This window comes from Sinocyclocheilus grahami, unplaced genomic scaffold (genome assembly GCF_001515645.1).
Source record: "Sinocyclocheilus grahami isolate Dianchi unplaced genomic scaffold, SAMN03320097.WGS_v1.1 scaffold286.1, whole genome shotgun sequence".
Lineage (NCBI taxonomy): Eukaryota > Metazoa > Chordata > Actinopteri > Cypriniformes > Cyprinidae > Sinocyclocheilus > Sinocyclocheilus grahami.
Genome location: NW_015505465.1, coordinates 1,065,173 through 1,118,622, shown reverse-complemented (window position 1 = coordinate 1,118,622; position 53,450 = coordinate 1,065,173). Strand labels below are relative to the sequence as shown.

The 53,450-nt window shown below is 37.8% G+C and overlaps 1 protein-coding gene and 1 long non-coding RNA gene across 4 annotated transcripts in view; both read left to right on the top strand.

Moving 5' to 3' along the window:
- Window positions 1-5,434, top strand: part of LOC107600576 (uncharacterized) — a 12,369-nt gene extending 6,935 nt beyond the window's left edge. For both annotated transcript variants that reach the window (XR_001610815.1, XR_001610816.1), the window contains 4 exons: window positions 2,093-2,162; window positions 2,243-2,366; window positions 4,593-4,697; window positions 5,192-5,434. This is a non-coding gene — a long non-coding RNA (uncharacterized lncRNA). The remainder of the gene's footprint in view (window positions 1-2,092; window positions 2,163-2,242; window positions 2,367-4,592; window positions 4,698-5,191) is intronic.
- A 5,458-nt stretch (window positions 5,435-10,892) lies between these two features.
- On the top strand, window positions 10,893-49,175 carry LOC107600568 (uncharacterized). Of its 2 annotated transcripts, none has more exons than XM_016292499.1 (16): window positions 10,893-11,002; window positions 32,068-32,168; window positions 32,306-32,435; window positions 33,669-33,718; window positions 34,328-34,436; window positions 34,829-34,987; window positions 35,081-35,198; window positions 35,319-35,380; window positions 35,491-35,616; window positions 36,035-36,114; window positions 36,235-36,381; window positions 36,818-37,014; window positions 39,016-39,145; window positions 41,773-41,957; window positions 44,576-44,752; window positions 47,609-49,175. In XM_016292499.1, the coding sequence occupies exons 2-16, from the start codon at window positions 32,151-32,153 to the stop codon at window positions 47,613-47,615; spliced, it is 1,695 nt and encodes a 564-aa protein (XP_016147985.1). In that variant the 5' UTR covers window positions 10,893-11,002; window positions 32,068-32,150; the 3' UTR covers window positions 47,616-49,175. The 2 variants fall into 2 exon arrangements, with proteins under 2 accessions (XP_016147985.1, XP_016147986.1); XM_016292500.1 differs by having other exon boundaries at window positions 10,893-11,007.
- Window positions 49,176-53,450: the final 4,275 nt, after the last annotated feature.

Genomic DNA, 53,450 nt, shown 5'->3' with positions numbered 1-53,450 from the left:
CTCAGGCTCAGGCTCAGGCTCAGGCTCAGACTCAGACTCAGACTCAGGCTCAGGCTCAGGCTCAGGCTCAGGCTCAGGCTCAGACTCAGACTCAGACTCAGACTCAGGCTGGGAAAAACGACCTAGGGCTCTGTAGAGTAGCTATCGCTAGGAGAGTGATAATCGCTAGACAATAATCGACAGAGGGAAGGGAACAGAGTGAGTGTTAAATAGTGAGGGAGTGATATGAAACAGCTGGGTGCAATCAGTGTAAACAGCTGTGTGCAATCAGTGCTGAGTGCAATCAGTGCAATGAATGATGGGATATGTAGTCCGGAGTGATGTGCAACAGTGTGTACTGCGAGAGTCAATGAAATTGGAAGTTCATGAACCGGATTCGTGACAGGCTGGTTATGTACTTGCTCAAATATTGATTTCGGATCATTTTCAACCAAAAAAAGTTACGGACTGCAGCTTTAAAGAACCATCTCTTTCTTGCCTTTTTTATAATCTGAAGAACCTTCTTTCGCCACAAGGAGCCTTTTGTGAAACAGAAAGGTTCTTCAGATGTTAAAGGTTCTCTATGGAACCATTTAGACGAAAAAGGTTCTTCTATGGCATCGTGAAGCACCTTTATTGTGTAAACTACAAAAAGACAAATTTGTGAATATGGTGGTGTCATGCACATGCTTATTATGTGTTCAGTCTATAGGCTTGTGCGCAATTGCGTAGTGTTTCTTTCAAAGTGTTGCATACCCTTTTTGTTTACTTTGCATTAATTATTATTGTTTTCAAATGTCAGTTTTCATCTCTTAAGGTCCTTGCACACGGAGTCCGAAATTTTGCGTATGCGTTTTTTCGTATTCGTCATCCTAAAAATTTGTCACGCACAGAAACCTTGCACACTGAGTCCGATGCGTATTAATTAATCCGTTGTGAAAAAATTCGCAAAACAGTACTAAATGGAGTCTTCAAGCATTGAGGATGGTTTTGTTGTCCTCTCTCTTCTTAAAAAGAGAAAAAGAAAGGAAATATTGGGTCCATCCAATCACGGGCGATTCAAAGTCTACTTCAGGATGTCAGTGGCTCAGTTTGATGCTTTGCTAGCGATACTAGAGCCACATGTTAAAAAGAAGACCACCAATTTCTGTGAACTCAGTGTGCAAGGATCTTTACGGTGCTTTGTGTTGCGAGACGAAGTGGATGAATTTGGCAATCGCCATTCTGGATTTTGGCGTTCGCTTGTATGGTGGCTCTGAATTGTCAAAACATCTCTCAAAATGCTTGCTACGGATGCGAAAAATGCAGAAAATCGAACCCGATCCGAATTTTTATTATGACGGATGAAAGTTTCAGAGGAAGCGTGTAAACGTGATGACACAGCGTGAGGTCGTATTTATTTTTCAACGTGCGAAAATTTCAGACTCAGTGTGCAAAGGCCTTTAGTCTTCACTTTTAGTATCTAATAATAATTTTGCCTTTTTTGATATCCTGTATCTCCACCTGTCTTCACCCTGTAAGCTGTGCAGCCTACGTGTTGTAATGCACCCTTGTGGTACATTTTCTCCAAGTGAGATAGGGAGGACCACATGAGGCATGGTGCACAGGATCCACCAATGACTCGCACATATAGACCACGTCCTTTCCTCGACTGCTGACAGACAGCAGTTCAGAGAATCCCTAACTTCTCTTTTTCCTTCCACCCTGTCTCTTCCTTCTCTTGTGTTTTTGGGGTCTGTGGAGAATGATGACATGAAATTTCCTGCCAGTGTGTTTTCCTGTTCAGAGCACTATTTCTTCATTCAGAATGTTTTTTTTGGCACTGTGCTCATCCATCATCAGATTCCTTGAGGACGGAGCTCTTTGTGGACATACAGCTCATATGTCTTCAAATCTGAATGGTCCAGTCGATTATTCCTTAACCTCATTCTCCCCTCCCATATCCTGGGAGAGACCGTGCCTCTTTCCATTGTAAAGTGGTTTAGATTACACTGCCTCATTGTTGATTTCTCCCTCTTTCATCCTCCATAACTAAAATGACAAACACATTTCTCTTTCAACTTGCAGAACACAGTTCATTTGTCATATCTCGCTCGCATCTCTCTCTCTCCAGGCCTGCCGTGAAGATACAGCGGCTCAAAGGGGGTACGGCTTCGCTCTGCAATCTAGGGCCTCCTAACAAGGTATCTGTGTATCTAATATTCAACATGTGTTTTAATGTTTCCACTGGAGGTCTTCGTAAAAATACATTTTTCCTCATCAGAACACGAACTTGCGAAAGTGAAAACAGGAGAGGAGCAAAAACAAAGGTCTGACTGTAAAACCCTGAAAACTTCCAGCTCAGCATTCACTCCTTTAAATCAAAGTGCCGCCGTTGAGACCAAACAGTGAGTCAGACACTGGAGGTAAAACAATTTCCATGCAAATTCGCCATGCTTAATAAATCCAAGTTGTCGAAAAACCACCCTTTGTGAGTGGCGATGGCCTCGCTCGCACGCCTCCTCCGAAACTGTCTTTCCATTTCCATGTCTCTCTCGCTCTCTGTGTTTAACAGTTGAAACTTGAAGAAAAGGATCAATAAAACATTACGTTTCATAATTTTTTCCATTCTTTAATTTTCACCACAAAGCTGACATGTTTTAAGAGGTGCAACCTAATATTGCCTGAACTCCAGGACCCACCACAAAGATCTCTGGGTAACGGCAAGGGGAGGAAGTGCACAGACAGGAAGACGGGCGTGTATGGAAAAGCACACTCCACTTGGCTGCAGCAGCACGCCCTTAAGTAACAACATATGGCAGCGGAGGAATTCTTCTGATTGACGGTCGATATTGCCTGAACTCCAGGACCCACCACAAAGATCTCTGGGTAACGGCAAGGGGAGGAAGTGCACAGACAGGAAGACGGGTGTGTATGGAAAAGCACACTCCACTTGGCTGCAGCAGCACGCCCTTAAGTAACAACATATGGCAGCGGAGGAATTCTTCTGATTGACGGTCACATGAACATCACCCTGTCGCTGTGGACACATGTCCATGTTGGAGGACTGACACGACTAGCCGTACCTAATTCCTTTCCATGTTCTCATCTTGGAGTAGGCATCACAATGGGTATGATTCATGGGGTAATTCCGACAGCTACTGACTTGGCTCCCGCTCGCATTTGGGAAGAATGTGACCTCACAATACTGTTCTTTCAAAGGCCTATCCCTGTCTGTTCTTCTCCCAGACCCGGCCTGAAGCATGCCTCTGTTCCTGAAGAGGGAGAGAGGGAAGTAGGGAGAAATCAAGGAGAAATAGTGAAGAGAGTGAAACTGTGTGTGTGTGGGGGGGGGGGGGGGGGGGGTCTTTCCCTAATAGCCAGTCCAGAGGAAGGCAGGTCATTGTCATTCCAGGGCAAAAGCAAGCATGGACAGCATTATTCTTTTCGCTCACTGTATGTGCATGACATAGGTTTACATATAACAGACCTCTTCTGTACAGCTGCATCACAAGCAGCTCAACTGTTAAATCAGAAATAACCATTACAATTAAGGGAATAGAGGTGGTGCTTTAAAGGGGTCATATGATGCGATTAAAATTTTTCCTTTCTCTTTGGAGTGTTAAAAGCTCTTGGTGCATAAAGAAGATCTGTAAAGTTGCAAAGACTAAAGTCTCAAATCCAAAGAGATATTCTTTATAAAAGTTAAGAGTCAGCCACACCTACCTAAAACGGCTCGTTCTAACATACCCCCCATATCTACATCACTATGTGGGAAGATTTACATAACGCCGCCCAAATGTTCACGCAAAGAAAGAAGGCGTAAATTTTATTCTCGCTGTAGATTTGTTGTTGCCGCCACCATGTCGTAAAGATGCTGTGTGTTTCGTTGTGAAAGCGAAACTACTTTGTTTGGTCTTCCAAAAGAGGACACGACTAGAAATCAGTGGTTAAGTTGTATTTACAACACTGTTCCAGAACAGTTCAACCCAAATATTCTAAAGAGTTTTTATATTTTATATATTTAAAGCAAGTTTTTTGGGCAGTGTAGAGTAGCACTTGTTGTTTGTCATTTCTCCGATCACAAATGTAGACATGGTTTTATGTTTACGTGGCGCGATGCAACACAACGCGTAAAAAGACAGTACAAGTCATTATAATCCATAATTATGTCCCCACTGGATGCAACGAATGCAATGTTTATAATGGGTTTTCATGTTTTTGAATCATCGCTCCGGCCTGACAGGGCATCATCACAATATGGTGAGGAGCGTAACATTTCCGTCTCACGCTTGAGGTATTCGGCCAATCACTGGATAGCTGGCCAATCACAGCACACCTCGCTTTTTCAGACCGATGAGCTTTGTAAAAATCAACGCGTTTCAGAAAGGCGGGGCATAGAGGAGAAACAATAATGTACAGTATGTGGAAAATAATGTGTTTTTTGAACCTTAAACCGCATAAACACATTTCATTACACCAAATACACAAAATAATGTTCTTTTTAGCAGCATCATATGACCCCTTTAACTGCATTTTGAGTTATGCATTGCATTGTTTTTTTAGGGTTATTGTCCATAAACTTCATGACCTGGCAGAAACTTACCAGCACCTTTTTTTCTGTTTTTCTACAGATTTTTTCTTACAGTGTGAGAGAAAGAGAGAAGGCAGGAGGAGACGTGATGCTGTGGACTTTCCTCATCATGGGCCACCAGCCTACTCACCACAAGCCTTCATTGGTAAATGCATGCTTTTCAAACTCATCACAGATACATACATAAAAGACAATAGACTCTTCTTCAGCCTGTCACTCACTAACTGGGTCACTCAAAACAGCTGGACAGACTTCTGTCTGGTGTTCACCCACACATCTCCCATGGCAGGCCAAAACCACCACGTGGTTTGTCATCCATCTCTATGCCAACTGTGCATGTTAGATCTCAAAGCAGTCATCCATCTCTTTCTTATTAGGCGTCTCACCAAACAAACAGCTCTGAGTCATGTCCTAAACTTCGTATGATACTCCATTCAAATTGTTTATACAGATTTATTCCAAAATCATCATGTTAAATAGTAACTCTACAAGTGAGCACCTTCAATCAGCACTAGACCAAACAACAAATTTTTTAAGATGGAGCCTAATGGAAATATATGTTGCATAGCCATTTAAGTCATTTGAGCTGTTTTCAATTAGCATAAATTCAAGACTTGACTGTTATACTTTGATTTGCAGACGATCTGGGCTCCTAGACGTCCGTTGAGGGTGGAAGAATTTGGCATTGTTGGAAGTCTAAAAAAAAGCATGTCGGCTTTTCAGAAATGATGATTTCAAGATCCGCCAATTCATTCTTATCTGGGCCAAGAATGAATGTTTGATATCTGGATATCGTTAACTTGAGGTACACTGTGTTGCTTGGAGTTACAGCATATCTAATTACTGGTGTTAATGACAGCCTTGAAACTGATGTTCTGATACATCGTGAAATAAAATAAAAGCTGTCCAGTATTTTATAACCCTGTATAGCATTGCATAAACTTGCTGTTTAGAAGGAAAGTGATTCACTTAAAAGGCTATAGTGAATGTTATTCCTTACAGGATGCTTTTATTATTGTTAATAAAATGCATTGTTGCATTACTATAAAATACTATAAATAGCTTTAAAGACATTGTGAGGAGTTTTACACATGGTCTGGCTCCATGAGAGTTTCTTTCTGTCTTTAAACCGTGGTCAAGTGCATGAGAGTAACCTACTGGAATCAGTACAGAGTAGCTGTTGGTTCGACAAGCAAGTAGACTAGACATCTATTTTACAAAAATAGAGCTTGGTTTATTCCCAAGCACAGTAAACGTGAGTCAAAAAACCATCAGTTTAATGACTCCAACACCAGAGCAGTCCAGAACAGCCCAGGAGGTCAGATAGCAAAACCATCTAGTCAGTTTCGTGGAGCTGATATAAACCCAATAATAGGAGCAGATGATGTCGTTTAATACCCTGAATGTTTTTTTTGTTTAATTCTTGAGAAAATATTGTCTGAGCTTGTTAAATGTCTACATCAGTGTGTTTTATAGGATCCCTAAAGTAGCCATAATTTCTTGTAATGCAACACACAGTAGAGCTGGCAAATGCATATGAACAACACTTCTGCAATAGCAATGGTTTTCTTTATATGCACAATAAAATATGTGTATGTAGTCCCGTATTTCCCGTATAGACACAACAAAAAGAAATATATGATTTGCACTTAAAAAGTTGAATCTATCGTTTTAACATCATTGCTGTTACTATTTACAAATCCAAACAATGTCACTGTTTAATTTTACAATGTGGATAGCATGTCCTATGAAACAGCATGGCATAAAGCAACTGTTGTTAAGCATCCAGAAAAAGACACACTACACTCTAAAAAAATAGTTAGGGCCTGGGACTGCAGCATTAGCTAACTTCCCCATGATTAACCATTTTGAATTCCTCATAATAGTGTTTCTGTCATCATAGCTTCTCAGACATTTCCTTGAAGATTTCTATCTGCAATGCAAACACCCTGGGAAATATCACGCTAATCACCATGATTTCAGCATGTGCCTCATTTTCCACTGGGAGTAATGTATCTGGAGCATAATGCACAAATGAAAACAATCAAATCATCTATTGAGGTAAGAGGAAAATCATGTTCAGGAGGCCATGCTGGTAAAACCACAGATTAAAGACGCTTAATTGTATGATGGGTGTGCGTACAACTAAGTAAATGCACTGCACAAATGTCTTTATCTCTTAAGCAGTGTTGCTTTTCAAGTGAAATCGTTGTTTATTTAATAATTTATTTTTGCAATGTGTCATTGTGCTTTTATGGAAAAAATTAAAATAAATAAATAAAATAACAATAAAATAAAATAAAAATAATAATCAGATTAAATCAGTATTTTGTAGTTTTACTGAATTAATATTGAAACAACCTTTACCTGAGAAGCAAAATTACATTAGAAGATAAAAAAACATCATTGAGAAATTAGTTGTTTAGATAATTGTACTGGAACACAAGACAAAGAAATCGGCTGATTAAGGAAAATTATTTTTAAAATGTACTACTATTCCGCATTGAATGCAGTGCAAGTTTGGCAGTAAGTGCACTTTGCAGCAGCACTGCACATTTTTAAAGCTCACATGATTCATAGATTGCACATCTGTGGAGTCAATCAGTACTGCAGTCGCTGACTCAGTGTGTAATCACAAAACCTTCCTCAAGAACAGGAAGACAGTAGACGCTGAAGCCTTTCCTGTCAATGAAAGTGCATATTGTAGACAATGAAACAAGGAAGCATAAATTGGGAGCACCTAATATGAAGTTGGGTAGAACTTCCCTTAGAGTTAGTATATGTACTTAAATGAGGGGTTATAATGGGTATGAGGATTAAGAGATCCACCTCATTGTTTGAAGGGAAAAAAAACAGTGTTAACAAGATTAATTGATATTCGCATGTAGAAAGACCAAATAGGAAATATGTCAATATTAGAAATCTTGCAGTTACTTTCCTAGGCAATGCATTTGAGTAACTGAACTATTTCTATATGCATATTTTAATCTAGCCGTGAATACTGTTTTAAGAGCAGGCCTGTGTATTTAGATATTGGTTGATGAGATTTTTCTTTAATGCATTCCTAATCGTTTTACTCTGTAAGTGTTAATTTGATTCCTCAATAGATTTATGGCAGTTTCCAGATGGGCTGGCTACCAATCAGGCAGACTTGCCCCAGAGCAATTCCTCAAGTGAAGCAAGACCACAGAGGGGAGGGCAAAGGTCATCATGTGGTTCAAGCAGTACCTTTAGTTTCCATTATGATTGAAGGCTGGAATTAAAGGAATAGTAAATGAAAACACCCTCAGGCCATCCAAGATGTAGATTAGTCTGTTTTTCATCGGAATAGTGGAGAAATTTAGCAACTCATCAATGGATCCATTGCAATGAATGGTGGGTGCTGCCAGAATGAGGCATGTAAGAAATAAGTCCATTATTAAGGCATTTTAAATTAAAACCATAGTTTCTGGCCAAAATACAAGTCTATAATCCGTAAATATGCTTCCTCCAGTGAAAAAGTCCATCTCCTGTTTTCCTCTCACATCAAAATCCTTGTATTCGTTTAGAACTGTTTTGGGCTGTTTTCAGTTGTAACCAGTGCTTGATCTTTGAACATTTCTCTTCTTATTCAGAGGAAATTATTTTTTACTGGAGAAAGCAATATTATGGATAGGGGATTTATATTTTAGCTGTGATATAAGGGTTTGAAGTTCAAAAATGTCTTGATAGATTTATTACAAACACACAGCTTTTTGCTTCAAACGACATTCATTACAGTTTTTCTCAATTGCTTTGGCTCAATTCTCGAATTAAACTTTTTTTCCCGAAACAATAAGTTCAGATCTCTGAACAATTAGCTTCTTGTTCACATCAGATTGGAATTTCTTAGTGATTTGAGCAAATTGCAAATGCTTTGGCACATGTGTGCAAACAGTAAGTACAATTGTCTGCAGTTTGCACAACAACTAATTGCATATGGCTTGTTGATCAAATAATAGAGGAAGAGGTGGAAATAGAAGAGTCAGAGTCTCTGATGAAATCAGAGCCACACTTGTGGATCATGTCATAAATCGTGGTTTTACAATGGAAGAGGCTGGTGGAAGAGTACAACCTAATGTAAACAGGTCCACAGTGTCATCAATTGTGCAAACCCTTCGTAGGGAAAACAGGTTAATATGTATTTATTTTTTTTGTTTTACAGTACGTAAAGCATTTTTATAAACAACAATATTGTAAAGGTAAATGCAAGTCTATTTGTACATTCTATAGAACCGCACAACAACCTCGCGCTGGTGGCAGAGCAGCAGTATTTAACCATCAGCAAGAACAAGAAATTTGCAACATGGTCATAGCCAACAATTCCGTCAGGCTAAGAGAGATCTAAAGTGCAATCATAAATGACAATAATGTCTTCACAAATATAAATTCTGTCAGCATTTCCACCATAGACAGAGTTTTGAAAAGACATCAAATGACTATGAAACAACTCTACAAGGTGCCATTTGAGAGGAATAGTGAAAGAGTGAAAGAGCTGCGATACCAACGTGGGGCCAATATTACAATGTGTGCTGCCATTTCAGAGAATGGTGTGAGCACACATATTCCACATATTGGGCCCTATAATACCCAACTTCTCCTGGCCTTCCTAAACACACTTTACAGAGACCTGATTCCAGAACAAGAAAGAGGTTTAGTTAGACCACATTTGCCTAATTATGTTGTTGTCTGGGATAATATCAGCTTCCATGATGCACATGAAAGGATAACAGTGGAGTTCCTTCCACCATACTCTCCATTCCTAAATCCAATAGAAGAGTTTTTTTCAGCACGGAGGTGGAAAGTATATGATCATAGACCACAAGATCAGATGTCTCTGTTGGATGCCATGAATGCTGCATGTGAGGACATCACAGCTGATCATTGCAGGGGATGGATGCGGCATTCAAGGAGATTTTTTTCCTCGGTGCATGGCAATGGAAAACATCAGATGTGATGTTGATGAAAATCTTTGACCTGACCAACAAGAGCGACAGGATGTCCACCAAGAATAATTTTTGAAGTATTCAAAATAAGTATTTTTGTGGATTTGTGGTAACATAAGAAATATGAAATGTACAGTAATTGGACAAGCAAGATTTCACTTATATGTAATGGATTCGAACAAAAATAAATGTACTTCATAAATACAAATGTTCATATACTTTTTTTTCTATGTACTATTGACTCTTCTCAACAAATATCAGATTTTTTATAAAACCTTCATTTCCATGGTTGACTGTCATGGTGAAAAAACAACTAAACATTTTGACCAGTGTGGCTCACACGATGACAAAAATACTTTATATTTTGGTGGCCTTGGCCAAATTACTGACACGATAACTAGGTTTTGAAGCATGAATGAAATGTTTTGGGTGAGTAACTACATTTTGCAGACATGCAATAAAGTTCTGAAGGTCCAGCAAACAGTTGTGACATTTGCACTCACAGTTTAGAGAATGTTAAGACTGTTTCGAAAAATGTGCCAAAGCAGTTGAGAAAAACTGTAATAGACTGGAGTTGTGTTTTTATCAGCTGTTTGAGCTCTCATTCTGACGGAACCCATTCACTGCAGAGGATTCATTGGTAAGCAAGTCATGTAATGCTATTTTTTTCCTAAATCTGTTCGGATGAAGAAACAAACTCATCTGCACTCATCTATCATTTTTGAGTGAAGATGGATGGATGGATGGATGGATGGATGGATGGATGGATGGATAGATAGATAGATAGATAGATAGATAGATAGATAGATAGACAGACAGACAGACAGACAGACAGACAGACAGACAGACAGACAGACAGACAGACATGGTTTTGTGATTTTTATTTGAAATGTCCACTGGTCATAGCCGTGTTTATAGTAATGCTCATGTGTGTTGACCTACTTTATCATGAATCCCACACATGAGTACACATGTGCATGTGCAGTGATGCCTGCATAAAACTGTTATGTTTGTGTGAATAATACTGTTCTTTCTCAGATATGGGTCCATCTGTCACTCTTTAATCAGCTTAAGCTCAAAGAGGATACAGCGCCTCTTGTCTGCGCTCTATTGCAGTTTCTGCTTTAAACACTTTGAACCATACCACTGTTTAGCACTAGCATTACAGTCTTCACCGTCTGTGGCCTAAAACCTTGAATGGCATTTAAATGAATATAGGGGAATCACCTCAGTATTTCACAATAAACTATTTCATCTTATTTACCTTAATGCTAAAGTGGAAGCTTAGTGGAAGCTGATTGGTGCCCATCAGTGGGTCAGTGTGCCAGCGTCAGTGGGATGATGGCCCATCTGTGGATGTTTCCACATCTGCACACTCTTAATACTGTAATCCAGCATCACACACAAATTACACCCACGCCGTTCAGTGTCTAGCCGAAACGAAGTGGACTGTGTGCGGTGATCGGTGCTCAGGAAGACATTAAATGTGAGGTGAATTTTTTTTGTCTTTTGAAAGCAGGTTTTTTTGTATGTTTTACCTTTATTGGGTTTCTGTTTTGTTGTGTTGTGTAGAAAATACTTTTGTTACTCTGAGTTTAATGTGTTTGGTCAGGTGTCGTTGGATGTTATAGAGAGATGGTTTGGCCGCCACACATGGTCTCACCCACAGCAAGTGTGTGCTAATGGGTTTACGTTACGCTAATAAATCACCGTCATCCATAAACTGGTTGTGAGAGTATGTTATGAGGCTTTAACAGCCCCTCACCTGTGCCAGCGTCTCTCATTTAGCTGCCCTGCTAGCTAACATACATGGCACTCCTCATCTGAATCCGACACAGTCATGGGTTTAGTGAATACTGAGGATTGTTTCTGTGCCTGTTTTATGCACATGTTGGTAACTGTTGCTTTTACATTTTCACATCAAATACCAATGCATAATTTCCTCAATAAATAAAGCAAAGTTCTGCTGTTCAAAGTTTAGGTATGAGGTAGGTACAATTTTTATTACAGTAAAAACAGTAAAATTGTAAAATATTATTGCAATTTAAAATAACTGTTTGCTTTTAGCATATTTTAAATGTGATTTATTGTGATAGCAAAATTTTACTTTTTATTAGGTTTTAGTGTCACATGGTTCTTCAGAAATCATTCTAATATGCTGGTTTGTTTCTCAAGAAACATATCAATATTGTAAACAGTTGTGCTGCATAATATGTTTACTTTTTGGGCATTTATTTGAAATAAGAGTATTAAATTATTTTTTTTAGCATATTTTAAATGTGATTTATTGTGATAGCAAAATTTTACTTTTTATTAGGTTTTAGTGTCACATGGTTCTTCAGAAATTCTTATATGCTGGTTTGTTTCTCAAGAAACATATCAATATTGTAAACAGTTGTGCTGCATAATATGTTTACTTTTTGGGCATTTATTTGAAATAAGAGTATTAAATTATTTAAAAAAAATCTTACTGACCCCAAACTTTTGAACTGAAGTGTATATTCTATACAGTTTCTATATTCAAAGCATTTATCTCTACAATGGGCATTTTTGTCCTTTTTGTTATTGTTGACAAAATCAAACATCTTTATTTCTGTTTCTGTGCTAAAATATTCAGTGACAAATGCAAAGTGATTCAGCCAAAATTCTGGAAACTTATTCTAAAATATTTGCTTAGCATGAAAACATTTTACCTGGAAAAATCTGCCCCCACAGTGTCTCTACACTTTTGAGAAACAACAGCTCAGTTAATCAGAGCATGTCATGTTGTATTTGGACGACTTTCAACAAGTTGTAGGGTGGTGCTGGTGGTTTTGTTCCTAAACAGTGAAACTAATCAGCTCTCTTGTCTTGTCTATCTTGAATGTGCACAGAGAGGTGGATTCTCAGTTTCTCTCTCAGCGATAACTGTGTGGATAAAACATATCACTGATAGGAAAAACATGTTAAAAGACCAGAATGGTCAGTTCTGTGATTGCCCTTTTTGATTTTATTCTATCCAATGATTTGTATAAATACCAAAAATCTTTTTTTTTTTTTCATTTTAGCTTTCTAGCAAGCAATGCAGGTTGATAAAAACTTTGTGAATCATGATCTTATCCACATTTATTCGCACTTCAGAGAGCTGAAAGATTTCCCTGAGAGAACCCAAAGCAGCACAATAAAGGAAAGTATTTCCCATGTCACATACCAGACAAGTGGATTTCTTGCTACATTGAGCAGTGCCTGCTTCTTTCGCTGACAGGCCAGGTAGTCCTGGGTCAGATAATGGCTTTGAGAGACACAGACACAATAGTTCAAAGGAACAGCGCTAGCATTTGATCCATTGTCCTGACAGCCCTTTGGAGACCACCACCCACAGAGCATCATCTTACCCGGGTAGAAAGGCAGAGAGCGCAGTTTGCTCTGGATTAATTGCAGGTGAGCCGTATCGGTGGACTGTAGTGTTTACTTTTGAAATGTGTTTATTTCTATTGGCAACTCTAAAAATAAATTAAAAATAATAATTCAATTACTTTAAACTATTTACTTGAAAAATTAACGTTTCAATGTTTTAGTAGATGGTGCAAAAAAAGTCTACGCACTTAATGCTTTGTGTTCATGATATTTCAGTTGTATTTATTGACTAAGCACTTAACAATATTGTTATTGCTACACATTGCAGTTTAAAAAGAGATCTGGTTTTGCCAGTACCTGAGCCAGAATATATTTTCACTGCAAATGTGTCACTCTCTCTTTTTTGTTTGTTTCTTTGCCTTACAAAAAAAATTGTTTTTATTTTCATAATATCATAACCAGCAAGTCTTTGTTATTGTATGCTTGACAGGGTTATCCTAAATTTGCATATAGAGTTGAGAAATAAATACCCATGACATCAATGAGATCTTTCTCGAGAATATTTTTTTTTCTTTCAGTTTTTTCATCTACACAGCAGACATTTTTTTCTCCTTTTTTATTTTATTTTATTTTTGCCTTTTTTCTAGTAAAAAGACTAGACATGTGTTGTCTTGTACTTTTGTCTTCTTCCTTTTCACTTGAAATGGGAAAAAAGACAAAATTATATTCAGTAAATAATTTGACAGACAGTATTTATTATACAAATAATACTATATTCAGGGACACACAGGTTTTTAGATTTTTTGTTTATTTATTTTACTGTGCAACAAGACATAATTTTATATTATTATTATCTTTATAATATATTTTTTGTTTATTTATGTTCTTTGGAGTCAGGGCTGCTGATGTTTATTTACCTCTTTTGTTGTGCCATAAGCAGGGACAATGAAACGCTCTGGCCCGGGCCCATGATGACATCGCCTCTTGTACTGTCAGGGCCCGGATGCGATGAGCTTTTGCAATCCAAACTTCCTCTTTGCCAAAAGATTTCCCGGAATGAAATGAAGGTACAGGCTGATTCTGGATATGGGATGAGGTCATGGAAGACCTGAGAAGCAAAAAAAAATATGTCTGAACTTGTTAAGCTGAAGTCATTGTTGTCTTTATTGAAGGTGCGGTGACTGTATAAACACGTTAAGTTTTTAAAACACGTTAAGTTGCTAATGTGTTTTTAAATATTTTTTCATGGTGGAGTTTTGTTACAGTGCAGGTAGAGCTACTTTTGGGCGTCTCAAGCATTTAACACTCTAGTGTTTTTGTTCTCTCCATTCTGTTGTTTTGTAGGTCAAGATCACACGCCCTTACCAAAACACAACTTTCAGATCTTCGCTGTCCTTTGGCATTTTTTCTCCAGTCGTTAGCATGCAGCGTTGGTGCTCATGGGCCGTTTCTGTGATGCAATGGAGGGCTGTGCTCTTCCAAGGAGAGGAACTTCCCTTCTCTAGCACATTCCTGAGTGTAGCTGCAGGCAAGGGTTGGACTCAAACCATGTGCATCCATTACAAGAGAGAAACATCATCAAAGACTTTGTGACGCAACACTGCCAATCAATGTCTTGACAATTTTTACACCCCAAGCTCATTTCCACACTTTGAAAAGATTTACAAGTTTGTTTAACGTCACTTTATGCAGTGAACCCAAAGGTGTACTCAACATTTTTTTTTATAGCAAAATCAATAAAAACTGTACATTGCTCAGAGACGCAAAACAGTGTTGCGATCTTTGTTCGGAGCAATTTGAGCAAAACAAATTTGAGTTTTTGCTCAAAAACAAAATTGAGCAAAAACAAGCAATATTTTGTCTAAAATGTAAGTCACTTGTTGCTAACTTTACTGAACTTGTATAAAATGATTATTACACTTCAATGCTAATCAGCCTAACTTAAATGGAAAGGAAGTGTGTTTGTGCTGAAAACAATGACAGTTACTATAATCGAAATATGTTGCAGTGCTATTTCAGTGCATTTAGCTGAACTGTTTATTGAATTTGCCATATAGACTTACCAACTAAACAAAACAAAGCTTAAACAAGCTTGCTGAGATGCAAGTCCTGTCTAAGCAAGCACATAAAGAGATCTGTCTGGGTTTTGATTATAAGTCGAGCATGAAAAACCCTCATGGCTATTCTTGGTCATTTGAAAAGGACATTCAGTGTCAGAAAATGAAACAGTACTATTCCCTCATAAGCTAATTGGCTGGATTGCAGGTGTCTAGTTTCCTATAACTATTTCTCCAGCACAATAAATGTCAGTTCCCTTTGCTACAGGGCCTACTGGCAAGCTGAGGATCCGTGTTTGTTTGTGGAGAAGTGCACTTTTCTGTATCAGGTGTAGGTGCTCTATTCCCAGTTTTGTGATTAAGTTTGTGTTCCTGTGCTGAAATATATTGTCACGATGCTCATTTGTGCTGCAGGGACCCAGCAGGACACCACAAGCCTGAGAAGTGGTTCTCACGGCTTTTGGCAGCCGATCGCAAGACGTTCATTAGCCTCTGTCAACATGCATATTGTGTGTGTGTGTGTGAGTGTGTGCATGCGTGTTTGTGTTCTTTCAAGCAGCGGCTTTGTGCTTTGTTAGTGGTCTGTTGCTCCAGTGATTTTATATGATTGTATTTTGAGACTCTAGTTGGCAACATAATAGATTCTGAGGTCGGCTTGTATGTTTTTCTGATATTTATTTTATACAGCAAGAAGATAATATAGAGTACATTTTGGACTAAATTTGGCCAGTGAATTATAATTTTTTTTTCAGATATACTGTAGTTCCAAAAAGAAGTTCCACACTTGTGTACCATACTCTGGTTTAGAAAAAGCAGAGTGATACAAAAAGTGAAATGTTGGAACAATGCTCAGCCAATCCGATTGGAGGACCAGAACTAACTGTATTTTTGTAATAAACAAATTCAAGACATTTTAAACAATTTTTTCCAGCTAAAATACAAGTCCCCTATCCATGATATTGCTTTCTCCAAGGAAAAGTCATCTCGTCTGAATCAGGAGAGAAATATGTACAGAGCAAGCACCATTTACAAGCAAAAACAATTCTAAACAAAAATATGTTGGTGGGTTTTGTTGTGAGAGGACAACAAGTGGATGTACTTTTTCATTGGAGGAAGCATTATTATGGATAATGGGCTGGTATTTTGGTCAGAAGAAAGGGTTTAAAGTTAAAATGCCTTAATGATGGATTTGTTTCTTACAAACACACAGCTTTTCACTTCACAAGACGTTAATGGATTGACTGGAGTCATGTGGATTACTTGTGGATTATTGTGATGTCTTTATCAGTTGTTTGAACTCTCATTTTGACGGCACCCATTCACTTCATTGGTGAGCAAAGTAATTAAATGCAACATTTTCTCAAATCTGTTCTGATGAAGAAACGATCTCATCTACATCTTGGATCGCTTGAGAGTACATTTTCAAAAAAATTCAATCTTTGGGTTAACTATTCCTTTAGCTCTGATCATGTTTTAAAATTAAAGCTTATTTATTTCAGAGAAACCATTTGAAGTGGTTTATGCTTTATTTCTTTTTTCTTTTCTTTGCTTCTTGTTTAAAGTAATGTCTTTATTTTAAGGGTAAAGATATGATTAGAAAAGTGTAAAACAGGTGGATAAATAATTACACTCGTCGCTGCAGATTTCCAACTTCACACAGCTGCCTGTAATCCATCTGGGGACATTACACCATGTCCGACCACAAAAAAAGAGAGAGAGGAGGGGTAGTCACATGATAATTGTCACTCTTTTGCTGCTTTCTCTCATGTCCATTTCACACACTGACCCACAAAACACTGTCACACAAGCTGAACTGAGGATGAATATTTTAAACACAATTTTATTTTACGCTTTTTGATTCATGAATGAATACAGCTAAAGGGATAGTTCACTCAAAAATGAAAATTCTGTCATCATTTACTGATTCGGTTGTAAAATAAAGGAAGATATTTTGAAGACAACAATGGATAGCATTGACTTTTTACTGTAAGGACCAAAAAAAAACATTGTTAAAAAAACTTTCCTGTTTAACAAAATAAAAAAAGCCATACAGGTTCCAAATGACATGATTTCACTTATTATAGAAGTGAATTTGCAACTCAATATGTAAGAATATTCCCACGTTTAGATTTTTATTGGTCTCAGCATCTCTCTGGATTTTTTTTTTAATTTTATTTTTTATTTTTTTGGTGCCTTGGGTTCTGTCTCATGGAGCCCATGGCAAACCCACTTGGTGTGAGTAAACACATTCCTCAGCTGCACAGCGTGCCACAAGATTAGTTATGACTTTGGAGAATGATTTTAAGAGGGAAACTCTGTCTCAAGGGGAATGTTTGTGTATGAGGTAAGCCATGAGCCAAGTGAGCCTTTCATTAAATGCATATGTTTGCCCAAAACTAAAATCATCAGTATTAGAAGTTCGACCCACAGAGAAGACACAACAATTAAACGGGATTTAGCCATCATAGCGGATGTATGCATGGAATGTGACATTGTCATGATGTTATCATGTGAGAATGAGTTGAATGATGAGAAATTCCAGTAACAACTGTCCTTCATTAATTCGACTTTTTGTTTTATTAAAGGGACAGCTCATCCAAAACTGAAAATTCTTGGGTCATTCTAAACCTGTAGAAGTTTTTTTAGTCCATACAATGAAAGTCAGTGAGATCAAATGCTGTTTTGGGGCCCCACTGACTTTCTCTGTATGGAAAAAAAAAAGCAGTCGAAGCATTATTAAAAATATCTTCTTCAGTCATAAGTGTTTGGAATGTTTGGAATGAGTGTTTTTTTGGCTGAACTATCTCTTTAGATAGCTCTGTGCAAATAGGTAAATACTGTTTTTGAGGTTATGAACTTGTGTGGTTGAACTTGGATGTTTCAGGGTTGAAGATCAAATTGAAACAGAGATTTTCTTTGATTTAGATTAAGAAGCAGTCAGGTTTAGGCTCTTCAAGGCCTGTCAGAAAGCCTCCTCATTTTTATTCATGAGCTCTTTTCAGCCTTTGTCCCATCAAGCGAGTGAACTTGTGGATTAGATCCACCTTGTGTCAGTAATATCATCAGGAAAAACTCATGACACCGTGGGCCATTTGTTCAAAAAGGAGGGAATTTAAAGAATAGCACTGTAGCCATCTGCTCTTTCTGCTTGTCTTTCTTTGAAGAGGAGGTGTCTTCCTCCATCACTTCTCCTTCTAGTGATCAATATGGGACATCCAATCAATTTCCACACTCAATTAAACCTTTATAATTCCTTTCAAGCAACATACTTCTAAAGAAGCGTGAACTGAAAAAGCAGCCCATCCAAATTAGACTCTAGTAGCTCTTTTATTGGGCTGCCATACAATAGAGCTTGACGGAAAACAGTCCTCATGTTTTGGAAATTAGGTCAGGCTGTATTGAAAAGGAAAGTCTGCCAGGCAGCCGTTGTAATCTGGTGCGGAAAAGACTCGTTGTCTGAACTGCTGCTTGCCATATTTGATGTCCTATTGTCTCCTCTCCTCTTCTAATCTGCCCATTCTTAAAGTGTTGCAATTAATTTGGGCTGATTTCTCTGGCAACTCAGGCGCGAGGGCCATTAAAGGACTTTAAAGGGGCATGAAGGTTTTCTAAATGGTGCATTGCGCAAGTACAAGTCAAGATACTCCATATAAAGTTTGTAGTGTTTGAAGTTATGATTTTTTCTCACCATTGTGACTTTATAATTATGATGATGACTTTGTCTCATGATTGTGACTTTACATCTCACAGGTATACATTTATACGTACAATTATGACTTTATATTTCATAATTATGACTAAATGTTTCACAATTATGACTTTTTATCTCAAATTTGTGACTTTATATCTCACACTTATGCATTTATACACGACTGCTACTTAATATCTCATAATTATGATTTCTTATTTCACAATTGCGCCTTTATATCTCATGATTGTGACTACATCTCACAAGTATGCATTTATACTAAGAGTGACTTTTTCTCATAACTGTGACATTGTATCTCATAATTATGACTTTGTATCACACAATTGTGAATTTACATCTTGAAGGAGGAATTTTTTTCAATTATTTATACTTACAACTGTGACTTTATATCTCATAATTGTGATTGTATCATAATTGTGACAAGTGCACAGTTATGAATTAATATAATTTAACATTTAAATGTAATTATTGTCATAAATGTGACTATCACACAATTTTAACTTTAAATCTTATAATTGTGACTTTACATATCTAAATAGACTCACAATTGTGATTTTATATCTTGTAACTATGGCTGTGTTTCACAATTACGAATATTTTAATTATGCCTTTAAACTCACACCTGTGACTTCATATCTCATAATTATGACATTTTTTACAATTATGACTTTTTTATGACTGTCATGATTGTGACTTTACATCTTACACTTGTGCATATGTACACACAATTGCGACTTGATATCTTATAATTATAATTTCATATTTTACAATTATGACTATATATTGTGATTGTGACTTTACATCTCATAATTGTGCATTTATACTCACAATTATGACTTCAATAAGTGTGACTGTAGACGTCAAAATGACTATATCTCAGAATAGTGACTTTACATGTCAGTTGGTAATTGAGACCATGTCTCATAACACTGTAACTTTGTTTCTCACAGTTGTGTCCACAGTCCTGTATGTCTCACCATTGTGACTTAATTTGTCCAAAATTTAATTTCATTGTAATTTGTGACTTTACATCTCACAATTGTGACCTTATTTCTTATTTATTTACTCTGTGTACAGTTCATATGGTTGTTTTTGTATTATGTTATTAAAAGGTTTATTAGAAAGATCATGAGATTGACGGTGAAGATGGACAAATTGCCATGTTTTGACAAGAAATTCATGGGGCTTCATTTACATTCTCTCCTCCCTCTTTGAACTGATAATGCATTTGCCACAATAGGACTTTTGACCAGACCGCAACTCCCCCTGGTTACCACAGAAACCATAGAGACCCTTCTCTGCTCATCTGGGCCCTCTCCCTTGTTTTCATCTCTCTGCTTCCTGTCCTCTGTAAATTATACTTACTGAAATATTTTACATCTGATTTGAGAAAAAAAAGGAAAAGTCAAGCTAAGCCTTTTTATCTTTGCCAGTGAATCCTTGATAACAGTGGACCTGCATCTTAAAGTAGGAACCGGTGGTCATAAACACCGTTCCCATGGGAAAGTTTGTAGAAAGCCTCAGTTTGTCTTTTCCTTCAGCGCAAAACGTTTCCACTGCAGCTCATAATGCCATTAAATGTGTGTGTGGGGAAAGTTGGGCTAAAGAAAGAGTTTGGGACACGTCAGGAACCCTGAGCAACCCACATCCTGTAAATCAGGTCTTCATGAGCCACATCTCTCCACAAACACGCACACACTTTTTCATTCTTTCGCTCGTTTTCTCTCTGCATAAAAGCGAGGGGAGGATAAAAGAAACGCACAATGCTGACATGCACGAGACGAGTGTCCCCTTCTATAAAAAGATAAACAGGGGACCAACCAAAAAAAGGGAGGGAGAAAGAGAGAGATTAACTCATGTCATCATCTTTACATACTGAGAGCCAATCAGCTCATTTAAAGACAAATTAATTGGGTTTTCTTTTAACCACACTGGGTGTGGGAAAAGCATGGTTTCTTATAAAAAGAGGCAAATAAACTATTCCTTGCCTTTAACACAAAGCCAAATAGAGGCAACGTGCCAGTGTATACAGTTTTTTAACTCTAATTTTCTGCTTAGTACATTGTTTCTCTACATATGTTAAAAATTGAATAAAATAAATATCTGGAATTTTTTATATAAATTATTTTACATTTATATTAAATGTATATATTTTTAATGTTTTATATATTATATATTTACAATTAAAATATGAACAACAACAACAAAAATAAAATAATATATTATTAATATAATAATAATAATAATTTTATTGTTTGACTTTTTTATTGTAAAATATGTTACTGTTACACTCTCTACTGTTACAATTTTTGGTTAGATCATTAGGATTATGAATATTAATTGATGGATTTTATAGAAGCTTCATATAGGGCCACCTCTTAGCCCTGGTAAAATTACTGTAATGCACAGCCTCTCGTTAATTATCACTTCAATTGACCCAATAATCTGACACCTACAGCTGTAGCAAAGAGCACAGCAGTTGTTTCACACACACATCTGAATAACTTAGTTGCCCTTTTTAAATGCAAGTTGAAAAAATATCTCATTGCTCATTCACACAGAAGTATTTGGTTAAAAAAAGTGTACTACCCCCACTCATTCACACACACACACACACACACACAGCCCAGCAGCCCAATATCTTCACTGCAGCTAAACTTTGGTGGTCTCCAGCCTTCAGTGGATAATTGATTATGGGGTTGAAGCCACAGGGCTTTAAAGGGGGAGAGGTGAAAGAGGTTTCCAAGGTCAACGCCTCCCTCCTTCTTCTCTGCCTCCTTTCTCTCAATTATTTGGACAGGGTCTTCAATGCGATAGTCATTAAGGTTCAGCCACCAGGGGAATCTCCAAATATTTGGCCGTACTTGCTACAACTTTAGAGTCAGGAACGCTGCAAAACATGAGGATGTTGTTTAGGTGCGTCTTAGTAGTTTCTGGTTCACAGGCAAAGAGAAAGCAGACTTCTGAAGAAAACACAGCCCGTTAAGCCATAGAAAACATGCTTTGGCCTTGTCATTGATTTTTTTCTTCATATGCTCCTTATTTTGCAGCTTTTATGTGGATGTTGTTTAATGCACTTTGTATTTACCCCTGTCACGTTCAATGACATTTGCATCGAGCACTTTTCAAAATATTGTAAGAAGATTTTATTTATTTTTTTAAACAGAGAGTCATTTACAGGAACAGAATTCCAGAAAAAAATAATCACGTATTCATTTAATCCCCCGAATCACAACATGGCAGATAAACAGCTGCTTACCTCACTCCTGCAAAAATCTGTCCACCATCCCTCCACCACACAGACTCCAATTTTATTTCTATAATTGCGTCCAGGAGGGGAACTTGAGAGCACGAGTTGAGTCTTGTGCTTAAGCCTTTGTGAACTTGTGAATGATAATTGTGAAGGATAGTCTGGCACTAGTCATGCTAATTATTCTCTAGGTGAACAGTATTGGTTAGTTGCTTGCTCAAGGCCAAAGAGTACTGGCATCTCAGTAACTCTCTAATTTCTGGATTATGCGTCAGTGGGAAAGCATGCTAGAAATCCAAATCTTTAACCGTCATGCAGTATTGCCAGATCTCACTACAGTAGATCGGTATCGTTGGTCTGGCAAAACAAACCCACAAGTGACTCACCTCACCAAAATAGGCTTACACAACTGAAAATAAGCCCAATTTATTTGTTTGTTTTTCACAATGCACAGTTTAAAAGCAGCTTTATAGAAAACTATGACATTAATGTTTAGAACATCCTAAAATCTTCATGTATTTTAGTTGCATTTAGTACCGGACGATACTATATTTTACACTTTGCAGTAAAACAAGAAATCGAGCAGTTGTGGTTTGCTTGATAGTATATATTTCGCCCTACGCAAGTATACTGTATGTACGTGGACAAAGTTGAATCGAACTTTATATATAAAGCTGTGCAATTAATATAGTTTACAGATGGGATTTGCTATAGTATATATTGCTTTACGTGTACATATGCTGGCAAATTATGTTGTACTATATATCCAACTTTTAGTATATCACTGGACGATAATATAGTTCGCAACTGAGATATTATTTATCTATTTACTTATAATAGCTAAAGGTTGCTTATAATTATAGAGTAAGCAACCCTGGCATTTTATACAAATATATCAATTTTGCTTTGTTTTGTCTTTTTATTTATTCTCTTGTTCGCTGTTGCTATCTTAAACAAATATTATGTATAATCGTCATTTGATTAAACTTAATGTAAACTGCTGATCATTGATTCCATACATATGGTTGTTATTTAGGCAAATTCCTAGAAAAAAGGCAATTAAGGAATCCATTGCCTATAGTTTTTGAGGCCTGGGAAACACGAGCAACACAGGAAATGTTCAATATGTTGGAGCGTGTTAAAAACCGTGCTGCAGCTTTCTTTAGCGAGGAGCCCTTTCTGACAGTGCTGAAACTCACTGTTGTTCTTGGCTGGGAGTCTGGGCCCTCTCCTGGATCTGCCTCTCTCTTTCTCTTTCTCTCATGCTCTGTGGCAGCGAGTGCAGTCAAAACCAAAAGAAAACATGCTTCGAAAGAGAAAAGTTGGGAAATAGTTGAAGGGGGATAGTACCCCTCTCCTCGTTTGCCATGAAGAATGTATTTATTGCATGTATTTAGGACCAGTGCCTAAGAGAATCTCATTATATAAGATATATATATAGCCAACCCCTTAAAATGATTAACATTACTTCATTATTTGAGTGCGGAATGTGTTACGCTAGCTCATTACAAGAGAAATTAGTGTGAAACTAATTTTGCTTTTGCTCACATTTGAAGAGGATCAAAACCTTTCATCAAAGTTGTCCTAAAACCTAAAACCAAAATGCATTCTTGTCTTAGGACAACTTTGATGAACTTTTTTGATCCACTTCAAATGTTGACTACTATACTAACCTTTTCTCAGCTGTGTTAAACATATCTTTCCATTTCTAAATAAATTCCACAGAACGTCCCACAAAATCAGCAGGAAATGTAGGAAGCAACATGCAGATTCTTGTCTTGAACTAGCTGTAATGGATGCTTAGTCATGCAACACAGTTACTGCACAGCCAACCATGTCATCCTTTATTGTGCACAAATGTTTTTGCTTAAATACATATATAAATATCAGTGGAGCCTTTGATCAACGGGCTTAACAACTGGCTCTTAAAAAAAGTACTGGAGCATGGTGACCTTTTCTTCTGCATGGAGTGCTTGATACAGTGCTGACAGTTCTTTCTGCTCCTACTGTGCTCAAAAGCACTGGTGATAATTACAATTTAAAACATTATGATTTGTGCTTGCAGGCATTTTATTGGCCCTGAAATATAAAGGTTATACAAAAGCAATCCTCTAACAGCAATACTTTTTTTGTGTTTTATGAATGTACAGTATATTCCTTGTACTGTAATTATTCTTTGCAGTCGTATAAGGCAACACGTTACGTTATGCATGACCGTTTAAATGTTTGGGGTCGGAAAGTTTTTTTCCCCCACCAAGGCTGCATTATTTTGGTCAAAATACAGTAAAACATTAATGTTATGAAATATTACAATTTAAATTACTGTTTTTTATTTTATTTTAATAGTTAAAAATTAAATTTTACCCAGACTTCATTGTCACTTTTTATTAATTTAATGCATCCTTGCTGAATAAAATTAATTTCTTTAAAATAAATTTGAATGGTAGCATCTCAAATTATGAATATGTATTTCAGTGCAAAAACTTGCGATTTATTCAACTTCTTGCAGTCCAGTTTAGCCAGATGTGCTAAAATACCACATTCAAATGAAGTCATTGTCATTTATTTTGATGTAAACACGACTGCTTTGTGTACTTACGCTCAATTGGTGCAATTACCATTGAGCTATTGCTAAATTTTCTTTAAACTAGATTTTTTGTGCTCATTTTCTCAATAATAACTAAAAAATGATCAAATGAAGGAGAAGAACATTATAACCAGACAAATTGTGTTCATTCTTAGTAACTTCCTAAGGTATCAGGTGATCCTGAATGCTTTAGCATTAGCCGCATAGTTTAGCAAAACAGAGCAACTTTGTAGGTAGAACAGATTTCACAGTTGTACCATAACTACTACAGTTTATCATATAGTTTCATATAGTGCTAAATGAACTGTAATTTTTCTACTTACACATCGGTAAGGTCAGCTATGTTCTTAATTTTATTCACACATCTCTTTGAGGGTAGAGCAGTGTCCTTAGTACTTTCCATATGAAAGGCCCTTAATTGAAACTAGAATTCATCTCAAGTATTCATCTGAGCCAAAGCATAAAGCCTCATCCTGTTCGCTTTCAGGCCACTGCTAAGCAACAACCTACAGAGGATTTATTTTTTTACTGCTAGAAGGGTTGCGGTGAGAGAGGCTTGCATAATGATGCTTTGAGGGGGTCTGTTTTCCTTTCGATGAAGGTTTAGGTGATAGAGGTGAAAAAGCTATGTTTATCTCTCTTTGATCCTCAGACTTTTAGTTTCTTCTGGGATTAAGAGTGTCAGAAGGGCTTTTGGTGAACATCAGGGAATGGGGAGGAAGTAGAGATGGACATGGCAAAGCATGCGGATAACCGACATTCCAGGCGAGAAAACACCATCGGTGTTGTACAAAGGTTCCTGTGTTGCTCCTGCTTCCAGACGGGTGAGAACGACCGCTTGGAGTACAATCAGGAAAAGCCACAGGATCCCAAGGCTGTTGTGGATGAAGAGAACGTCCATATCGTTGTAGAAGATTTGGGAATAGACAACCCTGGATTTAGCCTTTCTGAAGTTGAGCACTGCGGTCCACCTCACCAGATCACCATGGGCCGTTCTGCTAGTTCTGTGTCCATGTGCCAAAGAGCAGCTCTGAAGAAGAAGCTCGCACCACTTTCCTCTTTACCGCTTCAGTCTAGAGCAATCCAGAACAGTGAGGACGACTCTACTGTTGACTCTCTTCTGTACGGTTCTGGCAGCACTAATGTTGGAGATGGTGGTCTTCTCACTCCACCAGTCATTAACCTCATACCTCCGACACCTTCCGACGTAATAGATGATGACCAGTTCTTTGACATAAACTCAGAAGAAGAGAGTCTACAGCAAACGTCAGGAAGCGAAGGAGTGGACAGTATTGGCAGTGCTGCTATGGGAGAGCAAGAGAGCGAGGAAGATGTAGACCAAGACTTGGAGTCTGAAGGTAATCATAAGACCAGAGATGAAGAACATCCACAGGTGGAGCCTCCAGAGGAAGAAACGGCCAAGAAGAAGAGCATAGACAAGTCTACAATCCACTTCCTGCGTAGCACCTTTCATGTACCCCCTCTTCCTGAATACCCACGAAAAAGTAAGAGGCTTCAGCGATGTGATGAAGCCACTGGCACGTTTGAACATGGCTGGAGAGTAGTTTTGCTTTAATCATGATAAATTCTGAAATAGTCACTCTTGTGTTTGCATTGTCAGGAAGCCTCAATACTGGAATCAGTTTGCTGCAGTTCACTGAACATAATCTGGGTGAGTCTGCTTTGATTTGTGATGAGTCTTCACAGTAGTCTTCAGTGCCTGGAAACTATGCAAGTTGTTGAGGACCTATGCACATTTTTAAATATATAGTATACTATACATAGTGATTCTTTTTTATTACTATAAACAGTCAGTATTTTATTAGTCTATTTTGCATAGTTAACTGTTGTTTCAAGCAAAACAGAGAACAAAGTGTGATAGATTGTAGTAGCTTGGCAAATATTCAAATATTTTTTATGAATATTGTGCAAAACAGGGCAAGAGCATTAACCCTATAACTGCCGGTGCAGCAAAATAAACAGCAATTTCACAATGATTATAAAGTCTGTGTGCTACTCTACATTCTTTATTATTAAACGAAGTGATTAGAACAACGTCAGTCTACATTAATCGACACATTGTAAGGAAATAGTGGGTTCACAGCGAATTATCAGAACTACTTCAGTAGGACAGTAATATCGTGCTTTACCTGGAAACCTAAAGCTGCACTAGGTGTACATCACATATTAGCACAAAAACTTGATATTTTGAGCACTCAATTGAAAATGTCCACATAACGTATCAATTGTACTTACAGGTTGTGCTTCGGAGAGCTTGTTAGTCTAAATTAAGAAGATAGATGAAGCCAACGAAGATAAAAGCCAAGATTAGAGAAGCAGTCCTTGGTAAAATGACATGCACACAACAAAAGGTTTGAATTGTATTTCTGTGGTATCCTTGAAACACAGCGGAAGTGTTTGTGGGCAGGTCAGACTCGCGGGCAGACTGGGATTATGCAAAGTTGTTACCCAGTGACGTATACTTTTGCGGTAACAGGCAAAAGATTCTAAAATATGACGACGCGTTAAGGCGATTCAGAGTCGACTCTCTTTTGAGAGACAATATCTTTATTTATCATGCACTTTTTTGATTAACAACTTTGCAGATTGTTTTCATTTAAGGATAGCTACATTATGAACTGCAAAAGAGATCTTTTTCAAAAACCCATATGACCTGCTCTTTAACCAATTGATTTTTTTCCTCAGTGAAAGTAGGTGTATATATTAACCTTCAGAAAATGTTCATTTTCAGCCTTGAGAGGTCATATTAAACTATATATGATATTTTTATGGGCTTGCAAATAGAGTTATATACAAAAACTATTGCAAATTAAAATAAAGAAATTAGTTCAATCAATTTAAAATTAGATGTGTTTAATAGGTAGTTTTGATAATAGGCACATTTATATATTAAACAGTACTTTATCAAATAGTTCTAATATCTAATACCTTTATCTAATAGTTCTCATAACAAAAAATGGGGTTGTGTGTCTAATGTTTATAAAAAAACCTCATGGAACACTAAAGTCCACAGTATTTGTGGAGTGTGCTGTATCATTAGAGAGAGAGGGAATTAAAAATGTTGAGAATTTAATCTAACAACAGAAAAATTATGGTGCATATACATCTATGTAACGTTTATTATTATTTATTAGCTCTAAAAAGGGGAATATTTATGACGAATCATAAATGGTTATGATTCATAATAAATATTTAGATTATATCTTCGAATTAACTGTAGTAGAATCAATATTACAATTATTTGATCTGTCCGTCCACCGAGCAGACAATATAATCATTTATCAATTCAAGCAACCCCTATACAAGTAACATCTCTGACCAGAACTGTAATTTATATGCAAATGTCAAAAGGCTAAAAGGGTCTTTTAAGCCATAAACAGTCCAACACTCCAGCATGATCCTACGCAGACGCTACATCTACATATATTTCAAGGTTGATAGGTAACAATTATGTAACCTTTGATACCACAGTTTTTTTCAATGACCGAGAAATCTAAGACAGTCTGAATTGTTCATCATCCTCATATTTTTCTGAAATGCTGAAAACTTGTCTCTTGTGACTCATTCATTTTTTGACGATTTTACTCATGTCCTCATCCAGGTGTGGTTTTCTATAGAAAGGGCAGAGGGTGTGGGTGGACATGCCACTGTGCAGGTCTTGTCATGCACAAAGCAACTCCTCACAGCAAAGATATTTAGATCCTTTAGTGAAGTGAGCTGTTGTTCCTTACTAAAAACGAAGGTGTTTATTGTATGGTCTAGAGAAACGACACCTACTGAGGCGACGTTCTGTGACCAAGGGCTAATCTGTTTAGGACAATGGTGTCTATGCTGTTGCTAAGGGCGGCTTTTGTATATATTTATCCCAAGATTCCCCAGCATGAAGACACACTGGGCTTACGTGACCTGCTCCCAAGCATTGTATTCCAGTTAGAAACCTTGACACAGTTGTTCCAGACATCTTGGAGAAGTTGCCACAGATCTTCTATGAATGAGTCTTTCTCAATGTTCGTTATTCTTTTTTTCTGTTCTCCATATGCTGACAACACAGGTGCATTTTGTGGTGCAGCCCTAAATCGATTAACATTTAAATGTGTTTCTTCATAATTCACTCTTCTGAAAGTTCAGTGAGTTTGGTTGAGAGGAAACTGTATTCTCTGGTGCTGTGTTTCACACTGGTCCAGAGTACAGTGGGGCCCTGTGGAAACAGCTGGCAGGTCGGAAAGACCTAGATACTTCCCACGATCCCAAAGGCCTCTCTCGCTCTGATCCTCCAAATATCTGTACCTCTACCTCCCTCGGCCATGCGGTTTTCCATTAATCCATTTTGCAATTTACTGTCTGTTTGCAGGGTGGAGAATGTGTTGGACTGCAGCACATATGCGTGTTATTCTCCTGCAGCGAGATCTCGATGTTGGTTCCCTCAGATCTTGACCTGTGTTAAGTCCTTGGCTTTACTGAGTTTTCCCTGCAGTCTCGGGGCAGTCTCTGCACATATCCTCTTCCTGTTCACTGTTTCGAACGACCAGAGGCTGTCAGAGGGCCGACTGCACCACACAGACCGTGTGAAGTGGCCCAGTTTCTAAAAAGCCTCCTGTCCTTTGCTGGATCATTTTGGCTCTGTCTGGGAACTAAACAAGCTGAGACACTGTCATTTTTTCATAATTACGATCTGAATAGCTGTAGATGATAGAGCTTAACTTAAGTGCAAGTTTTGCAGGAAAAAAAAAAATCTTGTTTGGACAGTTTCACACAATTAGTCAAGGAAGTTGGACCAATTGTGAATGTCAGTTTAAAGGTCAAATTAATCTCATGATTTAATTGCTCTAGAAGGATGTCATTCTCCCTTCCTCTTGCTTGTTGTCACATTTGTTGTCATTTCAGAAGTATAAAATGAAATACATTTTACCAAGCTTTTGTATTGTAGCTTTTTATTGTAATTTCTTTTTCATTGCAGTCAGAAAAATTATTTTGCTGGTTGTTCAGTGTATTTAAGTGTACCCTCGTAAGTGCTGACTGTATTTTCCCCTCGTTGTGCTTTCTGTCATCACCATGCATGACTTAAAGTACAAAAAATGTTTAGCATTTAGCATGCTATTGCTATCTAGTATTTGACTGTAAGAGATTCAGTTGAGGTCGATATGTCTAATTTTATTGGGCTTTGCCTAATTCAGTTTCCACCAAAAGAGATGTTTGAGTTGAGTTTACATGGTAATTTTATGTTAAGAAAACTCATTTCCCACCACTGTCCACAATTGAATTAACTTTAGCCAAAGAATTACTACTTATTCACACAGTCAGCCCTATTTGCCTTGCTCAACAACCGTCACAGTATTATTGCTTTTGGAAAGCCAGCAGTATTTAAAAAAAGTTTTCAAAGGATCATGGCTGAATGGTAAATGATTGAACAATAATAAATCTTAAAATTCTTCAATGAACAGATATAGGCCCTGATTAACCAACATCCTAAATGAAGGATATTAAATTGCAGTCTATTAAGTTGTATGTGTTTTGGTCATAATGTAGATGATGAATAATTGTGCAACAACAACATATGCAAATTGGACCTTGACAATGCTATGCAAATAATGCGCTGGTAACAGTAGCAGAAATTATAATAATACAATTGTATTGCAAAGGACTCGTATTAGTAAAACTGGCATGAACTGATCTCATCTTTATATTTCAGCAGAACAAATTTACATATTGCTTCTCTAGCATCATTTTTTGGTTATGGAGAAGTGCATCCACACTGCTGACATGTACCCGCTGTTGCTTATCCACATTAATTAGATGCTGAAATAGTCAAAATGTGTCATTGTAGATGTGCTAATTCAATGTTATGTAAGTTTCAGGGCACTGAGGAGGAAAAAAACTGTTGCAAAGTCTGTCAAATCTCTCTGTTGGCTATCTAGTATGCCTTTTTACGGGTCAGAGTGTTCATTGGAGGGACGGATGGGGTCTTATGTGATGCTCTAGGTCCTGTTCACACACTGTTTGTGGCAAATGTCTGATATGGGAGGGAGTGAGCTTCCAATAATTCTCTCAGCTGTTTTTACAAGGCATTGCAGGGCCTAGCGGTCTGAATCATTGCAATTTCCAAACCATGTTGTTAGTATGCTTACAATTGTTTCTCTGTAGAATGTGGTGAGAATGGGTGGGGGGATGTTTGCCCTGTTCAGTCACCGCACAAAGAGATGCTGCTGTGCTTTTTTGGCTAGTGAGGTGGTACGTGATGTGCAGACCCAGAAACGTCTCCATCCTGACTGTCTCTACAGAAGACCCATTGATGTGCTATGGGAGGTGGTCATTGCAGTGTCAGTTTGTTTTGTCAACATTTAGAGACAAATTGTTGTTTGCACAGCAGTCTACTAGATGCTCCATTCTGACTCATCGTTGTCGCTGATGAGGCCCACTGCTGCGATGTCATCCCTGAACTTGATGATGCGGTTTGTACTGTGTTTGGCAGTACAGTCGTGAGTCATTAGTCAACAACAGCCCTGTGGGGTTCCAGTGCTCAGCATGATGGCGCCAGACCAGCTATTGCCAGTTATACTGTATATCTCGAATGTCTGAGGTCTCCCAGTAAGGAAATCCGGAGAGGGAGGTGTTATTGTTGTGAATGATCAGTTTATCTGTGATGTTTTAAGTTTGTGTTGGTTGTGTAGAATATGTATTGCACAACTAATGAATCTATAGGCCCAAAAAACAGATCTCTATGATATACCGTTCCACCATGTTCCACTTAATATTTAACTAATGAATTGATATAAGCCAGTTTTATTCCTCAGGCAATGTATGGTACAAACCTGGCACTGATGCCCAACACATACGGCTCCCTGTTATGCAGAATCAACAGGGATCAGAGAGTGGACTTTTGACAGGTCTTAAGACCATCATTTCAGTGTGTCAATTCCCAGCACTTGTTTGTTTTTCCTGCTTTTTTTATGAAGGAAAGGGAGGGGGTTCCGAAAGCAGTGCGGTTATGGGAATGTTAGAATGTCTGCTGTCTGTGGGAAAACATAGCATGTCACTGGTCACTAAAGTATGCCACTGGCCAGACAGTCCCTGGCTTGTCCTTTTCACTGTCAGTCTAGTTTTGCAACATCCCACAGTATCGTAGTGTGGTTTGTTGTGTGTTGGCATGTATTTACAGAGTGTGCAGACAAGGCTCATGATAAATCAGGGATGACTGATGCTACAGAGTCTGTGTAAAAACAATCATAGTGAAAAGAAAACGCTTTCATTCCTTCCTCAACATTATTAGCTCAAGTATTAGCACTAGCATGTAGAGATTAAGTAGCTGTTTCCGGCTGACATTATTAATTTGACACAAATTCCAACCAAGCTTTCAAGTGTGTTCCACAGAGCACAATACACCAAATATGGAGCTCTGGTTTGTCCAGACTTGAGTTTGGGACCAATTTTTCCCATGTTAGCTTGAAGTTCTACTTGTTTTGTTTCCCAGAGATGGACTCAATGACCCAGATAGAGTTAGGGCTTCTCCAGATCCAAAATTCTTTCCCATCAGCTGAGAGGACATCTGCTAAATGTGCTGACATCTTGGTGATGTGTTGTTTTACTCATTTAGATGACCTGAGTAACAAGGATGCCTGCAGCCATGAGTTGCTAAAGGAAGAGTTGAGGCTACTACCGCTGAGCAGTAAGATAAGCATGTTAACACACCAAAAGGTAAAATCACTCAGCATTACCTTTACAACTGGTACCTGTTTAATATAACCCATTAACATAATCTAGATTTCACATGGAATATATCATTTAAAAGGGTTTTACAAGTATGAATGCTCTTGTTTGTCATCCTGTCACAGAAACCAGCCTCTAGGTCCTGTAGTTTGGGCGATACGGTGCTAAGAAGTCATACCTTTCACTCCACATGTCAAGGAAGAGATGAGATCCTTGAAGATGAGGAATCCCCACGCCAAAGGAGGATAACTGTTGGTAAAGACGTGATGTGACCTTATATTGTGACCCATTGCCTGAATTACAAAGGATGTGTAGAGGCTTCCCACTAGACATTTTAACTAGTGTAACCAGAAAAGCTTTCTTGGTTAAAGGGTTCATATGATGCGATTTCAAGTTTTCCTTGCTCTTTGGAGTGTTACAAGCTGTTCGTGAATAGATAAGATCCCTAAAGTTGCAAAGACTAAAGTCTCAAACCCAAAGAGATATTCTTTAGAAAAGTTAAGACTGGTCCACGCCCTCCTAAAATGCCTTGTTTAAACACCCCCCCACATGTCTACGTCACGATGTGGGAAGATTTGCATAACACCGCCCAAATGTTCACGCAAAGAAAGAAGGCGTAACTTTAATGTTGCTGCCACCGCCGCCACCTTGTCGTGAAGACGCTGTGTGTTTCGTTGTGAAAGCGAAAATACTTTGTTTGGCCTTCCAAAAGAGGACACGACTAGAAATCAGTGGTTAAGCTGTTCCAGAACAGTTCAACCCAAATATTCAGATGTGTGCAGCACATTTTATGGAGGACTGTTTTCTGATCCTGGGAGAGTAGACTTCAATGCCGGCTGTTCTGACCCACAGTCCGTAAGTACGTTTTCATATTTAAATGATTTGCCACTGACGATTCAAACGTGAGTTTTGAGCAGTGTAGAGTAGCGCTTGTTGTTTGTCATTTCTCCGATCACAAATGCAGACATGGTTTTATGTTTACGCTGCGCGATGCAACGCAACGCGTAAAAAGACAGTATAAGTCATTATAATCCGTAATTACGTCCCCACTAGATGCAACAAATGCCTCGTTTATAATGGGTTTTATTGGTTTTGTCTCGACGCTCCGGGACACGACATCACAATATGGTAAGGGACGTAACATTTCCGTCACACGCTTGAGGCATTCGGCCAATCACAACGCACTGGATAGCTGGCCAATCAGAGCATACCTCGCTTTTCAGACCGATGACCTTTGTAAAAATCGCCGCATTTCAGAAAGGCGGGGCATAGAGGAGAAACAATAATGTACAGTATGTCAAAAATAATGTGTTTTTTTAACCTTAAACCGCAGAAACACATTTCATTACACCAAAATACACAAAATAATGTTCTTTTTAGCAACATCATATGACCCCTTTAAATAGCTTAACCAGTACCAAACTTTGCTGGTGAATAGGATTCCTAAGATGGTCCACCAGCTAGACCTGTTATTTTTCCTCTTCCCAGCATCGTACATTCCTCAGTCCAAGGACCATACTGGAAAAAGTGTAGTGAAGGTAAGGCACAATTTTTTGTGTAAGACTGTGAAAAATATTCTCTTTTTTATTTTCTGCTTCAGTTTCTCAAGTAGTTTTGGTTTTGATGATAATGCAGTTTTGTTCATTCACTTTATGTAAGATGCCTCAGAGCATGTCTCATGATTTTTGGATTTGAGTCAAGTCAATAAACATAGCAGGCTTTTTTCCTACATAATTTTGAACATACACTTATTTTTATAACCCCACTGACCTTCTGAAATGTCAGAGTCAGTAAAATAGCATAGGCAGTGGAAAAGTATAGCCATTTTGTAAAAGTGCATACAGTTTTACACTTGAAAGTTGAATACCCCTCATTTTGATGTGCAGTCAGAGCATCCACAGCTGTAGGGTATACACAAGTTCACTCATGCTGAATCTGTCATAGGACAATTCTCCATGGTTAAAAAAACTCTCAAAGTCTTTTAAGGTGGAATGTCCTAAATTGGTCTTTTTTGTGTTCATTGCATTAATTCTCTGTGAACGTGCAGGGGTATGTTCATGAAAATGTATTTCAAGTTATGTGTATACATACATGCATGCATGTTGAGAACTTCATTTGTATGTTTGACTGTATCTGTCTGTATTTAGTGGGATTCTAATGGGTACAAGGCCAAAACGTTAGCAGAGCTGAACACAGAGGAGGTTTGCCAGTGGTTTAGTAATATTGGTCTACAGAAATGCCTGCCCTTCATTCGAGGTAAAGTACAGTTTGCATTTGTTTTTGTCATATTCCCACCCTTTTAAAATGTTTAAATTCACCAAACATTCTAAGAGACAAATGCATAGCCGCAAAGCAATAACTGTTCAGATTATGTATTACTTTCTCATTTGCACTTTTAATTTATTGCATCAGCTTGAAATGTAAAACTTTTTGAAACTTAAAAAGAGAGGAAAAGCAACATTTACTAGCTAATACAACACCATAGAGACTTTTACCATTTCTAGCTAATGATTTGCAAGGCCTATTTGTAACACATTCAAACCAATAAAGAGCTATTTTAGAGATCCATTAGTGTTATTTATCATAAGCAACGGTTTGAAGAGATGTTAATAATAATGTTGTGGCTTTGGGTGGATCAAATCTTACAGAGGCAGAGTTCAGTGGATCTCACATAGCTTCTATTGATCTCAACACCCTCGAAATCCTTCAAGTGTCCAGTCTGGAGGAGAGAGAGAGGCTGCTGTCTGCCATTTACCATGAGTTACACCCACCAAACTCCACCACCCAAAGACTCGACTCCCTCCTTGGTACCATAATACAACCATGAACTGTTTGAGTCCACATCTAAGTACTTTGTCTGCAAACTTCTGGTACCAAACTTGTTTTCTTTCCCCCAAAAGAAAGATTTGGTCCACACAATGTTGAGAAATTCACAGCAGCTTTAGTTTCCATGACCAAGTCAAAATCTTCTCCTCAAGTTGGCAGCATCAACATGAACCGATGTTCATTCAAATTCAGGTAGATTGTCCTTTTATGTAGAATGTAAAACACTGCATAATCACAAATCATTACCAAAATTACATTTTCATAACAGTATTTACAGGTTGACCTGAATATGTACCCTGTTCTTTCTCACAGACAGAAAGAACAAAATGCAATACTTCACAAGAACTCACATCTCATTGAAATCACAGTCAATGGTAAAATTCTGTCCATGTGATTTTGTTCCATGTAACATTTCAGCATATCATTTTTAAAATTAATTTTAAAGTTTTACAAATGCCTGTATCTGTCTGTTATTTTGATTTAGCCTCAGATCGAACAGTTCATTTAAGGACACCCAAAGAGACAAGTGTGGGAAAAGTGGTGGAGTCCTGTCTGAGGATGCTGGGAATTAATGAAGACAGAGATCACTTCAACCTAAAAAGCAGTGAAGGTTTTGTATATAAAAAAGCAAAAAGGAGTAAAATATCTACTGTATGTGCATATGTCTTTGTATAAGAATCATGTAAAATAGAATACTTGTATATTAATTACAGTAAAGCAGATTATAAAATAATGATGGATATTTGCCTAGCATGTTCATTAGTGTATCCTTTGGGATAATGCAAAGACACACATATACACATAAAATCCTTGGAGAGTATGTATTAAAAATTAATCAAATCAATCTGACTTACGCTAAATTTATTGTATTATTTTTAGGGCTTTTTCATTTGTCTTCTTTGGAAAAGATCAGCCATCTAGTCTTGCGTTTGGAGAGAATCATATATGGCTTGTGGTTTATAAGTGCTCTGGAATTTACACAGTGAATTTACTTTTACATACCGTCTCTATTTTTCCATGTTTTTCAGATGAGTTCTCCCTTGAGCAGCAGATTGGAGATTTGCCTGGCTCAGAGACGAGACTAATGGAGCTTCACTTATATAGGAAGGTAGACAGAATTGCATGTTTTAGCTGAGTATTTCAATGTAGTAAAAAACACAAACATAACTGTCTTAGAAGATAAACTTATTTAATTTAAGATTAAACTTTTGCCTCTCAAAACTTGTAGGAAACACAGAAAGCGGGTCCTTATTCATCAGATAACAACATTATTTGTACCACTGACAATATTCAGAGAAAAAATCTGCTAAGCAACACTGGGAAGATTCAAGAGCTAAATCAACAGGTGGCCTCCCTTCAAAACGTCATCATACAAGTAAATGCATCATGTCTTCTGTTTCACCATTGTAAATAAACACTGGGGCTGGTTGTCACACAGGGAACTATAGGTTTTTTGAGTTAAAACTCCAATGCAAATCCTTTTTTCTCTAGTAATGGATTTCTTCTTGGTTTCTTATTCAAAACCCTCTTAAATAAGTACAATTATTGTGAATTTTGTCATAAAACGAATATTTTAGAATTGTGTCTAGTTTTGTAGCTTGTCATCACAGGGTCTGTGTGTATTCAATGAACCGCATCTTTTTTTCCTGGGCAGTGGAAATGTTCAATAGCTTTTTTGTAGCCGAAATTTAGAGGTATGTTCTTACGCAGGAATAGACTTGCAAAAATAAACCTACCCTAAGGGAAAAAATGTGACATCTAACAGTTTTCCACTATTGCTTTTAGCTGATCTGTGTCTGAATGATAACCAGGTTCAGGAGATTTACCATGGTCTGGTAGCCTTCTCTTCAGAGCTGAAGAAGATGGAGGGGGCGATGGATGCAGTACAAACAGACAGCTTTGAAGTGAAGAGGCTTCTCAGTGAGACCCAGGACAATCTGCAGAGGAAAAGACAGAGCCTTCAAACACTCAGGGACAATCTTAACACTGCACCAGTGCAGAAGAATAAGTAAGTATATGCTCTTACCATAGAATAGAATAAATCAGAATAGAATGTTCTGGAGGTTAATACAAAGCCGTTGGGTCTATCATATGGGATTATCACAGGGAACAGGAAAAGGGATAGGAACTGTTCATCAATGCATTGGTCTTTATGGATAATGATGTGTTCCGTCTTCCAGAAGGAGAGGCTGGAAGAACTGATGATCAGAGTTGGTTTTGGATGCCCTTAGTGTAATTTACTTGTAGAGCGTGTACAGTAAATCCTGTGATTTTTAATGCTCTGTTTACAGTTTATTTTTCTTTGGCGTCAGTGCTGAAGGTCATTTGGATGAGGGTAATGGGTAGTCCACAAATCTTTCCTAATTTCCTGAAGTGCTGAGAAAGCTGCTCCCAAATCCACCTTATGATTGGACCCATCATGCCAATGTTTAATGTCATTTATTAACATATTCATGGTTCTGACAATGTTTAAAGGAATAGTTTGCCCCAAAATGATAATTTTGTCATTATTTACTCACTGTTATGATGTTTCATGAAGATTTTTTAAAAATGGAACACAAAAGCTGAATTTTTTTTAAGGACCAGCCTTATCATATGAAAGCAGTTACCTTTGCAAAATGGGAATCCGTAACTGTTTAATTTATGAGGTGTGCAAATAAAGAGAGGGTGTTTGAGGAAAAAGTGGGTCTAGTAAGTATAACAACTAAGTAAAGATAACTAACTAAATCTAAGTAAGGTAAACTATTGGATTTTACAGTGTAGTAGTTTCCTGCTTTTTCTCAGCATTACAGCCTTTGATTTATTCTGACATCTTTTCGAGCTGAACAGATTGAAAGCAGGAATGGATAAGGGTGTGAGAAAATACCATCATGAATCAATATGTCCAAGTCCTCATTAATTACATGATAAGCCATTTAAGTTGAAGGCTTATTGTTTTTTGTTACGTTATGTCCTTCAAGTGCTTGACCATTTCCCCAGCAAAATGCAAACACATCTTTCAAGTTTCAGGGTTTTTGGGTGACATTAATCTAAGATATTTGGGTCTGAGAACATGAGAGGCTTAGACCGCTTACATTTATTTAAGATCGAGTCGCAGAATAATAAAAAAGCCTAATCTTTGATATAAAGTGACAGAACATTGGAAGTCTGTTCAGATGAGCTTCCTAATCCAAGACAAAACTTACAGGAATAGTTCTCTAAAAATAAAAATTCAGCCATAATTTACTCCCATGTTGTTCCAAACCCTTATGGCTTTCTGTTTTCTGAATATAAGAGGTTAATATTTAGGAGAATATTGAAAAATCTTTTGTATGTAAAGAGGGACTTTCAAGGTCCAAACTGCTTGAAACAATAAACGTGTCATAAAACTGGTTCATATAACTTGTGCGCTATATTCCAAGTCTTCTGAAGCCATACAGTAGCTTTGTGTGAAGAACAGACCAAAATTTAAGTCATTATGGGGATAAAAATTCTCAGAAATGGAGCGTAGCGATAGTTCTGGCAGGCCATGTTAGTCAAGCTCGCATACTCAGCTGATACTCAGCTGATCCACGTCTACCTATAGGATCACGGCACCAACCATAATTCCCTTAATGAGGTCCCTTCAGTCATTATTCAGCAGATATCGCTTCGCTCAGGAACTAATCACCCACCTCCATCCCCAGCTCCTCCTCTCGTCCAGTCAGGACTTGGCAGTGAATATATAATTGAGTCAGACCACTGAATCATGTTGTTAAAATAATCACGTAGAACATTAATGGTATCTGCTACATTTATCATTGATGTTGGTTCTGTACTGTTACCCTAGGGGGGTTATTCTGCTCTCCCTGCTCCTATCCATGCTAGGCTGCGTGGATGGGCAGGGAGTGTTTGCCCAAAACAGAACCGTTCCCCCAATATTATTTTGATGTTATATTGACGATAGTGGTCCTGACAGAATTGACATTTTTAGGGGAACTATTCCTTTAAGAGAGCTCAAGGGAGCAACTTGTGTTTGTTTACTCCTCAGGCCGTCAGAGGTCCGACTTCTGGAGAAGATGAGGCTAAACTGCCAGGTGTTTAAAGATGAGATCACACTAGTCCACCTCAATCGACAGGTGGCTCACCTACGTGAAGTTCTGGAGAAGATGCAGGCCAAGGTGAGACTGGAACCCCCGATCTATTTTCTCAAGGTTTTCAGAGTTTCCTGGTGCAGTATGAAATGATATAGTGCTGACATGTGAACACAGGCCAGTAGTTATTATTTTAGACCACATTTTAATGAGGCTGAACATATGGTACTAATGTGAGCATTACAGTCTTGGCTTTACCCAATATGCAAGCACTTTGTTGGACATACAAAAACATTTGGGAGGAAAATGAACACAGTTAATCGACATGAGTATAAGTCAGATTATATAAGTTACCTCTGTTTTTCCTTTTGCCATCTTTCAACTTTTTAAACAAATCTACATGGGAAGCAAATTGATTGTCATTTCACAATGATAGTCACCACAACATTGAGTCATTGGCACCAACGCCACTCATTTTTCAAAAGCCAGGATGACATGAAACGCTAGTGTAAAACTATCCATGTCGTGGCCGTACCTGTGATTCTTTCCCACCTCTGTCCTCTAAAAGCGGCTCTTTCATCTCATCGGTAGAGACCTAACGAGGTGCCATGAAAAGACACATTCCGACCGGGGCTTTGCAAGAAAAGAGCGTGTCACGTTGCCGCCCTCAGGCCACAGTCTTTAGGTACTGAGCTGGTGGGAAAGAGGCAGTGGCGCTAATGTTTATCATATGACCTAATCAGGGGAAAGGCGCAGGTCAGGACACAGAGCAGTCTGGGAACTAATACAAGCCTAGGCCCTAATAAGGAGCAGGCTGCCATTTATTTTCCCTAGATTATCTGACAATAAGGAAATATTTAATCATCGCCTCTAATCTCCGCGATCCGTCACGACTGCAGTGCATCAGAAAAGACAGGAAGAAGGTGGGGAGGAGTTGTTGAAATAGAGCGAAAAGTAACGTAGCAGCAAACATGGGGTCTCAAACTAAGATACAGGGATTTAGGGGAAAACCCCTCTAAATAATATGGCCCAAATCTTTTCCAATCTTCTCTTTTTTATTTCAATTGCAATACACTGGCCTTCGGGCCAGAGATGCAGTCGTGGTTGCAGACTCGGATTAGGTTTCACTATTCTCATGGGAAAGGTGGTCGTGACTTGAGATACTGCGATTGTGGCCAAGCACGAGAGCTCCCAGTAGTTGGGCTCACTTTGATTGTTCCCTCTTCCCTATGTCTTGGCGGTCACCGTGTTGAGCTGCACTGGCGGCTAAGAGACCCAGTGGCTAATAGTTGAGGCAGCATTTAGCTCTCTTAGGGATTTATAGTCCATCTTGAGGTTGCCATTTTACTGCATGCAACACTACACTCCGGGGCCCTGCGAATCCGTTATTGTAACTGACAGTGCCTCACTTATATCATTAATACCAGCCACGCTTTTCTAACCGAGTCCGGAAGCTTTTCTCATGCGAAACACAATCCTACAATCCGGGGCTTGGCATGGCTTCCTCTCCCATCTCATAAGAGTTAGGGGATTTCTGAAGGTGTGCCCGTTTCTCAACCGATTGTTCTTCGTGCAGCACCTCCCAATCCTCTACGGTTTAAAAGACAGTTGCCAAGTTATATTCTGTCTTTCCATTGTTCAGCTTGCTCTTGTTTCTGTTTGCTCTGTGGCCAGTAGCTATTCCCTCACCTCACAGGATGACAATACGAGCAAATGAAAGTTGACCAAAATTATTAATTCTTAAGTACCTGCCCTTTTGCTACTTCTCTTAAATTGAGCGAGGCCCAAGCTATGTGGCCTGCCCTAGGGAATCCAAACAGTGGGGTGATAAGGGCTCCTAAGGATTTCTGCAGGGGGGTTTCCTGTGTGAGCGAGCCGTCTGGTGCCCTTGTCTGGGGAGAGGCTCAGTAGCCTTGGCCGCAGGGCTTTCACACGCTATGAGACTCAAGCCCTCACCTCGGCTTTCTGCTGAATGTTCAGAGAAATCTGATCACTCTGCATCTATCTTTTCACTCATTTCCTGTATTCAGTCTCTGTCTCAGCTATTGGTTTGGGGGTGTGGGTTTATGTGATCCTGCATGTTTACCAGTAATGACACGTTTTGGCCCCTTCAGTGACCTGTTTTACAGCTCATTTTGTATATACATTTATACTGTATTTTAAATATATTACATTTGACCTGTTTTATGCCTTATAAGAATCAGATAAGTCTGAAAAAAGGTCAGAAAATAATACAAAAAATAGTTTAATGAGTACACTGTAAAAATAATTTTTGAAGTTGTACGTGTGAGTATGTTTTACAAGAAATGACACACTTTCTATTTCAAAATTTCACATTAAATTCAATGTGTTTACTTTTGTAATTGTTTGTGAAATTTGCTATCAATTTTTCACTGGAAATTATTTCTACACCCATTTTTTTCAATTTATGGAATGTTCTCTCCTAACTCACACGCCATTAGTATCTGTGATGACAACTTAATTTTAAATCCCACTTAGTCCACAAATAATGAAACTCGTTTTCTCTACAGCAGTCAGATGATGGAGGCTGTCAGCTTTAACACTTTACACTTTTAAAAGTGTTGTTTCAAGGACAGATCCTTTGGCTCTCCACTTCTGTTACTATAAAATGAGAGCAGTGTCTCATTGAGGTGAGCCACCAGCTATTCACTGCTTTTGATGCTTGTTCAACAGTGTTTTTTCTTTTCCTGCAGGAGAAAGCCGAGAGGAAGAGCCCTACTCTGACTCAGCTGGTCTCTTTGCAGTCTCCTGTCATGCTGGTGGCCACCCAAGTGAAAGCAGACCCAGACGGTCATTACGGTTTCTCTGCGCACTGCGTAGAGGGCCAGGGTCTGATGGTGGTACATAGTGAGGGTGCTAATCTCTGCCTGAATGACAGGTAATTGTCAGCACAATTGATTTAAAAAACATCTTTTAATGAATGTTTAAAACTATATTATTAATCTGTTTAGCATGTTTTCAAGCTTTTCTTTACCTGCACCAAAATGTTACAGAAAGAAACAATTCACCCAAAAATGAAAACTGGAACACCATTTTTGGGTGATCTATTCTTTCCACCAACCGTAACCTTTGGGTCATAGTCTTAAAAACAACTGAAATGTGAAAGAATGTGAGATCAAAGAGGTAATTTTAGTGCAGTAGATGTTTTGAAGAATTAAGCCTCTAATCGTCCTTTCATAAAACATGCCAAGGGACATCCCAAATTTTCCAGCCTTTAAGAACAGAGAGGATCACAGAGGTTCCATCAGCTTTTGTCCCCCCCCCCCCCCCTGTTGCTATGGAAATTTGTAGGAGACAGGAGCATAACAGGAAAACACTGAAATGTAAAACATAGACGACTACGCACAAGGAACAGATAAAAACATGAATAATACATGGCCATGCAGTTTAAATATTCCATTTGTGAGATAGTTTTTTTACAGATCGCATAACTATATACATGCAAACACATGTACATAAACACAATTAAGTATTGGATGAGGAACAGAGGAAGGGAGGGGCAAAACATAAGAATGGAAAAGGGGGATCTGAGTAACATGCATCTATTTGGTAGTTAATTGCCAAACCTCTGGCAAAACTCTTTTCACAGTCAGTGAACAAATATAAAGGCAAAAGTCATTTTCCTATTTTCAGAAACACATCGCATTAAATGAAAGCTAATGAACACAAAAAATTTAACAGGCTTACAAATGTTTTTTCATGTGATCTAAGATTTTTTATACCCCTTAATTATTTTTCACCAATGCTGCTTCCATATATAGATACAGTCAGTTCCATATATATTTGGACAGAGGCACAATTTGTATTATTTTAGCTGCTGACCAAAACATATTTAAGTAACAGTTATATAATCAATATGGACTTAAAGTGCACACTTTGAGCTTTAATTTGAGGGTATTCTCATCAAAATTGGAGAAAAGTTTAAAGAATTACAACTCAAAAGCTGTTTCATGGACAGACGTGGGCTAGTCTTTCATTATTTCTACATCAGTTAAGCAGGTAAAAGGCCTGGAGTTGATTCTAAGTGTGACATTTGCATCCGAAAGCTGTTGTTCTGAACCCACTTCACGCAGTCAAAGGAGCTCTCCATGCAAGTGAAACAGACAATTGTTCGACTTCAAAAACAAAACAAATCCATTGGAGAGATAGCAGGAATATTAGGAGTGGCCAAATCAACAGTTTGGTACATTCTGAGAGAAAAATAATGCCCTAGTGAGCTCAGCAACATAAAAAGGCTTGGACATCCACGGAGGACAACAGTGGTGGATGATCGGAGGATCCCTTTCACAACATCCAGCCAAGTGAAGAACACTCTCCAGAAGGTAGACGTGTCGCTGTCAAAACCTACAATCAAGACTTCACGAGAGAAAATACAGAGGGTTCACCACAAGGTGCAAACAAGGCCAGATTAGACTTTGCCAAAAAACATTTTTAAAAAGCCAGAACACTTCTGGAAAATCATTCTTTGGATGCCTGAAATTAAGATCAACCTGTACCAGAATGACAGGAAGAAAAACTTATGGAGAAGGCTTGGAACAGCTCATGATCCAAAGCATACAACATTACCTGTGAATCATGGTGGAGCAGTGTGATGGCATGAGCATGCATGGCTTTCAGTGGCACTGGGTTACTGATGTTTAGTGATGATGTGACAGAGGACAGAAGCAGCCGAATTAATTCTGAAGTGTACAGGGATACACAAGTGACTGAATGATTTGATTCAGTCATATCGAGCAAAGTTGATTGGGCGGTGCTTCATAGTACAAATGGACGATGACCCAAAACATACAGCAAAAGCAACCCAGCAGTTTTTGAAGGAAAAGAGTGGAATATTCTGCAATGGCCAAGTCAATCTCCTGATCTCAACCCGATTGAGCATGCATTTCACTTTCTGTAGACAAAACTAAAGGCAGAAAGACCCAACTAAAGACCTTGGAAAGTGTCACAAATGAGGAAACCCAATCTCTGGTTCCAGACTTAAGGCAGTCATTGCCTGCAAAAGATTCTCAACAAAATGTAAAAAATGAAAATGTTATTTATGATTATATTTATTTGTCCAATTACATTTGAGCCCCTGAAAATGGGGGTACTGTGTGTAAAAATAGTTGCAATTCCTAAGCATTTTATGTTATATTTTTGTTCAACCCCTTGAGATAAAGCTTAAAGTCTGCCCTTCATACATACATATATATATATATATAATGATACACACACACACACACACACGCACACATATAAAATATATATTGATGTATGTATGTGTGTGCGTTTCATGTCTTTAAAACTGACCTATCAAGATGTCAAAGCTGTCAAGATTTGGATTTTGTGTTCTCCCTTTATCAAAAACTGTATAACTTTTGATACTTTTTTTAAGAAACTGCTAATTTGGTAAAAAGTGATAGTACCCAATGATCCCTTTATAAAATAGGTACATGGTGCCCGTTAGCACTGCCGTCAGTGTTGTTGTTGTTCTGAGAATGTGGGTGTCTGTTTCAGGCTGGTGGAGGTAAACGGAGTGAACGTCTTGGGGAGCAGTGAGGATGAGTTGGAGTCGATGCTTAAGACACACACTGCCCACATTGTTGTTCTTCGGCAGCTGGCAAAAGAACTTCCACAGGAAGACCCATCTGCCCCCACTTCAGACAGACAAATGCTGCAGAAACATCAAGCAATGTAAACCAACTAAACACTGTCCAGATTAAGTTCTTTCCTGTCTTACTTGAGGAACACACTCAGACACACCTGACTTGGTCATATCTTATGTTTTATCCCACTTATTACTTTAATGACATTTGTCTTGAAAGAGAAGAGGGTTATATTTTCACCCTGCATTACATTCTCTGGGTCATTTTAGGGCAGTTTAATTTTTGGGTAGGTATGACTTCATGTTTTTGGGTTGATACAAATGTAATAGCCATAGTCTCAATTAATGGGTGGGTCAGTCAAAAACTGCTCATAAAAATGGCAATTGCATGGGAAAAAGGCATATTGAATTCTAAATTGCATTCAACCATGAAGGTCAAGTTGGCAAAATAAATCAATGTCATAACTTTCACTTTGTACACTTTTTGAAAAAGCAGCTGTGGTGAAATAGGAGGCAAGGAAACTTCTTGTAAAACTGACATTAATGAAAATACATATATCAAAGCTAAACTTTTTTTTTAATGGGTAAATATTTATTTCCATGACAGTGCCTCATGTCAAAGATTGACTCAAGGAGCGTCATGAAGTGGTGTAGTGAAAGTACTAACCACTTACTTGTATTAAGAGGATGTTAAAGGATTTTTATATGAATTTGTGGTCACACTTTATTTTAAGGTTCTCACTATTAACAAACCATTAACTACAACTTTTGCCTTAATAAACTCCTAATTTGCTGATCATTAATAGTTATTAGGGTAGTTGTTAAGTTTAGGTATTGGGTGGGTTGGGGATGTAAAATATGGCCATGCAGAATTTGTGCTTCATAAGTACTAATAAACAGCCAATTATGTTAATAATAGACATGCTAATAAGCAACTAGTTAATAGTGAATTGGTCCTTATTCTAAGTTGTTACTGAATTTGAAGAGTTAATTTGCAAAAACGGATAACTCCCTTTTTAACAATTTTCAAAAATCATGTTTTTTCATTGTGCATTCCAAATAATCTCAGTCAAACTGCATTTGGGTTATTTTGATTAGGTTAAAAAATAACAAAAAAATACAGCTAACTAACACAATAAAACACAATAAAAACATGATAACAATAAAAAAACGTGATTTTTGAAAATTTTTCAAAAACGGAGTTATGTTTTTGCAAATAAACTCTTCATTTGTAAATTATGAGCTTCATGAAGAAGACTGGTGAAAGTTTTTGTTACAGTATGTGAAAACATGCAAGCAACAACCATACATTATTATATGTTTTCCCACTTCTCGCTTGGAATTGTGTTCAGGTATGGCATATTCTGTCAGGAAGGATGCAGTCTTTTAGTTACATACACTGACCTGACATTTTTGTAGTGTTTCTAATAGATTTAATGAAAAATCAGTGTTAAAGGAGAGCCACACATACACACACTAAAGTGTGACAGATGTGCTGGTTTAGCCCCGCATCTTAATGCCTCTGTGGACCTCGTGTATCCGGTCTTGTGGTTGAACCTTGTGGGTTTCATTGTAAGCCTATTAATAAGAGACTGGGCATTCTAGCTGGCATGTGGGACCCGCAATTGGAGGAAGGTGACCTGACCCATGACCTCTTGACCTTTGTGGTGGAATTATGTGGTCATGTGAATCTAACTGTGGGAGTTGAAGAAAGTCTCAAGGAAAGAAATCATACTATTACTGACGTAGTGGAAGTGAATTACATTCTGTGTAGGTATGTTCAAGTACAGTGCGTGATTCATTTGCCATTGTCCAGACTGTGTTCACAGTGTTTTTCTCACAGGCAACTGAAATGTACAGAACGTCGCATGAACACTAATCTAAGGTACAACTAATACATTCATCAAAACCACCACATCTGTCATCAAACAAATGTGCCTTTGGTGAATCGGCCCATGGGAAGTATAAAACAATCAACAGGAAGTGTCCATCCAAAGCTAACATGATAAAGATAAAATATGATTTAGCTGCACAAACTGTTCACACAAGGGAGGGCAATCCAAACACACTTTCATAAACAGTGCTCCTGGCAAGGAAAGAAAGACATTGTGGGATTCTCAGTAGACTACGCCCTTCCCCACCCTCTCCAGTCATGACATGTCTCCTAAAAATGCTCTTTCTTTATTTTCTTTTTGATAAAGAAAAACAACCAACGCACCAAAATAAAAACAAGCATAAGACTAATGAAGAGAAGATTGATTTATAATACAAAAACCATAGTTGCACAAGAGTCAAAAATGCAAGAAAACTAAATAAAAAAGGAACTGTGGGGAAATATATTGAATATCTGTATCAGTTACTAAATATTAAGAAAGCGAATACAGTTCTCTCGTCACTTGAGGGCAAAACATGTTTCTGATTCCTGTGGGTCTTTTCTTTGTTTTCTCTCACAGCAAAACAAATCTGATAACAAACCCACCTAAAATAATAATTAATAATCTCTTGTGTGTAATTCATTAAGTAAATACTGCAGTATATGCAAATACTTGATCATTATTGTGCTGAGTGACAGTGCTGTTCAACTAAAACACGAAAATATGTTATTGTATATGTTAACACTTTACAATAATACGACTGTTCATTGTTAGTTCATGTTAGCTCAGAGTTAAGTAATATTATCTATTAAGAATAGATCTATTAATAAATGTTAAAATTAACATTAACTACAATTAACAAATGCTTTAGAAGTATTTTTCATTATTTATTCATGCTAACTGATGCGGTTAATTAATGTTAACAAATGGAACCTTATTGGTATGTTGTTGTTTTTTTTTAATATTTATTCATAAAGTGTGTTTCATTTTTTATTTTTTATTTAAATATGTAAGCACATTCAAACACGAATTCTGCTAATGGTGCTATTTCTCATTTTTCTTACACTGCAGTTCTTGAAATGTGTCCAGACCTGTCATCTGTGTATGGAAGACCTGAGGATGCCACAGCATGAATATTCCCATCATCACAGCAGGAATTGCTCCAGCGCACTGACTGTCAGACATAGCTGCTAAAGTTTATGGAGCAGAAACATTTGCCACATGCAGACGTATAGCGCATTTCTTCGGGATTGCCTTCCCTCTGGCCAAAAACCTCCATATATGCATTCTGTTAGGATCTAAAGCCAGTAAAAATAGTTTGGCCTCTTTTAGAGGGAAAAAAGTTTCGCTTAACAAACGGAGGGGGCAGCTCGGCATTTTAGAGTTGTTTTTTTGGGGGGTGTTGAAGCACAGTAAGGGTGGCTGTGGCTTTTCGGGGCTTTCTGGCAGGCTGTACTTTAACTTAACAGCCAGTGCAATATGTCTAGAGGACACCGACTGGTATGTGTGTGCACCGCATTCAAAGACTATAACAGCTCAGTCTACAGGGCCGCTGACGTATCGTTTAACATGGACACGTTTATCCTTGTAATGTATATGATGTGTATTGTTAGTGTCAGTTGATATTTAAATATAAACCCAGAGCATTTCGACCTTATGGTGTGTGTACAGAGTTAAACAGCTGCAGCCAATCGATCCAAGTACACACAATTTAGCCGTCTATCTTTTCACTCCCTCTTTACATCCGAATGAGTCATTCAAGGCAAGGACATTTAGATATCGGCCAAGTTCCATAATGACCTGCAGTGACAATCTTGTCTCCATTTACTCCAAACATCACTGGATAGACTTAGGGCTATTGCCCAAAATGGGTCACTAAAGATGATGGAAAGGATTCGGTTATTAACATCATATGCTGTTTTATATGCATTTTTGGACGGTACTTACAGGAGGAAGATGTTCTAGTTGTGCACTCTTGCATTGCGCTTGTTGGCTGACCCTCGAATCATACAGTAACACCCCTGGGCATCTGTTCTGTTTTAGGATTGTAGATATGACCAACTCAAGCTTTCCAGATAAGCAGAAGCAGACATCTGTCTCTCTCTCTCTCTGAACTCAGCACTTCCAGGTTCATCTCTCTCCCATCTGCCCCCCATAACATGAGCCCCACTCCTGCCCACCCGACATTTAAGGAGCTCCTGGCATTTGTTTGAAGTTAGTGTAGGCATTAGCTCTGGTTTCCTGCTTCAAATCCCTATGCAGACCCAATAAAAGGTCTGTAGGTTGAAAATTCACTAAAGTAGATTACTGTCTGTACAGAAATGTAATGCAAACAAACTTGGAATTTACTGGCTATTATGAGGAAATTTTTCTGGCACCCAGTGACTTTCCCCCTAGTGAGGCTTTATGGTTAGTCTGAGATAGACAGGAACTCCTTGTAACCCCTACCAGCATTACTAGTTTTACCACTTCATCGACAGCTGCCCAGTTACGCAGATTTGTACTGTATATACAATATTACATATAAGTAACATTGCATGAGTAAGAGTGAATGAGAGTGAGACTGCTTTCATAAAAATTCAATACACTAATAAAACCATATCCAAAGGAAAATTAACCATTGTGTCTCCGAACAACACACAGCAGTGGCATTACTTATTAAATCATTGTTTTTATATGAATCGTTTGTATGAATAATTCAGTTACTCGCTCATAAATACTGTTTTCCTGAATGATTCAGTGCTGTTGAATGAATTAATGACTCATAAAGATTGGGCCTGTCCCAATACCCACACTTGTGGGTTTTTGCACTTGAACACTTGAACACTTGTCCACTTACGTAAACATTTCCTGTATTTGACCCAAGTGTTCAAGTGGGCGTGAACACCACAAGTGTGGGTAGAACTATTGATTACTCAATGGAACATATTTAGTAAAGTTTTTACAAAGCTTTATTTACACATTTTGATTTTCAATATTTTGTACTTTAAAATAAACTAAATGTATTTTCAGTAGTCCTTACATAACAGACAACTTCATTTAATTGTGGTGCATCTAATAAAGTGATAAAAGCAGTTTTGCAAACGTTTTACAAAATACACACTCATTTCTGCACAAACAAATTCTGCAACACTTTGCACTTTATTACCAAATTATGAGTAATTCTAACATATACTTTCACTGGAAAGTTTTCCTCAAACTTTTATGCTTTTGGTGCATGAGTTCCTGAATTCATGTGATAAATGATACATGGGATACGCTTAGCCTGAAATACCACTCCATAGCTTTATTACAGATAGAGTGTATTTAGTGCGCATTAAGGGCACTGAGCATTTGCATTTTTCAGAGCTGGGACAGTCTTGCACACTTTCTGTCATGTGCACATGCTCTCAAGTGGACAACACCGCAAGTGTGGATATTGAGACAGGCCCACTGTCGCTTGTCTTGTTACTGAATGGTTCTATTTTTTTTATTAATTGTTTCAGTGAATAATTCAATGACTCATTCATAATGATTGTGAATTGTTTCCTTACTGAACAAATCAATGTGTCCAAACAAATGAATTCACTGAAACCACCAGTGACTCATGGGAGTGATGCAAACAGCGAAAAGTCCCAGCGTAACGAGTATTAATAATATTAATGACCTGTACTCATCCACATTTTAAAAGTCACTTTCGATAAAAGCATCTGCTAAATGATTCAATGTAAATGCAAGATGCACATGTATTCCTCAGTATAGCAGAATGGAGCTGAAAGGAACTGGTTTGTCTTTGACATCTGGGTTGACTGATTTGAACCGCATACTTGGTGAGACAGGGAGTATGCTTATTGTCAGGGGTCAGAGCCAAAGTTTTTCTGTTAGTGAGGGGAGTTTTCAGCACGTAAATCTGGCCTCTCTGGGACCGTCTGGCTGGCAGGCAGGAGCACGGTTCAATCTGTAAGGACTGCACATGCTCTTCAGACACGTGGAGACGGGCCAAGGGCCGAAATCTACCCCAAGGTCAGGAAGATGGTTCGTAATAAGGAATAAATCAGGAGTAACATGCCGTGGGCTGCGAGGATCTATTAAAATAGGAGGCGATGAAGAAAGTTGGACAGTTTGAATTGTAAATGCCTAAACTAGTTCTGACAGGTAGCCTATAGGTTTCTAAGCACTTGTGGGATGGTGATGGAATCATAATAGTTGTAACACACGTTGTGGTCATCCAGCTGTGAAATTTTCTGTGGAAATTCTCACCTGACAGACTATTAGCAAAATTTTGAGTATACATGAGTATAACGGAATTACTAGGAAGCCTTCCTGCAGCTCAAACTAGCGCTAGCAACGCCAAGGTCAAGGGTTTGACTCTCGGAAAGCAAGAACTAACGAAATGTGAACCTTGAATGCTGGCGCTTTGAATAAAAGCATCTGCCAAATGTATGAATGTAAAGTAATAGGTGTCATGCTTATTCAACCACCCCTCAAATTAAGCCATATGTATTTTGAATGCACATAATGCATTCATACATTATTAACAGTGCCACAAAATTGTTACCTTTTGGTTAATTTTGCCATTTTGAAGCCACAATATGTGGTCCATGTGATTTGTGTAGAACCAAGAAGTGTTTGTATGCGGATGGCTGAGGGAGTATGCCCTCCCCTCCCATTAAAGGGATAGTTCACCCAACAAAAATAAAAATGTTGTCATGAATTACTCACCCTCATGTCGTTTCAAACCCGTAAGACCTTCGTTCATCTTCGGAACACAAATTAACGCAAATTACACTACGAGAATACTTTTTGTGCACAAAAGAAAAAAAAAACGACTTTATTCAACAATTCGTCTCCTCCGCATCACCATGGTGCCATTTTGGAGAATATCCACTGGACGTAAACGTTCGTATTCTGTTCTGTGTCAGCTGCGTCATGCCGGATCTGTTTCCTACGTTGTTGTGATTTGATCTGAACGGAAACAGCGTATCCGTGTGACTGCAGGGCAATCACTGGCAGTCAAGTTTAGGTGCAGTTTTGGTTGGTTCATTATAAAAATATACTATATTATAAAATAATTCAACCTGTCCTGGTTCCCATGTATACTATAAGACCACTATCATGAAAAGAAACTAGGTGCATGACATCCCTGAACAGAATCACTACAATACACTTCCAGATTGCTGTAAATGAGTCAACGATGGATCAGTTTAAATTTGCGGATGGATCAGTCATATGATGAGAGAGCAGGAAGGTCAAACACGCACTCAAAATTAGGGCCAAAGGTTTCATGAAAGGGGGCTGGGTGAAATAAGTAGGGGAAATCCTTAAGGCTTCCGATTTCATTTCCCATGCATTTACAAAAAGAGGTTCTCCATTCAAACTAGTAGAGCTCACACTAAAAGGAGGACGTAGACACTTGAGAAAGTCCCTTAGGATGTTTATGTCTTGACCTCACAGTGATTAGCGGTTGCCCCATGACTTCTCTTCTGACTTTCAAACAACAACTTCAGGAGTCTGAGATATTGTAGAGAGTTTAACAAAACATCTACTGCCATCTTCCTGTGAAACTGCATCAATGTTATTGCTATTTAATTTAGTAAAAGGATATGTTGTATGAATTAATCTATAGGAGTAGTTTTCAAAGGAGATGAGATTGCAAAAAAGTAAATTTTGTGATGATGTCTGCAGTTAGAATAGTTTTTCTGTCTAATAAAAAAAAAGAAATGAAGATCAAAGGCTTTTCAAGCCTCTGGTGATCTTTGGCTCCTGAATTTGCTGGTGTTGGGTTTTCTTACATAATAAAAAATTCTTCCCACACTCTAAACAAGCAGTTCATTTATAAACATTGTACAATTACTGGCACCAACTATACCACTGAAACTGGGAGAGAGGCAGCTTGGGTAAGGAGAAGGGAGAGAGGTAGACCCAAAATGAGCAAAGTGCTAAAAGCACTGAGCGGTGTGAAGTCAGAACTGCAGGGTACACTTGAAAGAAAGTCTGATGAGACATAAAAAGCCTTGTAAATCTTAGCCTGGTCAGAGAGAGCAACCACAGTTTTATGTTCACATACATTTTAGGACTCATTTTAGCTTTACTTCATAATTATTTGTGTAAGAATATTATATATTTATTTATTTATTTATTTATAATCGGCTTAAAGACTGTTAACTACTAGCCTATAAGCTATAACTTCCTAGAGGGCTTTGAACATATTTATTATTAAGATGTTATTAAGTTATATGTTATATATATATATATATATATATATATTTACACTACCAGTCAAAAGGTTGGGATCAGAACGATTTTTAATGTTTTTTACAGGAGTTTCTTATGCTCATCAAGGTTGCATTTATTTGATAAAAAAATTAAATATTGTGAAATATTATTATGATGTAAAATAAAATTTTTCTATTATAATATACATTCAAATCAAATTTATTCCTGTGATGTAAAGCTGAATTTTCAGCATCATTACTCTGGTTTCATTACTTCAGTGTCACATGATCCTTCAGAAATCATTCTAATATGCTGATTTATTATCAGTGCTGGAAACTGTTGTGCTGCTTAATATTTTTTTGGAACCTGTGATACTTTTATTCAGGACTCTTTGATGAATAAAAAGTAAAAAAGAAGAGCATTTATTTAAAATAGAAATCTTTTCTAACAATATACACTACAGTTCAAAAGTTTGGGGTCAGTAAATTTTTATTCTTTCTTTTTTTGAAAGAAATTAAAACTTTTATTCAGCAAGGATGTGTTAAATTGTTAGCAAAGATGTATATTGCTAGAAAATATTTATATTTTGAATAAATGCTGTTCTTTTGAACTTTTATCAAAGAATCCTGAAAAAGTGTCGCAGTTTCCCAAAAAAATATTTGGCAGCACAACTGTTGCCAACATTGATAATTCTAATAATAAATCAGCATATTAGAAT

Bases quoted from the DNA above. Each gene is read 5' to 3' on its own strand.
- LOC107600568 (XM_016292499.1), top strand. The intron at 34,437-34,828 runs GTAAAGTACAGT...CAAATCTTACAG, and splicing joins ATGCCTGCCCTTCATTCGAG to AGGCAGAGTTCAGTGGATCT. The intron at 35,381-35,490 runs GTAAAATTCTGT...ATTTTGATTTAG, and splicing joins CATTGAAATCACAGTCAATG to CCTCAGATCGAACAGTTCAT.